Source organism: Engystomops pustulosus, chromosome 4 (assembly GCF_040894005.1).
Source record: "Engystomops pustulosus chromosome 4, aEngPut4.maternal, whole genome shotgun sequence".
Classification (NCBI taxonomy): Eukaryota; Metazoa; Chordata; class Amphibia; order Anura; family Leptodactylidae; genus Engystomops; species Engystomops pustulosus.
This window is the reverse complement of record NC_092414.1, coordinates 22,895,352-22,967,440: the sequence shown is the minus strand read 5'-3', so window position 1 is coordinate 22,967,440 and position 72,089 is coordinate 22,895,352. Positions and strand designations below refer to the sequence as shown.

General features: G+C 43.2%; 2 protein-coding genes and 1 non-coding gene across 3 annotated transcripts; 2 read left to right on the top strand and 1 right to left on the bottom strand.

The window, feature by feature from the left end:
* Positions 1 to 7,758: 7,758 nt before the first annotated feature.
* Positions 7,759 to 7,840, top strand: TRNAS-UGA (transfer RNA serine (anticodon UGA)). The gene has a single exon. It is a non-coding gene; the product is annotated as a tRNA-Ser (tRNA).
* Positions 7,841 to 11,061: 3,221 nt separating this feature from the next.
* MED7 (mediator complex subunit 7) lies at positions 11,062 to 14,488 on the bottom strand. The gene is made up of 2 exons (XM_072145500.1): positions 14,329 to 14,488; positions 11,062 to 12,926 (listed from the first exon to the last, which is right to left on the bottom strand). The coding sequence occupies exon 2, from the start codon at positions 12,909 to 12,911 to the stop codon at positions 12,228 to 12,230; it is 684 nt and encodes a 227-aa protein (XP_072001601.1). The 5' UTR covers positions 12,912 to 12,926; positions 14,329 to 14,488; the 3' UTR covers positions 11,062 to 12,227.
* Positions 14,489 to 18,472: 3,984 nt separating this feature from the next.
* ITK (IL2 inducible T cell kinase) lies at positions 18,473 to 62,020 on the top strand. Its single transcript, XM_072145498.1, has 17 exons — positions 18,473 to 19,242; positions 41,703 to 41,807; positions 42,818 to 42,899; positions 43,343 to 43,471; positions 44,917 to 44,951; positions 45,532 to 45,671; positions 46,120 to 46,185; positions 47,294 to 47,348; positions 49,180 to 49,259; positions 50,223 to 50,356; positions 50,471 to 50,545; positions 50,784 to 50,955; positions 52,980 to 53,196; positions 53,373 to 53,437; positions 60,427 to 60,545; positions 60,639 to 60,796; positions 61,911 to 62,020. Exons 1-17 carry the CDS (start codon positions 19,093 to 19,095, stop codon positions 61,980 to 61,982), a joined length of 1,854 nt encoding a protein of 617 aa, XP_072001599.1. The 5' UTR covers positions 18,473 to 19,092; the 3' UTR covers positions 61,983 to 62,020.
* The last annotated feature ends 10,069 nt before the right edge of the window (positions 62,021 to 72,089 follow it).

Genomic DNA, 72,089 nt, shown 5'->3' with positions numbered 1-72,089 from the left:
CCATCATGTCAATATGGACCAAAATCCCTGAGGAATGCTTCCAGCACCTTGTTGAATCTATGCCACGAAGAATTGAGGCAGTTCTGAAGGCAAAAGGGGGTCCAACCCGTTACTACCATGGTGTACCTAATAAAGTGGCCGGTGAGTGTATATGTGTATATAGAGGTATAACATGTAATAGGTGTCTATATAGCTGTAATATGTGATGTATATACAGATATAACATGTAAAGGGTGTAGATATAGGTATAATGTGTGTATATACAGGTATAACATTGAAAGGGTGTATATATAGGTGTAATGTGTGTATATACAGGTATAACATGTAAAGGGTGCAGATCAGTGGCGTAACTAAGAGAGGCTTCTTATCCCTTAAAAAATATACATATTTATATGCTCACAAATGTGAGTTACAGTTGCATGGTATACACAGTACATATATAGAGCATAATGCAGTATATATACACATCATACATTGTGTAGACATAGCATATATAGACATCACAGATATATAGATTGCTGGGGGGCTGTATACGAGATTGCTGGGGAAGCTGTATATAGTGATTGCTGGAGGGGTGCATACAGTGATTGTTGCGGGGGCTGTATATATTTATTGCTGGGGGGGCTTTATACAGTGATTTCTTATGGGCTGTATACAATGATTCGTTGGGGGCTGTATACATTGATTCGTTGGGGGCTGTATATAGTGATTTCTGGGGGGTGGTATACGGGGAAAGCTGGGGACTGTATACAGTGATTGCTTGGGGGTTGTATACAGTGATTGCTTGGGACTGTATATAGTGATTGCTGGGGGGCAGTATATACTGATTACTGGGGGAGCTGAACACAGTGATTACTGGGGGCCTGTATACAGTGATTGCTGGGGGCTGTATACAGTGATTGCTTGGGGGGCTGTATACAGTGATTGCTGGGGGGCTGTATATAGTTATTAATAGGGGCTGTATATAGCGATTGCTGGGGGCTTTATATAGTGATTGCTGTGAGGCTCTATATATTTATTGCTTGGGGCTATATACAGTGATTGCTTGAGGGGGGGCTGTATACAATTATTGTTGGGGAGGTACATTTAATGTTGGCCTCCACCAGATTTTGAACCCAGGGGTCCACACCAACCATAATCTGGTCCTGTAGACAATAAAAAATAAGTCTTACCTTTAAGTGCACTCTTTGTCAAATTCTGGTCACTGGCGGTCTGGACTCACCATGGAGCTCACCATGATGGTCAAATGCCCATTTTTATTAACTCCCGAACCAGTCAATGACAATGTTAAAGGCTCAAACAGCCCTTCTACAATTGTAAGGTGATTGCCAAATTTATAGATCTTTGTTCCCAGCACAGAATAGACACAGACACTTGGTCATAAGCTGTACTCAAATCACTGTGTTTATTTCAAAAAGGCAGTCGTGTATATCAGAACAGAAAAAATCTTGCAGAGGGTGTGAAAAGGTGATAAAATACTGAAACGCTATAGGTTAGCTTGAATATACCAGAACCTCACCTTTAGGCCATTTTCGCAAATTAACGTAATGTATAGTTTTTACTGGAAAAATACTAGACTAGAGGGAAACAGAATGTTTATACTAAATGTCCTTGTGTTAGCTCTGTATACGTCACAACATGGTCTTCAATCAGAGAAGCTGTAGAAAAAGACAAGGTAAACAATAGTGAGGATAAAGTATTTTCTAAACAGTTTACACAAAATGATGTTTGAATCATGAAATGGCTGGACAGTGGACAACATGGACCCCAGCTAAGACAAGATGGCCTCTGATTGGACAAAATGGTGCCTGGAGAGAAATATGATATCTCTCACAACCAATAATATTGCTGTACCAGAGCCATACGATACTGGAGCCTCTCGTAACAGCAGCTTTTGAAGTGTAATGACTGTTCAGGGCTGTGATTTTTTGCTGCAGAATTTGGTATCTTTGGTTTTTGTAGCACCCCTAAAAATACCACAGTCACTTACAGTTGTCTCTTGGATAATAAATATGTGCCACACTGTGATCCTAAATAACAGCGGAGCGACACTTCCGGTCCGGGCGATCACACAACTAGTGACGTATTTCCGGTAATGTTTCCCGAATGCCATGATATCCATGTGAGTAATCTTTCTTCCTCTAGGTAAATACATACATATGTATCGCGCATTTGAAGCATAATTTGTTGGTATTTGTATCTATTTAGTGTTTGATAGAGGTTTTATTGTATGTTTTAAGGTCGGAAGTCCGCCTCCCCCGCCAGGTGCATATCATCAGCTCACTGACGGGGTAGACGTATGAGACCATATATTCACACCACATTTGTTCAAAAACCAGCCATGAGTAAGGGCGGCTGTTACGCCCGAAACGCGTAGGCGATTTTGTCAGTCTTTTTTCCACTCTACGCCATCAGGTCACCTCGCTATTTTTTACTATTATCCACTGATGTTTTTTAAACTTTATGGAATAAAATCATTCGTTTTATCTACTACTCTGGTGCGGCATGCAAGTCTTTTTCTGCCTCAAAACTCTCCTGGTCCTGGAGCAGCAGCCAGCACATTGAACAAACAACGAACGGTGAGCTGAAAACACTACTTTTTTCTTTTTTTCTTACTAAGTGTTGGACTTTCAGTTTTCTGTGCTCCCGTTGGGCAAATGTTACCCCCCCATATTGCGAGCGTTCACATATAACAATTGTGTTATCCCGATTGGCGTGAGTGTGATTAATCTAGTCCTCCCTACCGTCTTCTAACTATGGCCACGGAAACGTCCAATGTAAATGAGGCCAGACTCACAAGAGCGGCCGCGGTTTTTGGGGACGGCCAAATTTCCAACATAACACCGCTGGATACCAAGAACAAAATAAAGGATTTGGAAGATCTCCTGGCACAAGAATGTAGGATTTGGTGGGATCGAACTACTCTGGACAATTATTTAAATAAAAATATGATCCCAAGAGGACTAAGGCTGAAAAAAATACCGACATATATTTATTCTGACAAATTTATTGAGGAATGGAACCATACGTTATCCAAATGTTCTAGTGAATTGATGAAACTTATAATATCATACGAGGATGAGAAGTTACAAGAAATAAAACTGGACATTGATAAAACCAAAAAAGACATATCGGAAACCACGGATGAATCAAACATGGAAGTCTTAATTAATGGAATGCAAGCCAATATCGACAAAATGGAGCAAGAAATCATGGAGAAAAAACGAAATAAATTTAGACGAGATACATATGATTACACACATGCACAAGTGTACGAATGGGGAAGATGGGAGCAACAACGATCTACCCCCCGGTCAATCCTTAAGAAACGCTTCCATAGAAGGCGGTATCAGGACAATCCAAGAGTCAACTTCAGTTCATCGGAGGTGGAGACCTTGAATGCCGATACGGACGCATCGGATCTAGAGTCCTCACAAACACAGAGAAATACACAACCATCATACTACAAAAAACAACAAAAAATAACAAACAACAAACGTCAAAAAACGAACGAGGAGGGGAGGTAGGAAACACCGGAAGAAACTCCCAAACCCAGGACAGGAATCTGAGGAGTCAACGCCAGAAACAATGAATCCGTTGACAACCTTGGATGTCCTAAACCTCTCCGACTCTCCGTTAACGCCTGATCAAACTCAGGTATTGGCTTTAGGACTCAATTTCTCGATAGCAACGAACTTTGATCTTTTTGGGACGTTGAAGGACATAAATAAATTCATCAGGGGTCTTACGGTCAAAAAACATTTTTCTTCTGATACAGCCCCTGCGGACGACCGTGACATTGGAACTTCGATGAATGAGAACGAGTATTCATCTCATGACAATATTTTTTCTGACTTGAATTTTGCAGACCAACGTACAATCATCACTTTAATGGACATTAATAATCATATCGATGATAAGACTCATATTACTGCTAATTCATGCATATTTGATGTCCCTAATCCTGATTTTTACCCTATACAGGCAAGGGTGGAGGCTATGGATAGATTCCAGGAGGTTCTGGAACGAGAGTTAAAAGAGCTCCATGCAAACAACCCCCGTGCCCCCTCTAACCTAAGTTTTAAACAACGTATGGCACTAAGGTCCCTAAGTGAGGACGAAAATAAGGTCATTAAAATGGCCGATAAGGGGGGCACGGTTGTTGTGATGGACCGCGACCTTTATAAAACACAGGTCGAGAGTTTATTGAAAGATGAGCAAGCTTATCGCATGCTGCCGGCAGATCCCACAAAAATTTTTTCCCGGGAATTATTTAATATTGTAGATGATGGTGTGGCATTAAAGATATTAACCAGTCAACAGGCAGAATATCTTAAAAACAAAAATCCCGTCACTCCGATTATGCACGCCTTACCTAAGATACATAAGGGAACTAATCCCCCACCCATGAGGCCCATAATTTCGGGGATAGGTTCCCTTAATGAGCGCCTATGCCAATGGTTGGATATATTCCTGCAACCTCTAGTTAAGAGGACACCAGGCTATTTACAGGATACAGGCGACGTATTAAGGGGACTTCAAAGGATCTCATGGCAACAGGATTTCTCTTGGGTCGGGTGCGACGTAGTTTCCCTTTATACGTCCATACCTCACCATGTTGCAATGCGGGCGTTGGGTTTCCACATTACGAAATACAGTGGATATGGGGACGACTTACAACTGTTCCTCAAACAAGTGGCATGGTATTTGATGACACACAACTTTTTTACCTTCAATGATGTTTTTTATTTACAGACCCAGGGGGTCTCGATGGGGGCTAAGTTCTCCCCCTCACTTGCTAACCTGGTGATGGCAATGTGGGAACAAGAATTCATCTTTTCAAACAATAACCCGTTCTGTGATGCCTTGCACTGGTACGGCAGATACATCGACGACCTACTAATGGTGTGGGTCGGTGATGTGTCTGCCGTGCCAGTGTTTATGGACTTTATTAATGACAACCAATACAACTTAAAATTCACCTTTTCTGTAAACAAAACATACATAGAATTTCTCGATTTAAAACTTCAAGTGGAAGAATCTGGAATGATATCTTCACGTACGCACCGTAAAAAAACAGCTGGAAACACCATCTTGCACGCACATAGCGCGCACCCTATACATGTCATCAAGGCTATCCCTATTGGGGAGATGAATAGGGCACGCAGGAACTGTAGCCACACAACGGACTACATGCGGGAAGTCTCAGAAATCAAAAGTAGACTCAAAGAGCGCAAATATCCTGAGTGGATGCTAAATAGGGCTGAAACTGCAATTAGTGTAAAAAGTCGAACAGACATGCTTAAATGTAAGAGAAACCGAGGTCCACCAAAAAACAAAATGAATACTCCATGCCTAACGTTACAATATTCCAACCAATTTTCTGATATTAAAAATATTTTTATCAAATATTTACCTATTTTACAAAGTGACGAGAAATTATCACGCCTATTAGCTAATGGTGTTAGGGTTATTCCCAGAAAATCACCCACAATAGGTAACAGAATATCCCCCAGTTACTTTGGCATGAAAAAGAAGTATAAACGAACATGGCTACACCACAAGGGCTTTTTTAAATGTGGCTCCTACCCATGCAAAACCTGTTCTTATGCCACACCCGTTAAAACTTTTTCGGATACTACGAATACACAATTACACGACATACAGGGGTATTTGAATTGCAATTCAAATTACGTGGTATATGTCATCAGATGTACCTTGTGCACCCAGCTATATGTGGGTAGCACAGTCAGAAAATTTAAACAAAGGTTTTTAGAACACGTCAGGGATATATGCAACTGGAACAAACTTAATGCATTACAACAAATAGACAAGAAAAGATCCCTTTCTGGAGCGGCACGGCATTTTATTGAATGCCATCAAGGGAAAGTGTCTTCATTAGAAACTTTCGCTATTGAACAAGTATGCCTGTCCCAACGGGGTGGTGACAGACATAAAATGTTATTAGACAGGGAGGCATACTGGATCTTTGCCCTTAACACCAGATTCCCGCAAGGCATGAACTTCAGAAAAGAGTTCATGTTTCACTACTGATTCAAACATGGATTCTACAACATTGTTACAACATTGTTACGGGGTATCACTCTAATCAGAATGCTGTACATATCTCATGATATTATCTAATATATAGTACATATTAATACCATCTATAACTTGTACAGGGTTTATAATGCTAACACACAACGTACAGACGTTTGACAAAAGTTTACACTAGTAAACATACAACACTAATAATCTTACCATATTATGGTTGCCGTCTTTTGTGTTTTAAATGACCCGTGCGGTTGTGTTGTCCCGTTGTCAAGGAAACAGCGGAGCGACACTTCCGGTCCGGGCGATCACACAACTAGTGACGTATTTCCGGTAATGTTTCCCGACTGCCATGATATCCATGTGAGTAATCTTTCTTCCTCTAGGTAAATACATACATATGTATCGCGCATTTGAAGCATAATTTGTTGGTATTTGTATCTATTTAGTGTTTGATAGAGGTTTTATTGTATGTTTTAAGGTCGGAAGTCCGCCTCCCCCGCCAGGTGCATATCATCAGCTCACTGACGGGGTAGACGTATGAGACCATATATTCACACCACATTTGTTCAAAAACCAGCCATGAGTAAGGGCGGCTGTTACGCCCGAAACGCGTAGGCGATTTTGTCAGTCTTTTTTCCACTCTACGCCATCAGGTCACCTCGCTATTTTTTACTATTATCCACTGATGTTTTTTAAACTTTATGGAATAAAATAATTCGTTTTATCTACTACTCTGGTGCGGCATGCAAGTCTTTTTCTGCCTCAAAACTCTCCTGGTCCTGGAGCAGCAGCCAGCACATTGAACAAACAACGAACGGTGAGCTGAAAACACTACTTTTTTCTTTTTTTCTTACTAAATAATATATACCACACATAACGGTGCGTGCAAAGTCCAACTTAAAACTGGCTTTAGTAAATCTGAGCCACATTACGTTACCCCTAAATAACACATACTAGAACTTCCCCCATCACTAACTTACATACAGCACTTTCATAATGAATTTATATACAGTACCTCCCCCCATGATGACTTTATACAGAGTGCCCCTAATACATTTATATAATATGCCTTCTCCTCATGATGACTTTCTATACAGTGATTTTTACTTTTATCCCAAAATAACTACTGACTTTGCATAGTTAAATTTACAATAGTAAGGCTGTCTTTCCACTTAATTTTTTATGCATTATGCTTTTAGCACATTATTTTTTTACATTTTCATGGTCAGACCAGTTCGATTAGTCATGTCTGTCTGTTCTACGGCGCAGCTGATTGAATTCTACGGTCAACAGCGCCATCTGGTGTTCACACCTGGTTCTGCAGTTAGATTAACTGAGGTTATGACGATTTTGGTTTCAGACTCCGGCCAGATTAATTTTAACAAATATTCAATCTAAAATCATTCTGTTTAGGGGATTTTGAACAATTATATGCAAAGTAAAGTTCCGGCTCCAGAGCTAACACGCCCCAAAGCAGTACACGTGTATGACCAGCAGAGGGCTGTGGTGCTGAATGCTTGAGCGTCGATGAGCTGAGCGAAAGCAGTGACAGGAATTGCTGTTAAAATAATTTTCTGTGTATTAAAGAAAAGATTAAGAGATAACAACACTCCCTGGGACCTCACATTTCCTCCTACTAGAGAGCAGACACAGGAGTACTCTCCTCAGCCGGCTGTATCAGATCTCCGCACCGGTTTACATGGCGCTGTGATGGCCGAGTGGTTAAGGCGTTGGACTTGAAATCCAATGGGGTCTCCCCGCGCAGGTTCGAACCCTGCTCGCAGCGAAATCTTTTCATACATTTTTTTTTTCAGCATAAAATTGCATTTTACTTATATTTTGTCCATTGATGAGGTTTGTTCCTTCCAAAAGAGACACTTGGCTAAATGTTCTATATTCATATATCACAGACTTTTCTTTCAGTTTTATTATATAAATATATATTGACAGAGATTAGAGAAATAACACTGGGTTTGCAGGATGTAAATGATAATTCTGCCCAGTGTAGACTGTGTTCTACAGACTCTACAATATCTACTAAGAAATAATGAAAATTGTCTGTTGCCCTTAGTGGCCAATCAGAGCCCAGCTTTGAATGTATATTCTGCTCCAGGATTATAAAAGCTGTGGTCTGATTGGTTGCTGTGGGCAACAGTTTCTATTCTAGACAGCCCAAAGATATTGTACTTGCAATGTGTAAAAAGTCACCTAAAAATAGTTATGATGTAATATAATAAAATATTAAAACAGTTAATTATTACAAGGTTAGGTCTCTTTTAGATGGTGGTAACATGGGCAGCTTATTACAATGACTGTGACATGACCACATAAAGACCCCCCTGAGGGAGAATTTCTCTGATTTTGCATATAAGGCTGCATTCACATGGCCATTGGGGGGCGTATATACATCCCCCATAGGCCGAAATTGGGCGCACGGCTCCATACGGCACCGTACCGTTCCGTACCCGAGGAGAAGATAGGACATTTCCTTTCTTTCCCTGTAATAAGGTGCCATGGGCCATGTTTCTCTATGGAAAGGAGCAGGGGCGAGCAGCCCTCACCCCTCCTCCTCTCCCGGGTGGCGACGTGTGCCCGCCATGCTACGGTGCAGCGGGAGCGTGGTCGTGTGAATGTAGCCTTAGGCTACATTCACACTGCCGTATGGGGGACGTATATACGGCCGACGTATACACTTGCCCCCTCCATTACTCCCATTCTACCGCATCATTGTCGTGCCCCTGAGTGTTTACAGAGGGAGGCGCACTCTGTGATAACAACTTCTGCCCGCCTGGCAAGCCCACCTGTCCCAGCACCTGGTACACTTTGAAACTAATGTATTAGGCACTGAGACAGGGGACTTGTGAGAGTGCTAGGAGGGAGGAAGTTGTCAGCCCCAAGTGTGCCTGCCTCTGTAAACAAGGGATGGCGATGAGGGAGAACGGGAGCCAGGTTGGAGGTAAGTTTTTTTTTTTTTTTTAGACCGCCCCCCACACAGGCCACCTATAGATTTTTTTTTAACAAACTCAGACATATCCTTTAATGTTTAGAGTAGTACATTTCTTGTCCCTACTTCATAGGCTCCCAAGAGGGTGTGATCGTTCATAAAACATACAGCAATTTTAGAGTATATTGTCATTTTGCTAGTTATCTTTTACATCCTGCCTCAGGCAGCATGTAATGGGGAATCTAACATGACAAGCTTGGGAGCCTTTGGCTGGACCATGGCACTTAGAAGGTTAACACAAGTGTTCAGTGTCATTGCAGGATGTTGCCCACCAATGTATGGGTGAGTGTATGCTGAAGTATACAGAAGTCACCCGCCCCATAAAAGGTGATGATCCACACTTAAATGGCTATGGGTGGATGCAAATAATTAAGGTTTTTTATATTTACAGTCCCATAAAAAACCACACAAGTTACTGTGGATTTTCAAAATCATTATTCTCAAATTCTATTAAAAAAAGGGAGATTTTAGTTTATAAATTTCAAATTGTTTTTACCCCTCGTGAGTTACATGCAGCATTTGGAAAATGAATCTATAATACACTTGGTGTCACACCCTCCAATGAGCTGTATGGTAATTGGGAATATATTGGCTATGACACGCATTTTATGGGATCACTCCTGCAAGCACTGTCAATGACCAAGACGATTTCTGCTACTTTCTGTCTTTATGATGTTAAAGGACATCATATGGTCACTACTGGCAATAATTACACACATACATGATGTTCACTACAATTAGTAATTATGGTTCCATTCATTACTGACCTAAATGAACGGCTTCTCTCTAGGAGAAATGTTAGCCGACAGCTGAACGCTTCCATTTTCAAGGGCTATTCCTCTCTATACACATGGACAGAAGGGTCATCTGAGCATGCATGTGTTATTAGTGAAGACATAAAGTTACTGCCAGACCGCAGCCTCTAGGGCTATATGATTCTGCCGTCAGGTTAGTCCTTTATTTTAGGTTGAGCCACCGAATTTGGTACATAAGGAGCATTCATTTCAAGGCAGTAACTACCTTTCCAGACCACTGACCGCTCCAGATAAATTAATCTCAAACCTTCGCCCTGTGTCATGGCCCCAGCACATATTCACTAGACCGATAGAGCTGTAACTCATAGCCAAGTCTGTGGAGTCGGTGAGCCAAACAGACTTCACAAGCGTTTCCGGATCACGGTAGCAGTTCTGATATGCCTTTTTTCTCTGCAGCAAAGGGCCCAAACCCGCAATGACAGGTCACATGCAGCCCGCACCCTACTGACAGTCAGTGAGTCCTCCCCAATCACCTACCTGTTGCTGGTAGTGTGAATCCAGGTCAGGACCCTGAGCAGAGTGGTCACAGGAGTGGTCAGCTGCACTGTACTGCTCCTTCAGCAGCTCTTCGCTGGGTTGTGATGCTGGTGCATGCAACCAGCAGGGGGCACGGTACAGCACATAGAGCAGATGCAAAATGTGGCCAGAAAAGGAGAGAATTTATTGTTCTTGTCTGCTCTGGGGGTCTCCAGTATTATCTACTCTAATTAATCTCTACAATTTTAGTTCATCTGAATGCAGTATTTGGTTTCTTTGGATGGCATTTTGTTCTGTACTGTGGTTGTGCATCTAGGGTGCTGGTTACTGGTGCGACCCCTGAAGTTGAGCAGTATGATAACGTGTTGGTTATGCCTAGTTTAAAAAACAATCCTTCGATCGGGGACAGTTAAAAGAAAATTTCTAAATTTTCATAATTTATTATAGATTTGTGGAGTCTGTCCATTTTATCTCCACCTGCTCGATAATGGTCACCCACTGCGACTCCACAACCCTGGGTATAAGGAAGGGAACTGGGAAACAGCATGAGGCAGCCATACAATTGCTTTTAAATTAACTTTGTATACTACGAAATCTAAATGTGGTTCTTAAAGTGACAGGGCAGTTCCTGAATTGACTAACCTACACATGTAAACTCAAACACCTATAATAAAAGTTTTGCAATGAAAATGTTAAAACAAATATACAAAAACTACTAAACTGCAAATTTTACTAATGCACATGAAAAAAAAACAAACAACATCAAAAAGGTCACCCACTGGGTGCATAAAGAGTTAAAGGGAGAAAGTCAGCAATAGGGACCCTTCAAATCTGTTGACTGCACTGGACAGAAGAGGGGGTTAAGATACTTCGAGTGATGGTCACAAAGTCTGAATGACTGACATTCATAGTGTTTTGTCCTCTAGGCTATGACTGTAAGGGTCTGGGACGCGGCACCTTCATGTGACTTAAACTATTTAAAGGGGTTTTCCCATGAACAAAAGTTATATAGGCCTAACTTGCTGATCAGTGGGGGTCTCGGTGCTGAGACGCCCCCCACAGATCGTGAAAACGAGGGGTCCATCGGACTAATGGAGCAGACGGCCGTGCATGACCGTTCCGCTCCATTACTCTCTATGGAGCTGACGGAAATTGCCGAGCACTGCACTTGACGGACCCCTTGTTTTCGCCATCTGTGGGAGTCTTAGCAATGAGACTCCCACTGATCAGCAAGTTAGGCCCTTTCCCGTGGATAGGGCCTAACTTTTGGTGGGGGAAAACCCCTTTAACTGACTTTTCTGGACTAAGAATGATCCCCAGGATAGATCCTCAATATCAGAACAATGAGGAAAGAACGACCCCCACCAATGTTGTTTGCAGACACCAGATTATATGCCGCCGCTTCTTCACTCCTTATCAAGCACAGCCCCATACACAGTACAGTGGCCATGCTGTCAACTACAGCTCAGTCCCATTTACCGTAGCTGCAAAAAGTAAAGGTGTCAGATCCTGACTAATATTGCCGACCCATTTTAAGATTAGCTCAGCAATAACATGATAATGGAAAATCCCATAAAAGAGTGGAGCTCCTAGTGCATGACCATCACCCCCGATACCTTAACCCTACCGTCTGCTGCCAGATTCCTTATAAATTCGCTGTAACATGATACAGGAGTATTCAGATAAATGTCCGGCAAATGATTCATGTGAAAATAGATTCCTGAGAAAACGTAACAAGTTCCCAGCACAATGACCCACAGCCAAATGCTTTGGACACATATCAAAATGTCCAGGGTGAATGGATGGGGTCAGTCCTAAGTGTATAGACTGGGTCCTCGTACCCCAGAGGTAGTCCGATCCCATGTTATAAATATACATTATGTCATCTCATCGATGATAACACACATGGCTGCATCTTTATCTACTGTCTCTTTAGCACAGGCTGAAGCCTCTGGAGAAACGTCCTGCTGGTCCATACTGGGTTCCTGCATATCCATAGGTTCAGTCTTAATGGTGACCCCTCCATCAGGCATAGGTAGGTCATCAGGCAATGAGGCCAAGCAGTTCTGGATCATCTCTACCACCCTCTCTAAGTGCTTCTGAAACCGCTCTGCTGTCTCCAGACGTTGTCTCTTCTGCACTTCCATCATCACTCGCAGGGTCTCGCGGGCTTGGTGAGGCCGATACTCATTTATAAGGTGATGCATATGAACAAACAGAAGCTTGAGGTCTTCCAGCTTCTCCTCCCGCTTTATACTTCCAGGGCTTCGGATCAAGACATCCAGGAGGTCCAGGAAGTTGATCAGGATGGACATGTTGAGTTTCCTCAGTTCCTTCTTGTGGTCAAACTGCTGAGGATGGAGACGCTCAATCCCCTGACTCTCTAAGGGTCGGATAATCAGGTCGTCACATTGGAACTGGTTCCCAAACATCATATAGCTGTCCTTAACAGGTGGCGGAGGTTTGGGGACCAAACCCTTCCGGACATTGTCATCTGTGTATTCTCTTATGTACTGCATGGGTGGGAGAGGCAAGGCGCTCACTTGCTGGGGCTCACCCATAGTGACGGAAAGGGTCTGGAAAAAAGGGAAAAATATTTGAGTATATAAGAGCAGAAGGGGATTTTTTTCAAATACACTATTTATAGGTAGCAATGACATCTATATAAAATGAGTGGGAGTCTGACAATCTGTATCTATGCCAACCAAATGTTTAAAAGGAGCCAACACACTTGTGCCAGTGCTCAATGTTTACCTTGATTTGTCTACCTGTACGCTGTCCCCTTTGCAGCAATAATGCAGAGTATTACAGAATCAGCAAACAGCATGATGCTACAATTCCATACATTGTGGCTGCCAAGTAGATGGCTAGACTCACCCAAGGGGATAAGGGATATGTGGCTGATTGGGGGCTGCCAAGTCAAACCTAAAACAGAGAATCATGAGCAGTGGTCACACAAGTGTAGCGTCACTACATTTCCACATGGGACTTATGATCAGCAGCAATACCTCCGGTGATCAGTCACTTATTCTCTATGCTGTGGATAAGGTAAAGGTGTCATCACCCATTAGGTATATTGTATCAGGGCAGGGGTATTTCCATTTACAGCAAGTTATCCACAGCATATGAGGGGGTCCCTCCACTGGGATCAATAGGGGGTCCCTTGTAGGCCAAATAAATTAATAAATTCATCAGGAATAAGAAATACCTTCTTAAAAGTGGTTGTTCAAAGCTGGATTGTTGTCCCTCATCCACAGGGTTTGATTAAGGTTCTGATTGTTGGGAGCCCTAGTGGTCATGGGATATGGGGATCCTGTTCCCAACTAATTGATGTATTGGCAGGTAAAAAATGTGTCCTACAGCCCAACTCAATAGTTATGGGAGTGACTGATATGGCAGAGCACAGCGCTCTGGTGTCCCTGGATTAACATAGTATGATGAGAGCAGCTGTACACTTACTCCACCTGTCGCTCCATCAATTAGTGAGAATGGGACCCATGTTTCCATGATCACTGGGGATCCTAGCAGTCAGATAAAATTAGGATATGCGATAACATTTAACCCTGGTCCAATCCCTTTAAGGATCCCTATTTGCAGAAAGGTATGACCTCCTTCAGGGCTTTTTCATACAATGCAAAAAATCACTACAAAGTCTACACATTTGTGCGATAGCTGCTGCAAAATATTACAATCCGCACAATGTGAACAGACCCGGCAGATAATGTTCCTGTACAGGACTGATAATTTGAAGTCATACATTATATTACTAGGAGAATAGGGGGAAAATCGGAGCTTTTTTTAATAATAATTTTTTAATAATTCATATTTTTTTAATATAATTTTTATAATGAATAGTACACAATACACACTGTGCATAAGTGCGGTACTAAAGACGCAACGAGAGATCAGATACTGCCGGGAAGTGCTATAGTATGTTATAATGTACATTCCCACTAATACACCTCCTATACCCAGTACCTGCCGCTCCACAGATCCGAGCAATCGTCTCTCCGCCCGCACAGACCCTCTACTTCACACAGCACAGTGACACCATTGCCCGGAAATGACACCGGACATCACTCCGCCTACAAAGCCGTAACTTCCGCCTGCTGAAAAGAAGAACGCTGCTGATTGGCTGTGCTAAAGACTTTGAAGGTGTGTATACTGCGCATGTCAGTACTATGGACACTAGAGGGCGCAGAGTCATCAATGTCACTTGTGGTAAAAGTAAAGTATAGCGCCGATGATAGGTCCAAGTAAGACAGGAAGGGGTCCATTACGTGTGTGTGTAAATAACATGGACATCATAGAACCCCTATACTATTGTAGAGGCAAACGTGTGCATCAGGTTCCGCCATTTTGTTGAAGCCTTGCAAATTGGGTCAAATGTTTTTTATTGCATTGGAATCCACAATGATATAAAGTTGTAATTATGTTTTTAGCCTCAACCGTGGTGCCATCTACCACCAGGATGAAGGATTAAAAACTAAGCCCACTGACATCCTGGTGTATGGATCCTCTGGCAGGATCTACTCTTCACTTAGCTTTTTATGCTCTGGTTTTCCCAAAAAAGGCTGTAAAAATTATGTAAATTAGTCTGTGGGCTCCAGGCTCCATAGGTGTCAGGGTGCGTTCACACGTTGCAGTTCAAACTGCATCGCAATCAGCTTTGAGGTGGTTTTAGGTGCAGTTTTGTCAATTGAACAGGTGAAAGACATTAACTGAACGAGTGAAGGGGAAACCTGCTCCACAAATGTCTTTCACTCATTTCATGTCTTTCACCTGTTCAATTGACAAAACTGCACCTAAAACCACCTCAAAGCTGATTGCGATGCAGTTTTAACTGCAACGTGTGAACGCACCCTTAATGGAGACTGGAGCCCCCTGGAGCCCTTTTTTTCTTTAAAACCAGGGCATTAGAAGCCTAAAGAAGAGCAGATCCTGTCATAGGGGGCACACACCAAAAGGTCAGTGCGCTTGGTTCACTAGCCTTCATCCTGGTAGTAGATTTCCTGTAAAACTTCTACCATGTATTGTTCTCCAAGTCCAGTTGAAGATTCTATAAGCATATGAAAGTTTTACACAATTTCAAGAATACTACAACACCCAGCATCCTATACAACAAACATACCAGTGTCATAACCTAAATCTTAGGGAACCAAAATCTTATTTAGGAAAAGTACACCTTATGGACCCTCCTGGTTGTGACCACACTCTCTGCACTGCTTTAAGTTACGCCCTTGCAGTATATAGACTTGCATACCTCCCAACTTTTGTGACCAAAAAGAGGGACCAGCGATGTGGAAGGTTTATATGCCCCACCCCCAAGTATTTCCACATATAATATCCACCCCAGTAATGGTTGTACAATAAAGGAGGACATGGAAACCCCCTAGAATTTAAAATATTTTTTTTTTTCATTTGAAAATTGTTTAATTTAAAGACTTTAGCATCATGTGGAAGACCACAGACAAACTGATTACATTCTGGTATCAGATAAATGTTCTATTCGGAGGAAGAATATGTAGTCAGAATTTACACTTGAGTCATGACCATGTTTCCCTTGTCATATTCAGGTCCTTGAGTTTGTGAATTTCCAAAAAGTATTGTAAACATCTGTATAGACCCAGTAACACTGCTCTGTGTGTCTCTAGTTTTAGAATAGGAGATACCCATCAACCAATTGTGGACCATCACAGAGATCAGAGGGACCAAACACTGACATCTTCTGGACTCCAATACAGTTTAAAAGAAAATCTACTACCAGGATTAAGGATTGTAAACCAAGCACACTGACATACTGGTGTGTGCCCCCTCTGGCAGGATTTGCTCTTCTTTTAGCTTCTTATGCCCTGGTTTTTACACAAAAAAAAGCTTTTTAAAATTATGCAAATGAGCAGCAGGGTCTCAAAGTTCCATGGGTGTTAATGGAGCCCCCCAAACTTTTAAGAATTTTTGTCTTAAAAACAACGGCATAAGAAGCTTAAAGATAAGTGGACCCTGCTAGAGGGGGTGCACACCAGTATGTCAGTGTGCTTGGTTTACAATCCTTCATCCTGGTGGTCGATGTCCTCTAAAGTAATGGCAGAGCAGGAAGCCATAGACCCCCAACTCTGCCATTTAAAGTGTAGCTATGTACATTATTATCTGGGACCTAATCTTTGCTTAGGGCCCCAGAAATACCGATTCTGTCTCTACTTACATATTCTCTAATACTTGAAAGTAGAAACTCACACATATAACTCACCTGCTTCTTATGACACTGCATATTACTTGTGTTACTTCTGTATTGGCCCTGATGCTCTTTAGATACATTCACTGAAGATCATTTAAAGGGAATGTCTAACCAATTTTTTTTTTATTTTTTAACACAAACAAACAAACAGTCATGCATTACAGCTTGGTCAGTATAATATACTACATGTGGGAAGCTGTACAAGTATTACACAGTATAATCCTCAACTTCAATCAGCTAACCTATATTTTTAACAAGTTAAAGCCATATACTGAAACTAATTTGATTTTTTTTTTCATTTATAGATTGAAGTTTTTTTTTACGTTTCACTTGATTATATGAGCATCCATGGGTTTCTACAGGGTTAGTCCTCTTAGATCTGATCGCTCTCTATTAAGAGGTGAGTTACAGATTGATTTAGGCAGTTGATGTTGTGCATTTGGACTTTTCAAAGGAACTTCATAAACAAAAGGTAGGTACATAAAATGAGAATTCTTTTAACAGGGCAGAACAATTAGGTTCATGATAGAAAACATAACCCTTTTAATTACAATTAAATGCCAGGAGCAAGGAGATCCCATTCCCCCTAATAAACAGAGCAGCATGGAGTGTCTTATTACTCAATATATTGGGGCACATTTACTTACCCGGTCCTACGCGATCCCCAATCCGTAATGTCCGCTGGAATGCACATCTGCCGCGATTCAAGAAGATCATGCGCCTGATTTCATGCTTGTGTCGCTTCCCCGATCAGGTACGCCGGAGTTCACCATCTTCCTACCGGTGTATATAAGTGCATTGAATGCGACAAAAATTTAAATGTTAAATCCAGCGCTTAGTCCGAATCCGTCGGATGAATCTGTTGCATGAAAGCCGGCGCCAATGCACCAAAATCTGATCGCTTGCAACACAATTCCCAGTGCCATCCCCAAAAAGTCGGAAAACCTGACGAAAATGCAGCCGTGGGACACTTAGTAAATAAGCCCAATTGTCTCTGTAACTGCAATTAATGGACAGCCACGTATAATGGTTATCTCCAATGGTGCCATAGAGAATGAGGTTGCCAGGCATATGCTCAGGGGTAGTTCAATTGTCACTGGCTATTCAGACAGTACATGGCAGGTGGTAAATGTTCAAATTACAGTTAACAGATAGGGATTGGGTAAATGGATAAACGTAGGATAGACCTTCGCTGAAGCGACTTCAGAATCCTATTGCTCAGGCACTTTCCCATGAGTGATTAATTAGAACTGAGTCCTGGCAAAAGAGGATTTGACGGTAGGGGGTTAAGTGCCTGTATCATTACCAATATAGTACTATCAGTGTCGGACTGGCATATGTTGGGCCTACCAGAGGTGGTGATCTTGAGGGCCTACCCTTCAACCATAAAATACCATAAAAAATCTAATCATGTAGGATGTATCATCAAAATGATTTAATAATCTATAACAGTGGTGGCGAACCTATGGCACTGGTGCCAGAGGCGGCACTCGGAGCCCTCTCTTTGGGCACCCAGGCCACCGCCACAGCATGAAGTTCACCAGACAGGACTCAAAGAATCTTCCTGCAGAACCTTCCTGCGTTGGTGTCTATAGGAGGCTGAACGATTGAAAGTTGTCAAAGAACAAGGAGAAATAAATTACTGCTTAAATTGCTGTGCTGGCACTTTGCAATAAATAAGTGGCTTTTGGTTGAAGTTTGGGCACTGAGGCTCTAAAAGGTTCGCCATCACTGATCTATAATATCGGAATCATCCTATATGAAATAGATCATAATATCCAGTGATTACTCCATTCACTTCTAAATGAAGATCTTTAGGGCCCATTATAAAGTTGTAGGACCTGGGGCCCACCGGACGATTCTCTAATGCTCTGGTGGGCCAGTCCGACACTGAGTACTATGACAACAAGATCAGACAACATTATGTATGGTGCCTTAGCCTGGCCACTTAGATAGGCCTTGGAGCTGAATACCTGGATTGGGATTTTTTTCCTCCTTAAGACATATGAATATTTTGTACTTGGTGTTAGATTCAAGGTTTAGTGAGTAGACAACATTTTCCTGACAGTTTTGGCAGTAGTCAAGATGCTGAACTTTGATTGCTGGTCAATGAGCCTACGTACCTAATACACCTAAAAATAAAATTAGATTTTTTTTTATTAATGTACAAACTTTTAGTTCAGAAGACAACATGAATAACATTTAAGAGTCTGACTGACAGAAGTAGAAACTCAGTTGAAACGAGGATGTGGTTTTAGCTTGAGGTCACAAGTATGACACCTTTGCTGTGCTCTGCGATCTTCAGATAAGACTTTATGATCTCCTCCTCCGCTCATTATGTCTACTTCGTACGCACCTTTTCTTCTCATTGAGCTCATGTTTTCTGATTGTTAATGTTCTGTCCACATGTCTGCACTGGGATATACTTGTTCTTCATCGTGAGTGGAGTCAAGGGACTATATGTATGTAGACATCTCAGGGTCTCCCTATGACCCTGGGAACAGTGGATGATGTTCCAGATGAATAATTCAGTCATATTACAACAGCCTCTTATTAAGAGGTCACAGCAGAAAAGGAGGACATCCCCTGCCAACTTCAAGTCAAGAGTCTTCATCCTTACTCACACCTCACTCAACTATTACGAGCATCGAAATGGGGTAGGTTGTTGGTTTGATGGGAATTTTAGGGGTTTGTGTGGTGACCAAAGTTAAAGTTTACTCAAAGTATCTAAAAATTCTCAAAAATAGCGGGTCATTCTTGATCTGGTCAGTCATTCTTGTTATGGTCAGTCATTTTCCATGGCCAAAAATAATACAGTATTTGAGATGTGCTTGACTTCTGCCACATTTTGTGTTTGACTTTTCCCCAAATTGTGAGTAAGATCTCTGAAATTCTGCTCGGCACAGTGAACTCTGATGTCTAAGAGGCGAAGTTTAAAGGAGATGGTTTTGATTCTATGATTTCAGAAAATGGTGGATGCTGATGAAGCTTCATGTAGCTTATTCAACCAACAGTATGGGCTGATTTAAGGCTTCCATACACATTCCATGTAAATCGTCCAACCATCGAATGTCTATAGGGCCTCCTCAAAGCCGCCGCCAATCATTCTCTTCAGATTATAGATGACAAGTTGGAATTCATCAGGCGTTTCATTAGCGATAACCCTAATGAAATCAGGCCATGGCTTTCTCCATTATAGATGCACAGTATGAGAGAGAGACTTCGGTCCTATCAAGCAGTGTTTCTAAACTTGGTCCAAGACATGACCTAAACTCATAAATAGTTTTTCACCCCTTTCTAATAAGTGGTGCCAGTGTTACCTGACATCCACTTATCAGTCTTCCTTCTTAAGAATTAAGGTGCCCCTTCACCTTCATAAGCTGTCGGCTGATTTCTTAAAGAGGACCCTTAAAGGGAATCTGTCAGTAAGTTTGGGGCCTCTCTATACCTCTGGCCTTCATGCAGTTGGGTTTTAGGGTCCCAAACCTTTATATCTTACATTTGTGGGTTCCAAAATTCCCTAGATTCCAAGTGGTAAAGGTGTTGGGGGTCCATTAATTTGTGTCAGTTTCAGACCCATGGCGCATGCGCACTGTGTAATGAAGCCAGGTAGGGGAATAAAGTTAGCTAATATACACTCCCTTTAACACATGATATCTCATTAATGCAGCCCCTGACACAGGTAAAGTAAAAAGTTTTGATAGGTTCCCTTTATTGCCTATACATGCTTGTTTTAGCCAACAGTAAATATTCCTGACATCCCCTCCACCTCATTCATGTACGTTGGGGCACATTTACTTAGAACAGTGCAAACTGCACTAAATGCAGTTTGCCTGTGTATAGTGCATAGTGCGCCAGATTCAGGATTTGTGGCACGTTCCTCATGGATCTGCCGCCCCTGCTTCATGCGCTGCTTCGACAGAGTTCACCAACTTTTTTTTTTTGGTGCACCTTTAACATGGGGTGTGCAACACAATCCTGTTGGACTTTGCATGTTAAATATGGCTCGCGGTCCAACTGAGCATCGGAACACCCCCTAATTTGTATCGCAAATGTGGAGCAGGCACTTGTTAAATACTTGTGCAAGCAGTTTGCACTAGACAATACGTGCACAGTGCGACAGAAAACTGGGGCACGGCCCTTAGTAAATGTGCCCCATTGGGTTTTAATAAGCGCTCATGTGTTTTTATTGGGGAGTAAAGATGTCCGTAAAAGTGGTTTATCTCCTTGAGGTAGTACAGGGAATTAATTATTTTAACTTGCCAAATCCTTTTTTTCTCTTGACATTATCTATGGAAGAAAAGGTGTACATGTGTCGCTGAAATCAGTGGGTTCAGACACCTTTCTCCTTATGTGTATGGAGGCTTTTACATACCTGATTCTTAAGCTTACGACAATTTTTATTCTATAGCTAGATCCATCATTTGCTTCAAGATATTAGCAGGCATAGTTTTATCATACCTTAGTGGTCTATAGTTCTTGTAATATTTGCAGGTAAAGTTTACTTGGCTCTGTGCTGTCCCGGGGGAGGCCGCATTTCAAAAAGTAATATGTAATTAATTCCTTTATTTATATAATGGACACAGATACCGCAGCGCTGAACAGAGTTTTGCCAAATCAGTCCCTGTCCCCAATGGGGCTCACAATCTAATCAACCTACCAGTATGTTTTGGAGTGTGGGAGGAAACCGGAAGAGCTGGAGTAAATCCACGCAAACACAGAGAGAACAAACAAAGTCGTTGCAGATGTTGACCCTGGGATTTGAACCCAGGTCAGCAGCATTGCAAGGCTGTAATGTTAACCACTAATCCACCGTGCACCCTAATTAGCATATTTCCTGACCTCGTCCCCAGCTCATCAGTATTCAAGACTTCCCCCTCCCACATCCTCCCTCTTCATCATCCCTCACCCTCTTGACGTTGGCTCACCACACAAGCAAACCTCGCGCCTGCGCAGTGAGCCTTCTATCCCTGTCATGCGCAATGAGTGGCACCTTGCTGCTAACTGAGCATGTGCTCCGTTCCTACGCAATGTAACTAGGCAGAGAGGGGGTAGGCAAACAGGATAGTTACACTGCATGTGCAGTGAGCTGCGAGGCACAGCGAGCCACCAAGCCGCAAGCGCACGGTTTGCTTGTTTGGTCAGCCGACGGAGCCCTGAAGGCATGGAATATTAAATACCGTCACTATGAATTGCAATTTGTTATGCAAACCCTAACACAACTCTTTACTTGGAAAATTTTAAAAGTTATGGACCTTTGGAGGTGGGGAGTGAAATAAACAAAAACGCCCTGGTCGTTAAGGGGTTAAAGAGGTTTAACAGGAATTCTGGAAAACCCTGGCAGGGGCTGGGAAAGTGTAACAAGAACAAAAAATATGTAAAGATTCCTGTGTTAAGACAGGACAAGACAAGTCTTACTTTCTTTGGCACTGTCACTTCAGGGACATCACTTTTGATGTAGTGACGTCTGGGGTTTGTTCTTTACAGGATGAGTTGTATTTTTTAATGATGCCACTTTTGGGTACAAATGATTTATTAATTAGCTTTTATTATTGGAGTATAATAAATAATAATAAATTCCTATCACTAGGCCCTGTTATTAAAAAATGCCATCACTGTGCCCCTTTATTTAACAATGCCATCGCCATGCTTGAAAAAAATTACATCACCATGACCCCTTTTAAAATATACCATCAATCACTATGTACTTTTATTTTTTTTTTTAAATGCCATCACTATGCCCCCTAATTAAAAAAAAATCCTACCACTGTTTTATAAAAAAAAAATCACTATGCCCCCTGATTAAATATAAATTCTCAGTGAGATTGCAAAGTGTAACATAGCTTTGGGCAGCCATGTATAAAAAAGGAAATGCTCCTACAAAAATTCACTATAAAGGTGAACAAAGAAATACCATTTATCCCACAAAATCAAATTTGTACATTTACGTCAACAAAAAAATGTAGCAGGAAGTACATATAGCAATGTAATTTTCACCGTCATTGTATACAGGCAGAGCCCGGGTTACATACAAGATAGGGTCTGTAGGTTTGTTCTTAAGTTGAATTTGTATGTAAGTCAGAACTGTATATTTTATCATTGTAATCCCAGCCAGAACTTTGTTGGTCTCTGTGACAATTGGATTTTAAAAATGTTGGGTTGTCATAAGAATCAGGATTAACACTAAAGCTTCATTACAGACACCTGTGATAACTGTTACAGCTGATTATTGTAGCCTGGGGCTAAAGTCCAGTAAATTACCAATATCCAGAGGTCCGTTTGTAACTAGGGGTCGTATGTAAGTTGAGTGTTCTTAAGTAGGGGACCGCCTCTACTGCATAATGAGCACCATTAATTAAAAATGGTTAAAAAAGCTTCTGAATTGCATTTTTTCCTAATTTTTCCACATTTATAGGGTTTTTTTTAATTGACCTTCATTTGTATAATGAAATCCATTTTTGAGGGGGGAACCTTTTCGATCATCGCTTTCCAAGCACCAAAACGTTTACATTTTTTTTATCAGTGTGGCTGTGTGGGGGCTTATTATCTGAGTAAAGACATGCAGTTTGAATTTTTTTAGACTGCGGTGTCTAGGGGGTTAAACATCCAGGATCAGAGTTTTTCAGATCCCAGGTGCCAGGCTGGACACATCTTGTAGCTCTTCATCCTCATTTCAATAATTTTCAAAGTTGCTTTTTGGACAAACTAACCCATAAAGATGGAATATAAAGACAGATTCGAGTACAGGGTACTTGGAGGGATAAAAACAAACAATAAAACTAACTGAATACATTTCTGTATAGTACAGCTATAGTTAAACAGCATTTTATGAATGTCAACCTTGAAAAAAAGAAGTACAGGCGGTCCCCTACTTAAGGACACCCGACTTACAGACAACCCATAGTTACAGACGGACCCCTCTGCCCCATGTGACCTCTGGTAAAGCTCTCTGGATGCTTTACTATAGTCCCAGACTGCAATGATCAGCTGTAAGATGTCTGTAATGAAGCTTTATTGATAATTCTTGGTCCAATTACACCAAAAATTTGGAAACTCCAATTGTCACTGGGGCAAAAGAAAAAAAATTGTCTAGAACTTCCATTATAAAATATACAGTTTCGACTTACATACAAATTCAACTTAAGAACAAACCTCCAGACCCTATCTTGTATGTAACCCGGGGACTGCCTGTACTTGCAAAAATTCTTGTAAGTAGTCTAGAGGGAACTGAGAGGTAAGAAACGAGAATACTGTACTTATCTAAATGGGAAATACATGATCCTGGGTCAGCCAGAAGCTAAAAACTAATGGGGTAGTGTGTCCACTTCATTATTTGGATTTTTTTGAGTTTATGTTGCATAACACCTTAGCCATTTTTTCGGTAGTTTTTATTTCTTTTTGGTTTTTGCGATCCTAAATGTTGGCGGGCTTGTTTTTTTGTGAGACAGACATGTTTTTTTATGGTGTCATTTTGTGATGGCGATAATTTTGTTTTACTTTCATTAGCTCAATTCATTAATTCTCTGTGAATATCTGGCTATTGGCTAATACAGTAATTGAAATACCTTATATACTCGAGTATAAGCCTAGTTTTTCAGCACAAAAAAATGTGCTGAAAAACCCAAACTCGGCTTATACTCGAGTCAAAAAATAAATAAATCAAAACTCGCCTTTCTGGCGGCACCCGTAGATCTTCTGTGCGATCCATCCGGTATTGTTGTGCTGAACGATGGGGAAGGGGGGGGCTATATACACTGGGGCAGGGGCTGGCAGGCTATGTACACTGGGGCAGGGGCTGGCAGGCTATATACACTGGGGCAGGGGCTGGCAGGCTATATACACTGGGGCAGGGTCTGGCTGGCTATATACACTGGGGCAGGGTGTGGCAGGCTATATACACTGGGGCAGGGTCTGGCAGGCTATATACACTGGGGCAGGGTCTGGCAGGCTATATACACTGGGGCAGGGTCTGGCAGGCTATATACACTGGGGCAGGGTCTGGCTGTCTACATACTGGAGAGGCTGTGACCAATGCATTTCCCACCCTCGGCTTATACTCGAGTCAATAGGTTTTCACCGTTATCTGTGGTAAAATTAGGGGCCTCGGCTTATACTCGAGTATATACGGTATATACATTTTTGTGGAACAAAAAAATTCACTAGCAAATTGATCAGCGCTGCAGGAAACGACAGCATGTCACATACATTATAAGCTGATGTCTTGTGAGTTCACACATACATGGAGAGTGTGGGAAGATTTCAGTGTGACAGTGACTGCCACATCCAGGATGACCTTATACAGGAATGCACATGTTCAATCAGTTATTGAGTTTCGAAATTCTAGAGTGTTCCTTAAAGAGGACCTGTCACCAGGATTTAACCTCCCTGACTAACAATGCCTGCTGATAAAGGGTTACAAGTCCTCCCCATATCACCTAAATGAGCTGGTAGTGAGACACTGTGCCTTAATTACAGACGCCCTTTTCACAAGTATCCGAAAAAAGCGGAATCTCCGATATCCGCTCTAATGCAGTAGACACAAGGTGTCACAAGGTGAGCAGATATCACAATCACAATTTAATCCCTATAAGTTACATATTGCGCTAGGGGCACCGCCTGTGTTTTTCTTTCTATTTTCCTCTCCCAGGCTGACAGTGAACAACGCCCCATTATTTTGACTGACAGCTCTGTGTCTCTTCAAATCACCGCCCTGCCTCCTTGTACTTATAGGGAACCTGTCACCAGGGACCTCATTTTCCCTAAAGACAGGTTACGGAAGCCTATTACAGCTGCATCGCAAATCTGCCTTTCTGCCTTCTGTAAGCATTTGCATTACAATATAGTTGTGTGTTATAACTTACCTTGCACCCTGACCAAATCCTTTGTGTAGTCCCAAGGGTTGGCCTTTGGCTTGGAGCAGGGGCGGACTGGGAATTTAAAGTGGCCCTGGAAAAAATTGTAAAAGAGGCCCCATTCTATGGGTGGAAACATAACAAGTAGGTGTGGTCAGACAATGTGGGTGGAGTTAGCACAGACAAATTGTTGGTAGATCGCCTTAATGCAAAACAAGAACATCTTAAGTGAGTCTAATGTGCAAAGAATGTGACCTGTAGATCAACAAATGCTGCAAACACACACGCAGGAAAGCTTTAAATACCTTTCCTCTGCGCCATACATGTATAATGCAAATCTACTATGTACATGAATAATGCTACAATAACACATTTAGAAAATACAAGTTAATCCTGTCTTCTATATACTAAATAAAACTACTACAAAACCTCCTCCCAAATACAAGATATATTCTTGAAAATAGAGGACAGCATTATAGACGTTAACTACTATAATACTGCCCCCTATGTACAGGAATATAACTACTATAATACTTCCCCCTATGTACAGGGATATAACTACTATAATACTGCCCCCTATGTACAGGAATATAACTACTATAATACTTCCCCCTATGTACAGGAATATAACTACTATAATACTGCCCCCTATGTACAGGGATATAACTCCTATAATACTGCCCCCCTATGTACAAGAATATAACTACTATAATACTGCCCCCTATGTACAGGAATATAACTACTACAATACTGCCCCCTATGTACAAGAATATAACTACTATAATACTGCCCCCTATGTACAGGAATATAACTACTATAATACTGCCCCCTATGTACAAGAATATAACTACTATAATACTGCCCCCTATGTACAGGAATATAACTACTATAATACTGCCCCCTATGTACAGGGATATAACTACTATAATGAATACCAAACAAAGATAACCCAATCCTCAATGTAAAGCTCCTATTACTAATTAGAGACATGCAATACCAATGGAAGTATATAGGATACCCAAATGACTAGCAAGTAAGTACGTGATTCCAAACTTAATCCATGAAAAACAATATATAATTTTATTTAATCGGCCATCAAAAACATACGGTTAAAAACAGACTTAAAAATCACAAAAAGTGTGGCGGTGGTCACTCCAGAGTATTACTACTATTACTATAGTATAACTACTATAATACTGTCCCCTATGTACAAGAATAGAACTACTATAATACTCTCCCCTATGTACAAGAATATAACTACTATAATACTGCCCCTATGTACAGGAATATAACTACTATAATACTGTCCCCTATGTACAGGAATATAACTACTATAATACTGTCCCCTATGTACAAGAATATAACTACTATAATACTGTCCCCTATGTACAAGAATAGAACTACTATAATACTGCCTCCTATGTACAGGGATATAACTACTATAATACCACCCCCTATGTACAGGAATATAACTACTATAATACCGCCCCCTATGTACAAGAATATAACTACTATAATACTGCCCCCTTTGTACAAGGATATAACTACTATAATACTGCCCCCTATGTACAAGAATATAACTATTATAATACTGCCCCCTATGTACAGGAATATAACTACTATAATACTGCCCCCTATGTACAAGAATATAACTACTATAATACTGCCCCCTATGTACAAGAATATAACTACTATAATACTGCCCTCTATGTACAAGAATATAACTACTATAATACTGCCCCCTATGTACAAGCATATAACTACTATAATACTGCCCACTATGTACAAGAATATAACTACTATAATACTGCCCCCTATGTACAAGAATATAACTACTATAATACTGCCCCCTATGTACAAGAATATATCTACTAAAATACTACCCCCTTTGTACAAGGATATAACTACTATAATACTGCCCCCTATGTACAAGAATATAACTACTATAATACTGCCCCCTATGTACAGGAATATAACTACTATAATGCTGCCCCCTATGTACAAGAATATAACTACTATAATACTGCCCCCTATGTACAGGAATATAACTACTATAATGCTGCCCCCTTTGTACAAGGATATAACTACTATAATACTGCCCCCTATGTACAAGAATATAACTACTATAATACTGCCCCCTATGTACAAGAATATAACTACTATAATACTGCCCTCTATGTACAAGAATATAACTACTATAATACTGCCCCCTATGTACAAGCATATAACTACTATAATACTGCCCACTATGTACAAGAATATAACTACTATAATACTGCCCCCTATGTACAAGAATATAACTACTATAATACTGCCCCCTATGTACAAGAATATATCTACTAAAATACTACCCCCTTTGTACAAGGATATAACTACTATAATACTGCCCCCTATGTACAAGAATATAACTACTATAATACTGCCCCCTATGTACAGGAATATAACTACTATAATGCTGCCCCCTATGTACAAGAATATAACTACTATAATACTGCCCCCTATGTACAGGAATATAACTACTATAATGCTGCCCCCTTTGTACAAGGATATAACTACTATAGGAATACAATATGTATAACACAAATATCTGCACCACCACTGCAGCAGTGGTGTGCAAATTAAGGCATTACACAAAGGACTGCTGCAATCTGTAGCCCCGTCTGCTGTTGCCTGCCTTTATTTAAAACGGACAGTCCTGTGTACTAGAATATAACTATGTTACACCTGAGCGCTTGACATAGAAGAAGTGGCAGAAGTCATGTGTAAGAAAACAAGGGAGGTCAGGCTGCATCGGCCAATGTAAAATATGGACCTATGGAGTGCAACAGACCTGTGTAATTTATCCACATGGGTGCTGCACCCCATGTCACCATATCATATGCAAGAATGCTGTAGCTACATTTAGCTACTCACAGGTGATGATCTGCTCCATCAGGTATATAAGTGCATAAAGATTCTCCAGGCCATCACTTGTTGATAAAGAATTCACTCACGCTCACGTGTAGTCGCCTCCTTGCAGCTCCTTTGTGAGCCTAAAGACACTACAGTCACTTACACTATTGTGTCACCTGAATAACACTGTGCTCCTAAATTATATAACATATACCCCTCACACCACAACTGACCACAATGTGCCCTAGGAAAAATGTGTGTACTAAATTAATAATGATATTTACATTGCCCCCTTTAATTTACTATAATACAATCAGCTCCCACTACATTAAAATAATTACAATCTTCACCTGCCCCAGCATTGCCCCCTCCCCCACATACAATAAAAGTTTCATATAGACAGATCACTGCTGCACAATAATTTAGATTATGAAATACTTCACCCTGCTGCTCCTGTCTCTGTTTCTGCGGTCTCTGTTGTTCCCGTCTCAGTGGCTCCGGTCTACGCGGCCCCGGTCTCCATGCTGCTCCCGTCTCTGTATCTGCCTACTCTGCAGCTCCCGTCTCCCATCTCAGTGGCTCCAGTCTCCGTGGCCCCGGTCTCCATGCTGCTCCCGTCTCTGTATCTGCCTACTCTGCAGCTCCCGTCTCCCATCTCAGTGGCTCCAGTCTCCGTGGCCCCGGTCTCCATGCTGCTCCCGTCTCTGTATCTGCCTACTCTGCAGCTCCCGTCTCGGTGGCTCTGGTCCCCGCGGCCCCGGTCTCCATGCTGTTACTGTTCCTGTCTCCTGCGGTCCCCACGTAGAGTAGGCGGCCAGCCCGCGCACCACAGCGCAGAACGTACTGCGTGGCGACACTCCTCAACGCCACACAGGTCGCGCAATTACGTCAATTGTGCGACCTTGTAGTGGAGAAAAACCTACAGACGCAGCGGTCCTGCGCTGCGTGTGTCTGTGTTAACTGTGCGTGTGTTAATTAAGTGTGTGTGGGAAGGGGAGACCGGCCCCGACCGGCCCGAGACCAACCGGCCCACCGGGAGAATTCCCGGGGGCTCAATGGCCAGACCGCCCCTGGCTTGGAGGCATTTCAAGAAACATGTGACTTGTCTGTGCTGCAGACTCCTCAGTTCTCACCCCCACCTTTGTGCTCCTGTATAGCTCCTCCCTCTCCCACCAGGCTGTGACCTCTGAAGTAGCAGGATGGAGGAGCAGTATAGGAGCACAAAGGTGGGGACTGAGAGCTGAGGAGTCTGCAGCACAGACAAGTCACATGTTTCTTGAAATGCCTCAAAACCAAAGGCCAACCCCTGGGACTACACAGATGATTTGGTCAGGGTGCAAGGTAAGTTATAACACACAATTATATTGTAATGCAAATGCTTAGAGAAGGCAGAAAGGCAGATGTGCAGTGCAGCTGTAATAGGCTTCTGTAACCTGTCTTTAGTGAAAATTAGGTCCCTGGTGACAGGTTCTCTTTAAGGACTGTCTGCTTATATTCAACTACAGACATATAAATCTCTCATTTAGGAAATATTGTGTCAATTTTTTTACACGGTGCCTTGAGTCGACTTAAGGTCACCTATCTACCTATACTACCTTTCATCAGAGGGGGTCATGTCCTGTTAAGCCAGCCCCTCCCATCTACTTCTCCACATGCCTTATGCCTCCTTATTATTCAGCTATTCATGTCATGTGACCAGAGTGGCATCATCTCAGGTCCTTTAGCCTCCTAACAATAGCAAATTGTACAACATGTATGTATCTAATCAGATGAAATAACAGCATCCCTGCATGGAGGATGGGGAGGAGTAGAAGTCCATGGCGGCTGCTGTGATTTCATGTAATCAGATACATACATTGGGTACAGTTTGCTATTGTTAGGAGGCTAAAGGACCTGAGATGATGTCACCCTTGTCACATGACATGAACAGCTGAATAATAAGGAGGCATAAGGCATGGGGAGAAGTAGATGGGAGGGGCTGGCTTAACAGGACATGACCCCCTCTGATGATAGGTAGTATAGGTAGATAGGTGACCTTAAGTCGGGGACTGCCTGTACCTGCAAAATTGTACAGTCTTTGGTGACCAGGGGTTGAGAATCTATGGCTTTATTAGTTCCAATTTTACTGTACCCATAAATAATTTTTAAATTCAGTCCATTTATGGCGGGTGCTAATCTGCATTACAATTCAAGTTTCTACTGCTGGATTTTTTCTGCCCCAGAGGAAGCAAGCAAAAATTTAGGACAAAAATGTAGTTTGAGGCCAGCACCAGAACCTTGAGTGATACTGTGGATAAAGCCATCAGGAGAAACCATAAATGGCTACCGGGGAGCACTGTGACTTGGCTACTGGGGAGCACTGTGACTTGGCTACTGGGGAGCACTGTGACATGACTATTGGGGAGCACTGTGACATGGCTATCGGGGAGCACTGTGACATGACTACTGGGAAGCACTGTGACATGACTATTGGAGAGCACCGTGACATGACTACTGGGGAGCACCGTGACATGGCTACCGGGGAGCACTGTGACATGACTACTGGGAAGCACTGTGACATGACTACTGGGGAGCACCGTGACATGGCTACCGGGGAGCACTGTGACATGACTAGTGGGAAGCACTGTGACATGACTGCCGGGGAGCACTGTGACATGACTACTGGGAAGCACTGTGACATGACTATTGGAGAGCACTGTGACATGACTACTGGGAAGCACTGTGACATGACTGGTGGGAAGCACTGTGACATGACTAGTGGAGAGCACTGTGACATGGCTACCGGGGAGCACTGTGACATGGCTACCGGGGAGCACTGTGACATGGCTACTGGGGAGCACTGTGACATGCCTAGTGGGAAGCACTGTGACATGGCTATTGGAGAGCACTGTGTCTTGAATAATGGAGAGCACTTTGATTTTACTACTTGGGAGCACCATGACTTGATTACTGGGGAGCATTATGACATGACTACTGGGGAGCACTGTGATATGGCTACCGGGGAGCACCGTGACATGACTACTGGGGAGCACTGTGACATGACTACTGGTGAGCACTGTGACATGGCTATTGGGGAGCACCGTGACAAGACTACTGGGAAGCGCTGTGACATGGCTATTGGGGAGCACTGTGACATGGCTATTGGGGAGCACTGTGACAAGGCTATTAGGGAGCACTGCGACATGACTAGTGGGAAGCACTGTGACATGGCTATTGGAGAGCACTGTGTCTTGATTAATGGAGAGCACTTTGATTTTATTACTTGGGAGCACCATGACTTGTTTACTGGGAAGCACTGTGACATGACTATTGGAGAGCACTGTGACATGACTACTGGGAAGCACTGTGACATGACTGGTGGGAAGCACTGTGACATGACTATTGGAGAGCACTGTGACATGGCTACCGGGGAGCACTGTGACATGGCTACCGGGGAGCACTGTGACATGGCTACTGGGGAGCACTGTGACATGCCTAGTGGGAAGCACTGTGACATGGCTATTGGAGAGCACTGTGTCTTGAATAATGGAGAGCACTTTGATTTTACTACTTGGGAGCACCATGACTTGATTACTGGGGAGCATTATGACATGGGTTGAAGTGTTTTTCTTTGACGCGTTTCGGAAGTTACTCCTTAGTCATAGTGGCGTACACACATGTGAGAACAATCGACATTTAACAGGTAAGGTAACACCTACAGGGGAGGGATTAAGGAAATGACGTAAGTTAGCATTATTCCATATGAAAACACAGCGTGAAAAATGAGAAAAAGCATATAAAAGAGCAGGATACACAATGTTAATAAAAATGCATGAGATCAGATCTGAGGTTTAGACCGTGGGGGTGACTGGTATTTAGGGTTAATATCCAAAAAGCTTCTCTAGTGAGCAAAATCTTGCGCCAGTCTCCACCCCTCTTCGGTGCAAAAACTTTTTCTATGATGGTAGCTGTCATATGTGCAAAAGAACTATTATGGATGGTTTTAAAATGTTTGGCAACATTGGAAACATTACGAAAAGATGTTTTGTTCACATCATTTATATGTTCGTATAGACGTGTTTTAAATTTTCTGGTGGTGCAACCTATGTATTGTAGGTGGCAGTGGTTGCAACCAATGAGATAAACTACATGATGACTGTTACAATTGACATATTTGTTAATGTGGTATATTTTGGAATCCGGATGGCTGAAACTATGAAAAGTAGTGGTTTTGGACATAAAGTTGCAAGTATTGCATTTGTTTTGACCACATTTATAATTTCCCTTCAAGTTCAGCCAAGTGGATGTATTATGAGTGTGTGAACTAGAAAACATGTTAGGGGACACTATGTTGCCAATGGTGGTAGCTCGCTTGGCAACAAAATCTACTCCTCCGGACAGTAATTGTTTGACTATAGGGTCCTGGTACAGTAGTGGCAAATTTTTGGCACTTTATTTTTGTCCTCGCTGGAGTGCCCACTTATTTTTCTCTTGGATTTACTCGGAGCGGCCCGACTCCTTTACTCCGCGCGACTGGCTAGAAACGGCAACGCTTCTAATGTTGGTGAGCTGAAAACTTTTTCTTTTTCTTGAGCATTATGACATGACTACTGGGGAGCACTGTGATATGGCTACCGGGGAGCACCGTGACATGACTACTGGGGAGCACTGTGACATGACTACTGGGAAGCACTGTGACATGACTACTGGTGAGCACTGTGACATGGCTATTGGGGAGCACCGTGACAAGACTACTGGGAAGCGCTGTGACATGGCTATTGGGGAGCACTGTGACATGGCTATTGGGGAGCACTGTGACAAGGCTATTAGGGAGCACTGCGACATGACTAGTGGGAAGCACTGTGACATGGCTATTGGAGAGCACTGTGTCTTGATTAATGGAGAGCACTTTGATTTTATTACTTGGGAGCACCATGACTTGTTTACTGGGGAGCACTGTGACATGACTACTGGGGAGCACTGTGATATGGCTACCGGGGAGCACTATGACATGACTACTGGGGAGCACTATGACATGACTACTGGGGAGCACTATGACATGACTACTGGGGAGCACTGTGACATGACCACTGGGGAGCACTGTGACATGACTACTGGGAAGCACTGTGACATGACTACTGGGGAGCACTATGACATGACTACTGGGAAGCACTGTGACATGACTACTGGTGAGCACTGTGACATGGCTATTGGGGAGCACCGTGACAAGACTACTGGGAAGCGCTGTGACATGGCTATTGGGGAGCACTGTGACATGGCTATTGGGGAGCACTGTGACAAGGCTATTAGGGAGCACTGCGACATGACTAGTGGGAAGCACTGTGACATGGCTATTGGAGAGCACTGTGTCTTGATTAATGGAGAGCACTTTGATTTTATTACTTGGGAGCACCATGACTTGTTTACTGGGGAGCACTGTGACATGACTACTGGGGAGCACTGTGATATGGCTACCGGGGAGCACTATGACATGACTACTGGGGAGCACTATGACATGACTACTGGGGAGCACTATGACATGACCACTGGGGAGCACTGTGACATGGCTGTTTGGGAGCATAGATACTGGGCAATACTGTGACAACTTTGACATGATTACTGGGTTGCATTATGACATGGCAATGGGGAAGCACTTGGACATGACTATTCTGGAGCACTGTGTCTTGACTAATGGAGAGCACTTTGATTTTACTACTGGGGAGCACCATGACTTGATTATTGGGGAACATTATGACATGACTACTGGGGAGCACCGTGACATGGCTACCGGGGAGCACTGTGACATGACTAGTGGGAAGCACTGTGACATGACTACAGGGGAGCACTGTGACATGGCTATTGGGGAGCACTGTGACATGGCTATTGGGGAGCACTGTGACATGGCTATTGGGGAGCACTGTGACATGGCTACTGGGGAGCACTGTGACATGGCTATTAGGGAGCACTGTGACATGGCTACTGGGGAGCACTGTGACATGGCTATTGGGGAGCACTGTGACATGGCTATTAGGGAGCACCGTGACAAGACTACTGGGAAGCGCTGTGACATGGCTATTGGGGAGCACTGTGACATGGCTATTAGGGAGCACTGTGACATGGCTACTGGGGAGCACTGTGACATGGCTATTGGGGAGCACTGTGACATGGCTTCTGGGGAGCACTGTGACATGGCTATTGTGGAGCACTGTGACATGGCTATTGTGGAGCACTGTGACATGGCTATTGGGGAGCACTGTGACATGGCTTCTGGGGAGCACTGTGACATGGCTTCTGGGGAGCACTGTGACATGGCTATTGGAGAGCACTGTGACATGGCTATTGGGGAGCACTGTGACATGGCTATTGGGGGGACTTGGCTACTGGGGAGCACTTTTGCTTGTACCCCCCGGTAAAATGAGTTAGACACCCCTGCTCTAGTTGAAGCCATCAGGATTACATTGAGTGATGCCCTACTAGAAGCCAGTAATCACAGTGATACAGCTGGAAAAGCTATTAGGAGAAGGGATATCCTTGTAGAAGCTCGTAGTAGAAACATGACTGATACCCTGGTAGAAGCCAGCAGGGAATATTCAAGTGATATCCTGGCAGAGCCAGTATGAGAAACTTAAATGATACTGTGGGAGAAATTTTTTGTGATCCACAAGAAACCAGTACTAGAAACGTGCGTAATGCCCTGAGGTAAATCAGTAGCCACAACTTGAGTGATACCATGGTAGAAGCTTGCAGGGGGAGCTTCTTGCATTTTTCTGTTTATGATTTGACCCCAAAACTTTATTTTTTTTGGAAAACATACAGATAAGTTTTCCATGATAGGACAAGGAAAACAATGCCTCTTTTGCTAACTTATAAGGCAGCCCCCTTAACATCAAGAATGACTTTCAGGAAGACTATGACAAATTGGGATTAAAGCGAAACCAGAATATCTATTCCAGAAGAAACAGATCTGTAGACAGCGCTGTTTTGACGTGGTTGCATCTCTTCAGCACAGTGTAGGGAACTGATTTAGCTGAGTAAGAAGCTTTTGACTGGGGTCATTAATTAAGGGTTCTCCTTATGAAGACTCTGCCATTTAAGGCCACCTTGCAGGTGTGTGGAGACTTATAACCATTGATAATCCACTAAGGAAATATGGAAATAAGTTTTCCAGGTTGTTTTTTTTGGACAGATTTTTAATAAATTCTTCTAACAGTCCACACTTTGTACATGTGAATGGGGTTTCTGCAACTATGTTTACATCCCTTAGCAAATTTAGCAGATTATTTACTTATTACCCCATTGAATAGCAATCTGCAGCCAGAACTGCTGTAATCTGCTGTGTAAATATGAGCCGTGGTGTACCAGTCATTTACACATATAACACAAGACTGCTAAGAAGCAATAACAAGCCGTAGATCTGCGGTCGTCTTCTCTGTGTGGGCAGGGGGAGATCATTCATGAAGATAGCAGCAGCTGGTGATATCATTGGATGCGTCTCAGAGCCTAGTGGAAACCAGTATCTGTGCTACAGTCATCCTCATACAGCAGTGGTAGAGAGACTGAGTGCAAAAACTACAACCAAAATCCAATTATTTAACACAAAGCACGAACATAGCAACTTAAGCAGTAATTTATTGCTAACTGTTGTAGCACAACTTTCTTGATATAGCCATATGACCAATGACTGATGGAAAGATGGGCAAATGCAGGCAGGAATTTTGGTGTTGTCCCCTTTAAGAGCACGTGGTTTAATTTTTAGCCCCCGCCTTTGTGCTCTGATACATGACCAAAGGCTCTCTCGCAAGTCTTCAGTAGAGGGCCCTCACCCTTCTGAGAACTTACTTCCCTCCCTTCCTATGTTCTGGATTGTTTTACTATATTGTTTAGTAACAATGAGCAGAGTATGTTAACCCCTTAAGGACGCAGCCATTTCGCAGGTTAAGGCTCAGCCCGATTTTTTGGATTCTGACCTGCGTCGCTTTATATGGTTATAACTTTTGAACACTGTTACTTATCAAAACGATTCTGAGATTGTTTTTTCCCCACATGTTGTACTTCATTTTAGTGGTAAATTTTGGCTGCTAAGTTTTGCGTTTATTTACAAAAAAAAGAAAATATGATAACTTTTTTGAAAAATTTGCCATTTTCGAAATTCAAAATCATTGCGTTTCCAGGCAGATAGATTTACCACCTAAATAAGTTGCTGAATAACATTTCCCATTTGTCTACTTTACATTTTCATAATTTTTGATATGTCTGGATAATTTATTTTGATGTCACGCGGCTTACAAAAAGAATATCGCTTTTCCGGATTTTCAGAATTGACTATTTTGGGGATAAATACAGTTTGGAATGAAATTTTACATATTTAGCATCAAAACCCCCGTATATAACCAACCCATTTTCAAATCTGCACCCCTCAAGCTATCAGAAACCGCTTTTACGAAGATTGTTAACCCCTTGAGTTCTTCATAGTAATTGAATCAAAATGGAGGTGAAATTTAGAATGGTCAAATTGTTCCCTTATACGTTCATTTAGCACTAAAATTTACACATTTCCAAAATATAAAAAGAGAAAACCCACCATACAATTTGTTCTGCAATTTCTCCTGAGTACAAAGACCCCCCACATGTGGCCGTTACTTGTTTTATGGGCGCACAGCGAGACGCAGAAGGGAAGGAGCGCCCTGCAGCTGCCAGGATTTTAGTTTCCTCATTGGCCCCTTTTGAAGGCTATAAAATTTTCGCTTTTGCGTTATTGGGGCCATGTGATGCCATTTTTTTTGCGGGATGAGATGCTTTTTCCATTGTTACCATTTTGGGGTTGGTATCACCTATTGTTGAAAATTTAGGAACTTTTTTTGAGGGCAGGAGTAGAAAAGCATCAATTCTGTACTGGATTTTTTACTCTTTTTTTTTTGGTGTTCACCGTATAGACTAATAATCATGTTATCTTTATTCTATGGGTTGATACGATTACGGGGATACCAGACTTGAATATATTTTCTTACGTTTTACTAAATTTGTCAAACAAAACCCTAATGTGGGGAAAAATCTATCATTTATGTATTGCCGTCTTCCAAGTGGCATAACATTGTTACTTTTTTGGCTACGGAGCTGGTTGATGGCTTGTTTTTTGCGGGACATGTTGTACTTTGCACCAGTATCATGTCGGAGTACACATGGTTTTTTGATCGCATTTTATAGCATTTTTTGTGGGATTGAATAGCTAAAAATCATAATTTTTGGAAGGTTTATAGCAGTTTTTTTTTACGGCGTTTATCGTGGGGGTTCAATAATGATTTACTTTTATTCTACGGGTTGTTACGGACGCGGTGATACTATATATGTGGGGTTTGTGTTATGATTTAGACTTTTTTTTTTAGTTATATGTCTCTTTATATGTTTTGGGGGTTTTGGGCATTTTTAGTGATTTATTACTTTATTTTTTTATTGAATAACATTTTTTTTTTTACTTTTTCACTTTTATACCATGGGACATGAAGAAGCAATCTTCTGATTGCTTCTTCATGATAATATTCTGCAATACTCATGTATTGCAGAGTATTATCAGTGTCAGCCTATACACTTGCATAGGCTGGCACTGTGCCAGTAAGATGACGTCACAGACGCCATCTTACTGGCAATTCTTGCAGGTAACTCTGGGGTCCAGATCGGACCCCAGAGTTACTATAGCAACGATCGGCGCACCCCGAAAACGGTTCGGGGGGGCCGATCGTGGGGGAAAGACCCCCCAGATACATGTTAGATGCCGCGGTCGCGCTGACCGCGGCATTTAACGGGTTAAGCACCCGCGATCGGAGACAACTCCGATCGCGGGTGTTACACTGGGGTGCTGGCTATCAGTCACAGCCGGCACCCCGTCTTTCCCGATGCCGCTTCGGCTCAGATCTTGAGCCAAACCGGCATCAGCTCAGCGTCCGATATATCGGACGGTGAGCGCTAAGTCACTGAGCTCAGCGTCCGATATATCGGACGCTGAGCGGGAAGAGGTTAAATGGGGTCATGGCCTCTAAGCCCGTAAGGCAGCCATACAGGTGCCTGGGTTATATATACTCTTTAAGAAATTAATAATATTTCCTTTATTTATAAAGCGCACACATATTACGCAGAGGTGCACAGAGTTTGCCAAATCAGCCCCTGTCCCCAATGGGGCTCACAATCTAATCATCCTACCAGTATGTTTTTGGAGTGTGGGAGGAAACCAGAGGACCCGGAGGAAGCCCACGCAAACACGGAGAGAACATACAAACTCTTTGTAGATGTTGGACCTAGGTCTTGAACCCAGCTCCCCAGCGCTGCAAGGCTGTAATGCTAACCACTAAGTCACCGTGCTGCCCTAATTTTTTTTTTTTGGTTTATATGTTATGGTTTAGTATCTTTATACAGTTATTTAAATAAAGCTGTGGCCGACCTCCAGTAAACCCACAAGTTAGTTTTGGATTTCATATTCAGACGTATCAGCGTCCCAAGGACACCACTGTTGAACGAAAAAGGGCAAATTCTGATTATCTTGGTAGCTTCTCCACAGGGTTCCCCTGTACAGGAAGAAACGTGTGGCCAGCAGGACCCCCAAAATAATCCAGCCCTTTCCAAACCTTCTCACTCTTGCAGCAAACAATGTGTAGCTTTAAAATAATACTAAGAGCATCATATCTTCAATTGCCGGGGATTGCAGAGAGATCCTTTGAGTCCTGTCCCGTGCACTCTGTGCTGGGTCAATGGTTTGGGTGTCCATTGAGAGGGCTCTGAGTGCCACCTTAGGCACCTGTGTCGCCCCACATTCTGCTCAGCTCCTTCTGCTCTATAACATGCTATCTGCAGACAGGACAGTGAACCAGATCTATTACACTGGCTGCGCCATTTTTCTCTCTTAACACTGAACTGAAAAGAAGTGTTTGCACCAGTTTTGGGTCACGGCTGTACCAAGAAGACAATATATGCATCTATAGGGGTATGAGTTAGCGCTTAGTCGTATATTGAGACACATTTAATACAGCGACTCGACAGAATTGTGTTGTACGCTGTATGTTAAAGGTGCACCAAAAAAAAATGGTGCCCACTTCCCGAGCAGTGCAGAGTGCGCCAGATAATTGAAGACCTGCTCTATAACATGCTGCCTGCAGATAGGACACTATGTACAATCTACTAAGCTCCTCCTGCTCTATAACATGCTGCCTGCAGATAGGTCACTATGTACAATCTGCTCAGCTCCTCCTGCTCTATAACATTCTGCCTGCAGATAGGTCACTATGTACAATCTGCTCAGCTCCTCCTGCTCTATAACATGCAGCCTGCAGATAGGTCACTATGTACAATCTGCTCAGCTCCTCCTGCTCTATAACATGCAGCCTGCTGATAGGACACTATGTACAATCTGGTCAGCTCCTCCTGCTCTATAACATGCAGCCTGCTGATAGGACACTATGTACAATCTGCTCAGCTCCTCCTGCTCTATAACATGCAGCCTGCTGATAGGACACTATGTACAATCTGGTCAGCTCCTCCTGCTCTATAACATGCTGCCTGCTGATAGGACACTATGTACAATCTGCTCAGCTCCTCCTGCTCTATAACATTCTGCCTGCAGATAGGTCACTATGTACAATCTGCTCAGCTCCTCCTGCTCTATAACATGCAGCCTGCAGATAGGTCACTATGTACAATCTGCTCAGCTCCTCCTGCTCTATAACATGCAGCCTGCTGATAGGACACTATGTACAATCTGCTCAGCTCCTCCTGCTCTATAACATGCAGCCTACTGATAGGACACTATGTACAATCTGGTCAGCTCCTCCTGCTCTATAACATGCAGCCTGCTGATAGGACACTATGTACAATCTGCTCAGCTCCTCCTGCTCTATAACATGCAGCCTGCTGATAGGACACTATGTACAATCTGGTCAGCTCCTCCTGCTCTATAACATGCTGCCTGCTGATAGGACACTATGTACAATCTGCTCAGCTCCTCCTGCTCTATAACATTCTGCCTGCAGATAGGTCACTATGTACAATCTGCTCAGCTCCTCCTGCTCTATAACATGCAGCCTGCAGATAGGTCACTATGTACAATCTGCTCAGCTCCTCCTGCTCTATAACATGCAGCCTGCTGATAGGACACTATGTACAATCTGGTCAGCTCCTCCTGCTCTATAACATGCAGCCTGCTGATAGGACACTATGTACAATCTGCTCAGCTCCTCCTGCTCTATAACATGCAGCCTGCTGATAGGACACTATGTACAATCTGCTCAGCTCCTCCTGCTCTATAACATGCAGCCTGCTGATAGGACACTATGTACAATCTGCTCAGCTCCTCCTGCTCTATAACATGCAGCCTGCTGATAGGACACTATGTACAATCTGCTCAGCTCCTCCTGCTCTATAACATTCTGCCTGCAGATAGGTCACTATGTACAATCTGCTCAGCTCCTCCTGCTCTATAACATGCAGCCTGCAGATAGGTCACTATGTACAATCTGGTCAGCTCCTCCTGCTCTATAACATGCAGCCTGCTGATAGGACACTATGTACAATCTGGTCAGCTCCTCCTGCTCTATAACATGCAGCCTGCTGATAGGACACTATGTACAATCTGCTCAGCTCCTCCTGCTCTATAACATGCAGCCTGCTGATAGGACACTATGTACAATCTGCTCAGCTCCTCCTGCTCTATAACATGCAGCCTGCTGATAGGACACTATGTACAATCTGCTCAGCTCCTCCTGCTCTATAACATTCTGCCTGCAGATAGGTCACTATGTACAATCTGCTCAGCTCCTCCTGCTCTATAACATGCAGCCTGCAGATAGGTCACTATGTACAATCTGGTCAGCTCCTCCTGCTCTATAACATGCAGCCTGCTGATAGGACACTATGTACAATCTGGTCAGCTCCTCCTGCTCTATAACATGCAGCCTGCTGATAGGACACTATGTACAATCTGCTCAGCTCCTCCTGCTCTATAACATGCAGCCTGCTGATAGGACACTATGTACAATCTGGTCAGCTCCTCCTGCTCTATAACATGCTGCCTGCTGATAGGACACTATGTACAATCTGCTCAGCTCCTCCTGCTCTATAACATTCTGCCTGCAGATAGGTCACTATGTACAATCTGGTCAGCTCCTCCTGCTCTATAACATGCTGCCTGCTGATAGGACACTATGTACAATCTGCTCAGCTCCTCCTGCTCTATAACATTCTGCCTGCAGATAGGTCACTATGTGCACTCTTGTTATTTGCTTGTGAATAACCTGTTCAGTACCTCTACCCTCTAACTTGCCAGCCTCAGGATGTGATAGTTTACCTTTATTTTTTTAAGTGTGATCACTGCTATTAGTATTCACTACTAAAAATGTATATGTTATTTGTAGAAAGTGCGCAGTCTTCGTGGTTTTGTGGAACTGGCTCGTATTAAATGTGTAGAGATTGTGACAACAGATGTCACGATCCCCTGTAGAAACAAATACGCTTTCCAGGTAAGTTATACCCAAACCTGTTAGTGTGGGGGGTAATTGTGTGTATAGAGTTATGTGTGTAAGAGCAAGCGATGATCCTAATGGTAAAAAACAGCCTTCTAACCACTATAATAACAGCAGATATGTGTGCCAGATTTTTTTTTAGTGCCCTAAGGCGCACTTTTCACTCCACCCCCACACAGTATAATTTCCCCCTCAGTTCACTAAATCTCCCCCTCACATTGTGTCCCCTCTTACATTGTTCCCCCAGTTTACTCTCATATTATAGCAACTTCTTTTTGTGCCCCGCAGCAGCTTCCCCTCATATTTTGCCCCCCAGCAACTCCCCCTTCTATTTTGCCCCCCAGTAGCTCCCCCTCATATTATGCCCCTCAGCTGCACCCTTCATACTGTAACTCCCCAGGAGCTCCACCTCATATTGTACCCCCAAGTAGCTCCCCTTTATATTGTACCTCCCGGCAGCTCCCCCCTCTTATTTTGCCACCCCAGCAACTCCCCCTCTTATTGTACCTCCTCTTACTGTCCCTCCTCATATTATGCCCCCTGAAGCAGCTCCCCATCTTATTTTGCCCACCAACATCTACCCCTCTTATTTTGACCCTATAGCAGCTTCTCTCTTATTTTACTCTTTTAATATATAAATATACTCACCTTTCTTCGTTCCCCTGCAGCGGCTCCTCTCTTCTCTCTTTCTGCTGAAGCTGACAGGCAGATGACATTATCACATTGCACCTGCCGGCTCTGCTACATTCAGCAGAGGCGCAGGGATAATGCAGGGAGCTGCTGGCTTTCTGTAATTAGTTCTGTCTGTGTCCAGAGGATGTAGACAGAGTTGATGACCCTGCACATCCCTCCCGCCAGGCAAGACAGCGGTACAGAGCCCAAAAACTGGGACTGTCCCGCTGGATCTGGGATGGTTGAGTGGTGTGTATTTGTAGTGGATCCTAGGCCATAGCTGATGGATACTAATGTCATTTTAATATTATACTTTGTGCCTTCCCCCTCCTTAGGTCGCTCATGATAATTATTTTCTGTACATCTTCGCCCCTGACAAAGAGAGTCGGGAACAGTGGGTTGTGGCGTTAAAAAAAGGTATGTTGAGAATGTAAATATTACAGGATGTAGAGGCAAAAACCAAAGCAATACTCATACTGAAGGTGATAAAACCATTATACGTCCAAACCGATACTTTAATTCTTCTAAATGTTGAAGAACTTTTCCAACCAAAAAAAGATCAAGACGTGTTAAACAGTCGTCCAACTTTCAACAAACTTGAACACTAGAAACATTGTAGTCTATCTTATCAGAGGAAAGTGCCTCTTTCTCCACCCCACTTTGGGTATTATCACTGTTCCCTGCTAATTTGCCTTATACTCCAATTTGTGCTGAATTCTGTCTTGCTAGCAATATAGAAAGGAGCATGCTGAAGTGTCAGATTATATAGAAGTCTATGGAGAAGGGAGGGGGAGCACCCAATATTTGGGGAATAGTCCGGAATGGTTGCCAGTGTCTAATGATGTTCATTCTATATTCAGTGATAAAGAACAACCATTGTCTGGTGCCCAAGTATCACCCCAACTTTTGGTTGGAAGGACAGTGGAAATGTTGCTGTCAGACGGAGAAGATGGCAGCAGGATGTAGTTTATACGACCCAAGTTTCGTCTGTAAGTAGCAGCACATTTGTACTTTCCTAATTGATAATTGTTGGGCAAAAATGTATAGTTTATACAGACCACAGAAATGTCCTGTTCCTGTAGTGAGAGCTATGGTCCACAATCTTCACGTACAATTGCATAAGACAGACATGGGAAAGTCACTGTATGGGGGTCATTTACTAAGGGCCCGATTTGCGTTTTCCCGACGTGTTACCCGAATATTTCCGATTTGCGCTGCATTTCCCCGGGATTTTGGCGCAAGCGATCGGATTGTGGCACATCGGCGCTGGCATGCACGCAACAGAAATTGGGGGGCGTGGACGGATTCGGAAAAACTGCTGCATTTAAAACAAAAAACGTGTTGCGGAGCTTGCACTTACCTTCACTAGGAATAGGCCGGTGAACTTGAGCGTGTTCCGAACTTCAGCGCAGCAGCGCCACCTGGTGGACGTCGGAGGAACTGCCTTAATGAATCCCGGCCGGACCCAAATCCACCGCAGAGAACGCGCCGCTGGATCGCGAATGGACCGGGGTAAGTAAATCTGCCCCTTTGTGTCACTGGTGATAGCGGTTATGTGTGATCCAGCGGGACACTAACAGATTTCAAGTGTTGGAGTCCTGATCCAAAATCCATCCACAAGTTCCAAAGTGAGATTCCCTCACGCAGGATCCCAGAATGCCATAGACAAGAATAGACTGGATTGCAAAATGGTAACAGGGGTATAGACCCCAAATAAGCGAGAGACCTCTAGGGTCTGAGGCGGCGTAGATAGAGCTAGCAAGGGAGACTGAGAAAAAACACAGGCTGAGCTAGGATTTCAGGTAAAGCTATCCAGTCAGTATCATATATGTGGACACGCTGGGGAAAATATAGGCACATGGGGGTGTTATAGTATAGTAATCAGTGACGTAATTTTTGTGTTGGGGTGACACCTATAGGCATTAGTAATGGGTTTGCCCATGGTTAATTTTTATAATTTAGCCCCATGTGATCTCATAATAAGAAAGAACTAATATTTTCCTTAGTCCATGCTTCCGGTGATCACCCCCAGTGATGAGGTTGACAGCAAACACCTACCTAACCTTAAAGGGGCGTAACTACATCAGTAGCAGCCATAGCAGCTGCTATGAGGTCCGCAGAGACAGGGGGCCCTGGCCTCTGGGGTTTTGGCTGTCTATATTCTGTATACGAAATTGTATGTATGTGTGTGTATATGGTGTGTATATACTGTGTTTGAGTGTAACACATTTGACTTCCTATGTACTGAATTCTCTAAAATTTGAGCCATTTTATACTCCACTTATGCCTTTTTATAGCCATAAAGTACACTACTTGTAGATTCACACATAAAAAAATGTATACCTCATGGCACCTGTATCGAAGCTACTGAGAAAAAACCATATCACGAAAAAATAAATGTGAAGACGTATGATATGTTTTTTTTTCCTCACAGGGAAACCTCTGCCGCCCACTCCAGATGATAACAGGGTAAGATAACAAATATGACAATGTAGATGACAACCTATGTGGCTGTTGGCTTTCGTTCCTCGACTATTCTTTGTATCTGTAATTTTGTGCCATGTTAGCTATCTCTGATATGACCTGGACTACTGACCTTCCTTTTGATTTATTTGTGTGATTTTTTTTTGTTTTTATGTTCACACTTTGCCTTCTTTGTATTTGTCCTGTACCGCCTAGGAAACACTGAGTTAAGCAGGCAGGGTTAGTGGAAGGCTAGAGTTTTAGAGTTTAGTATTTTCTCTTTCATCCCTGACTGGCTGCCACTGTAATTTGGCAAAATATAGGTCATGTTTCATAGTTTGCTCAGTAGCCCCCGGCCTGATCATGGTACAGTGAGAAACAGAGAACAACATAGACCTCAATGAGGCCGTGATCTTGCCACAAATTTTTCGGCCCCCTTAACGGTTGTGTGCATTAAGACTTGCTGTTACTCTTTGAAACCAGAATTAGAGAGTTTGCTATTTTGACCCTAGTGCGTCTGGTCCCAAAAACCCAGTGCCATTTAAAATTAACCCTAAAGTGACGGGATACCATCTTCTTTTTCCAGAATCCAGGAGAAAACTGGGCAGTGGCATTATATGATTATACGACAGAAAATTCCCAAGAGCTGGCACTCCGTAGAGGGGAAGAATATCTACCACTGGACACCTCAGAACTGCACTGGTGGAAAGTACAAGATAAAAATGGGTAAGAACTTATGATATGCTTATAATATCTTCCCAGCTTGAGTTTGTTTTGTAACATTTCAACAGGTTATGTCATAAATAAATGGGTCTCCTCTCAAGAACCAGTGTAAGCTGATGTTCTACTTGGCTACAGAATGGGGAGTGACTGCGCATGCGCGCCAAACACTCATTTCAACCTGGCAACTCACCATTTGTATCTATTGAAGTGCCACATGCACAGCAACTCTCCTTTCGGGTCAATACGTTCTGCTATTTTCGGTGCTCCCTCAAAAATGAGAGTGACTGCACATGCGCTGTAAATTTTTCCATTCGGCCAGAATGCAGGAAGTGGGTCAGTGGACGCCCCGTTCACAGGATTCTGGGACCCGCACTTATCATGTATTTATGACAGCAGAATAAAGTCCACATTTTAATTCATAATAATATATAATATTCTGATTTTTTTTCAGACACGTTGGCTATGCCCCAAGTACTTATCTAGCAACTCAGGGTAAAGATAGCCTGCTAACCTATGAGTAAGTATATATCCAAATGTCTGTGTCATGCCGTATAATGATAGTATATGAAGTTTTTGGTTTGTAGCCCATAAGTGCATTACCAAGCACAACCACTATGCAATGTGCGGCGGTGAACAGTAATGAGACCATTACTCTGGTTTCTACAAACAGCTGATATGGGGGTCGCTGTCAGACTGAGGGTCGCTGAGTAATCTGACATTGATGACATCAGGTCATTTAGTTCTGGAAAACCTATTCAAATATGGTTAGATTTTTTGCCATAAGATAATATGCAAAAGAAGAACATAGGAAGAATATAGAGATTTAGAGTTTTTTTCATGGCATTCAGAAGGTCTTTATCATTAATCTCATTCCAAATATAACAAAATTATAATTTTGACTTTTTAAAGGAAATCTACCACCAGGTGTCAAGTATTGTAAACCAATCACATTTACATGCTGGTGTGAGTCTTCCCTGGTAGATTCAGCTGTTGTTTTAGCTTCTAATGCCCTCTTTTTTAAGAAAAAAAATCATGCAAATTAGCCTTGGGGGCTCTGGGCTCCATTAAAACCTATGGAGCATGGAGCCCCTCAGACTCATTTGAATAATTTTAAAATCCTTTTTATGTAAAAACAGGCCATAAAAAGCTAAACGAAGAGCAGATCCAGCTCGAGGGGACACATACCAGTATGTCAGTGTGCTTGGTTTACAATCCTTCATCCTGGTGGTAGATTTCCTTTAATTAATCTATTTTTCTATTTTATATCTTATTTTACTGCTACGTTTTTCACTTCCTGCAAACTTTTTGTACATTAAAGAAACTTTTTGTTGTAATAAATGAGGAACACAACTGAGGGATAATTTCCGTATTCCTAGAATTGACTTGTTTCTTAATCACAACTACAAAGGTTCCATTTACCTTCACAAAAAAAAAAAAAATTAATTCTTTTCAGGTATCTAAAATAAAACAAAAAAAATATTGGTAAATAGTCTCCTATAAGTTCTATACAAAATAATGTATCTCTGCCATAAGAACAGTGTAGTCTGACCCCTATTGTCGTATAACTTTCCTATCTGTTTGCTACCTCTTACTAGCATATTTTTGTTTACATTGTATATTTAAAGGTGGTACAACAAGAACATTAGCAGGAACCAGGCGGAAAAGCTTCTCATTGATAAGGTACAGTATGTTGGCACATTAGTAGCAGCAGGACTGTGGACAGTGGACCTATGTTCTAGGATTGTAATTGGACTTGAAGCACTGATTTTCTCTTTGATCTCTGCATTCACACTGCTCTCCAGCCCCTACCATCTTCTATTATATGTAACCAGAAGCTGCTGGAGTATCTGGGAGTGGCATTGAAGAGATCTCACACACCAGAGTGCTCCAAGTCTAGCTACAATCCTGGAGTATATATATGCATTTTTAACAATCCTGCTGCTACTAACAATACACATAAAGATATGATTACACATATCACCACTGAACATACCTAACACTAGCTTTATATGGTCTTAACTACTGATGCAATCCCTTTAAAGAGAATTTTTTTTTAGAAAAAAAGGGTCTGCATAATGATGCAGCTGTCACAATTACAGTTTGTAACTGTTTGGATGGTGATATCTATGCCCCCCCCCCCCATCAGGAAGTGCACGGGGGACCAGGTATCAGCCAGAATGGGGAAACAGGGGACTCCTGAAGAATAGAATTTTATTTATTTGCTTTTACAATTGTTATACATTATGGTCGCTGCTTTTCTGGAGCCACAAAAAACACACCTGCAGTCTGTTTTTGCAGCCTTTGTGTCATCAGTTTTTTTTCAGTGGAAAAATCCTTTAAAAATAGGAATAGGGAAAAGTGTCTGATTTTTAGGGATCTGACTACTGGGACCACTATAGATTACGGGAGAAGCCTGCATGTTAATGGTGGTCTTGCTTGGCAGGCACTTTCGCTTCTATGGGGCAGTGGGACAAAAACAGTCTTTTTCTTACTGCCCCAGGGAAGTAAATGGATCAGGCTCAATTTGGAAACTTGCTATTCTCCCGATTTTGTGATTGCTGGGGTTCTGACTGCGGGATTATTCCAATTGAGGAAACCCTTTATTGGTGTGTGTTCATATAGAGACCAGAAGAATTGATATCAAAATACCTTGTGGAATTCAGTTTCAGACTTACGGACTTGGGGCTCACTATGTGTGATGAGGACCACCCTCTAACTACAAAGGACCTGTGGTTGTCCATCCAGGACTCGTTATCATAAGATTTAATAATCTATACTACTGGTGGATCATCATTCTAGGTGTAGTGCCAAGTACAGGCGGTCCCCTACTTAAGGACACCCGACTTACAGACGACCCCTAGTTAAAGACGGAACCCTCTGCCCACTGTGACCTCTGGTGACCTCTCTGGATGCTTTACTATAGTCCCAGACGGTAATGATCAGCTGTAAGGTGTCTGTAATGAAGATTTATTGATAATCCTTGGTCCAAAAAATTTTGAAACTCGAATTGTCACTGGGGCAAAAAAAAATTTTGCCTGGATCTACAATTACAAAGTATACAGTTTCGACTTACATACAAATTTAACTTAAGAACAAACCTATGGAACCTATCTTGTACATAACCCTGGGACCGCCTGTATACCACTATTGGTACAGTCCAAATCCTGCTATTACTTTTGTAAATCCTCTTTAAAAAACCTGATCTATCAATAGATGGAATCCTTTAGCTTCTTCCCTACTCCTTATGTTAGATGTGGATTTTGTCCGGTTTTCAATCAATTCCTTTGTATAAGTATTTGGCGCCCTGTGACCGGATTTCGCTGGCTCTATAGTAGCAGAATTGATGCTAATTTGATGGCACGGATACATTTTCACTGCAGTATTTTTAGCATGAATTTTAATGGATGACGTGTCTGGATTTTAGGCACACGTTGTGCTAGACTCTACACGGGGGCTGTGTTCGTATTCAGAAATTCTTCATATTATGTGCTTTTCTTTCGTTTCTGTACAGGGCAAGGAAGGGGCATTCATGGTCCGGGATTCAAGACAGCCGGGGATGTATACCGTATCCATCTTCACCAAATCATTGGGGTAACCTGTCCATGTTTACGACTCAGTTTGTAACCCTAAGCTCTCTAGGGTAGCAAAACTACATGACAAGCTGCAAAGCATGCTGGGAGTCGAAATTTTGCAACAGCTGGAAAGCAACTGTTTGGATACCACTGGATTAACACATTCCACAATGATACATGTAGACAGTGGCGTAACTAGGAGAGACAGGGCCCCCTAGCAGGCTACTGCATGGGGCCCCCCTTCCCGCTTAAAAAATATACATATTAGTATACTCACACTGGCGAATCACATATAAATACACTCATGTGCATATACACATACATACAGTGCAACATAGTCACATACAGTGTATATAGACACCATATGCACATCACAGATACTGCATATATACATCACAATGTGCAGTACAATATAGATATAATGGTGCACATCCTCCATTCTTTATTGTGTCAGGTCAGATGACACTGTGGGCCCCATAGCGACTGCTATGGCTGCTACCGCTGTAGTTACGCCCCTCTGTATCCAGTTCCATCATCAAAGAGGTTGTCCCTAGTCATCTATCCACTGAATAGAGGGTATTTGGAAATCCCAAAAACAATAAACCCAAATGTGTCATGTATTAATAACATATCCTGTAAAAATATGAGAAGAACCCAAATGTGTCATGTATTGATGACATATCCTGTGAAAACATGAGAAATAACCTTTGAAGTTATCCTTATAGTCTTATTAATGGCATATTTGTCTGGTACATGGCTCCCTGTAGTCAGGCACATATCTTGGTGGTTGCAAAAACATGGGCCCCACCCAGAATTTTTATTTTTTTTCCATTTATATATTGCAGCTATAACACTGCAGATTGGTATCTGTGCCAAGGTAAAAAAAAAAAAAAGGTGAAAACAGCACCACCCTTGTATGTAGTATGTATTTGGTACTGCAGCTCAGTCCCATGTAAGTCTCATATTGAACTTTTCTGCACAGGGACGGCATTCACAAAGTGAAACATTATCATATCCGGCAGACAAGCGATACCCCTCCTAGATATTACTTAGCCGAGAAGATTGTTTTCACCACCATCCCAGAGCTCATTAATTACCACCAACACAATGGTGGGGGTAAGTATCAGAGGGAAATGGAGAATGAGGTTATGGCTAAACTACTGCCCTAGGATGGATAAGTGAGAGCCTGATGTATCTTAGGAACTTTTTTTGGCTTTGTCCTTTGTGCAGGTCTGGTAACAAGGTTGAGGCATCCGGTGTGTAGCTGGAAGGAGACGACCCCCATAACAGCAGGACTTAGCTATGGTGAGACCATTGTGGCACCACAAATTACAACATATTGCTATGGGATAAGTGTCTGATTTCTAGTGTTCCTATCACCGGGACCACCAGGGCTCAAAAGTTCTCCATATGACTAGAGAGCAGGATGGACCTGTGCTCCTTTCACGCCTATTGGATGGCGGGATGTTTGTAGGTACCACTATTGGGGGTTAACCAAAGCTCTGCAGCAAAGGTTAAACCAAACATCTTGTTCTTTCCTTAGGAAAATGGGAAATTGACCCCACGCACTTCACTTTTATTCAGGAGGTTGGCAGCGGCCAGTTTGGTGTGGTCAAATTGGCATCATGGCAAGGCACAAGAAAAGTGGCGGTAAAGATGATCCGGGAAGGAATGATGTCTGAGGATGACTTTGTGGAGGAAGCGCAAGTGTTAATGTAAGGAACACATATGGTAGGAGCAGGGGCATAACAGGGTCTCATAGAAGATTTCTAAATGGGGCCCCCCTTCCCCTTTAAAACATTATACATATTTGTACACACATGAAAGTTTTAATTACACACAGTATATACACAACATATATACATACAGCACCATATACACTAATGCATTATACATACAGACATATAGCATATACACATCACATACACACACATACAGTAAATACATGTATACATACAATACCATATACAAACATCAAGCATGTGCAACATACCCCACCGGGGCCTGGCCTTTTCTTGGGGCCTGGAGGCAGCAGGGCCCAGAATACTGGAGTGGCTGGTGATTGCGGCCTTGGGCACGCTGTGGTCACGGTGCTTGGTATGGGGGACCAAGCACCGTGACCTTACAGTCTGGCAGGTCTCCAGCCGGTGGTGTGTGCTAGAAATATGGACGGAGAGGATGATGTACTGGTTTCTTCCTGGGGCAACCCCTGAGTGTCTGCAGGATGAGTCCCTGGGTAATGGATGGGGAGCCCGTGGTGGTGACACCCGTATCCAGGGATCAGACGGAGGCAACGTTGTGCAAATCAACTTACAGTTCTTTATTGAACAACAGACACCAGCCAAACGATAACATCAGATTTTTTATGCTGGGAAGGTCATGAGAGCCGGTCTGCAGGAAAGGTACACACAGCCTGATAGTAGATGCAGGCTGGGATGGTGCGGATGGAGTCCGAGTGGTGGAATCTGCAGTTCTGGGCATAAGTCTCCGGACTTGCCCTGGGTGCCAGGCAGTAGGGCCTGAGGCACTAGAAGTTCCTAGGATTAATGGCTGTGGCAGCACTGAAGATGTGCTGCTCACTCTGACTGGACCCAGACCCTGTGCTTCCACACAGAAGGAGTATTTATACTCCCTTGGTCAGGTGGTAGCACCTCTCCAATCACCTTCCAGCTTGCATAACAGACACATCATTGGATACTTACATATACTAATTAACTGTTGCCTTGCCAGGCAGTAGCTACAGCTGCAATTACACTGTGGGGCACATTTACTTACCCAGCCACAGGAGTTCCCGAGTTCCCAAGTGTCCGACGATCATGCACTCCACTGCAACTCACAAAGATTGTGCGCCTGATTTCCTGCATGTGTCACTTCCACGATCAGGTCTGCCGCAGTTCACCATCTTCCTGCCGGTGTATGTAAGTGCTAGGATTGCGACACAATTTTAAAGTTAAATCCCGCAGTTTGTCCGAATCCGTCGAATCGTCCGACGACCCGTTCTCCGATTTATTTTGCTTGAAAGCCAGTGCGATTGCAACACAACCGATCGCGTGCGACACAATCCCCTTTTAAATGCCTGTCCCGGTGGCGCAATCCCCGAAAAGGTCGGAAAACTCAACGGAAATGCTGCCACGGGACCCTTAGTAATATCTCAGATTCTAGGTACTTCCTAGAGAGGTGATCAATCTCCCTAACAGCACCTGACCTGGAGAGGGTGCTATTTCACAACTACCAGCCTGCCTATGCATTGGCAGGGGTGTTGCACATGTACACACATATAGTACATACACAGCACACACATGCAGAAAATACATGTATACATACAATACAATATACAGAAATCAAGCATATACAGATATACAGTATATGCACAGCACACAAATACGTTACCCCAGATACCGGGGTCCCCTGACACTGCAGGACCCATAGCAGCTGCTCTGGCTGTTACCCCTGTAGTTACGCCCCGGGGTAGGAGGTATACTGCATGGCCTGTTATGATATATATCACTTACATTCAACATAACTCGCATTTGATGTTTATGTTGAATATATTTATAAGTTTTTAAGAAACAAAATTTGTACAAGAAAATCTACTTTTAATCTGTCATCCAATGTTGTGTAAAATATGTTTTCCATGTAGTGATATCTCGTGTATTTGTGTTTATGTATAGCAGCTAATGTGAACAGGCAGCGCTGCAGTATAAAGCAGGAAGGTGATTTATTGTATCTTCTTCTGTAGGAAAATTTCCCATCCCAAACTAGTGCAGCTTCTGGGCGTTTGCACCCAACAAGTTCCCATCTTTCTTGTATTTGAGTTTATGGAACATGGCAGCCTGAATGAATTCCTGCGCAGGAATCGGGGCACTTTGACGCGGGGTACAGCACTGGGCATGTGCCAGGACGTCTGTGAAGGGATGGAGTATCTGGAGTGCTCTAACTTCATACACCGCGACCTGGTATGTGCCATTAGTGTGAATACACAGAGGGATGGATGGGATTTATATGTTGGCAGGTTTGGAATTCTAAACTTTGAAGGTTCCAATGTGATTCTTGAAGGATATTATGAAAGGTGATCCGTCTTCCAGTGAATCCATGTATTAAATCAGAAATATCTCTTATCTTGTGTCTGCAGGCTGCACGTAACTGTCTGGTCGGAGAATCATTGGTTGTTAAAGTGTCAGATTTTGGCATGACCAGGTAATGGAGAAGTGTTTTAATGGGTGGTGTACAAATGTTAGATACTAATGACCATGGGTGTAACTAAACCAATGCTACTGATGCTGGGGCCCCCTGACCCTGTGGGCCCCATAGCAACTGCTATGGCTGCTACTCCTGTAGTTACGCCCCTGTTAATGACCCATCCTTAGATCCATTATCAGTGGCTCAATGGATGGTACCTATATCTGTGTAATCCAGACACATGTAGGTTTCACTGCAAGGTGGTGGTGGGGCTACCTTAAAGGGGACCTAAGGTTGCAGTCACCTTAGGCTACCTAAAGGAGGTAGTTCGGCAGGAGAGCGATCAAAAGGGGGGTATATGGTGTGTGGGACGTAAGGGGGGGGGGTTAAATCTCGCGCTCAGTCCGAATCAGTCGGAACGTCCGACGGTACGCCCCCCAATATGTGTTGAATGGAAGCCAGCGCAGCTGTGCCAAAAAAGGATCGCGTGCACCAAAATCCCAGCGCAGACATTAGTTAAATACCTGTGCAAGCCGTGCAATCCCCGAAAAGGCGAACATTCCAACGAAAATGAGCAGTGCCACCCTAAATAAATGAGCCCCTATACTTAGGTGCTTTCTGTTCATACTGGAAAAACTGCAATATTTTCAGTTGTATTCAATATTTTCTTTGTATCGCTTTGTATTATAAAACTTAAAAGGAAATCTAGCATCAAAATCTATCATGATAAACCAGGGACACTTACTTAAGGATCCAGGTACTGTGAGATGTACTAGAGATGGGTGAATCGATTCTAACAAATTGCAATTCGTTTACAATTTCAGGAAAACTTCTGTTCTGCACGAATCCAAAGTTTACGGTGATTCGTTGGAACTAATTTTTTTTCCCACTTTATTAGCAAAATCGGCTTGAGCAAAACATGTTACATGGGGGAGAGAACTCTGGGAAGAAGAAAGGAACACCCATGATCACATGTGCAGACATGTAAGCCAATCAGCGACCGGCAGGCTTATGTGATGTCAGAGGCAGCCATTTGCAATCTCGTCATTTCACACTGCATGTGCTATCTCTAGCGTCCAGTGTCAGTAGCCGATGGCATGATTTTTGCTCATGGTGTCCGTTTTGGGGGATCTGTATACCTCAAATTTCAACTCTTTTTTTTGTAGCTAAAGTTGATATCAGTAGAAATCTGTGTCAAATCCACATAGTTGATGGAGTGATTTTTGCTCAAAGTCCATTCTGTCATCGTGCCACACTATGGCCTACCATTTTGGTGCCACCACCAGAATTTGTCATTGTGCCACTCTCTGGCCTCATGCTGCTGCTACTGCTGCCGCCCACCTACACAAACTGTGATTGTGTCTCTCTCAGACCTCCTGCTGCCGCCACCTCCACACTCTGTCATTGTGCCACTATGTGGCTTACCACGTTGCTGTCACCTACACACCTTGTCTTTCTGCCACTCTGTGGCCTACAATGTTGCTGCCACCTTCATATCTTGTCATTGTGCCACTCTGGCCTACTCATGCTGCTGCCAACTGACCGATGTCTCCCTGGAACACCCTGTGATTTCCATAATGCTTTTTTCACCCTCCACCACTCTATGACGTTGCCACTATGTTTGGTTTTCCCCTTCATTTCATCTGTCAGAAGGAATGAAAAGCTTTGGGATTGATAGCCAAAAACAGGAGTGGATACAGAACACAGAGGACATGCAAGTATCCCAGTTACTAGTCATCTCTGTTTTGGATCAACTCCTGTATTAATCTTCTTATATTTGTTTTACATAGCCTCCTTTCTTCTAAAATCAACTTTTAAACATTATGCCCATGAGCCAGACATGCTTTGAGGGGTGATAAAAGAGCTTCTCTATGCTGCAGCTTCACAGGCTGTTACACTGCTCCTTCAGCACTTCCCTCTCCCTCTGCCTGATGTAATCTCACTGCAGCAGAGAAAGTGTCAGCACACAGTGGGGAGAGGTGTAAGAGCATGTGGACCTACAGCACTGAGAGGCTCTGGTAAAGCCTGCATGGCTCATTTGCATAATTTTAAAACTTGATTTTAGAAGGAAGGAGGCCATGGATAACAAATATAAGTACCTGGATCTATGAGTAAGTGTTCCAGAAACATCATGCATGCACATACCTCCCAACTTTTGTGGAGGAGAAAGAGGGACAAAATGGCGGCGCGCGAAGCGCGCCGCGGCGATTTTTTTACCCACAGAAGCCACACCCTAGCCACGCCCCCTAACCACACCCCCTGGCCACGCCACTGCTCATACCTTCAACGCATCCACTGGCACCAATGTATATTTATGTATATAATTGGGGGGCATATTCCACTCCCCCTAGACAACGAGCATGCCCTCCTAGACAACGAGCATGTCCTCCCCTAGACAACGAGCATGCCCCCCCCAGACAACGAGCATGTCCTCCCCTAGACAACGAGCATGTCCCCCCCTAGACAACGAGCATGTCCCCCCCAGACAACGGGCATGTCCGCCCCCAGACAACGAGCATGCCCCCCCCTAGACAACGAGCATGTCCCCCCCAGACAACGAGCATGTCCCCCCCAGACAACGGGCATGTCCGCCCCCAGACAACGAGCATGCCCCCCCCTAGACAACGAGCATGTCCCCCCCAGACAACGAGCATGCCCCCCCTAGACAACAAGCATGCCCCCCCTAGACAACGAGCATGTCCCCTAGACAACGAGCATGCCCCCCCCTAGACAACGAGCATGTACCCCCCCCTAGACAACGAGCATGTACCCCCACCTAGACAACGAGAATGTACCCCCACCTAGACAACGACCATGTCCCCCCCTAGACAACGAGCATGTCCCCCCCCCCTAGACAACGAGCATGTCCCCCACCTAGACAACGAGCCTGTCCCCCCCTGTGGCTGCGTGCCCTTTTTTGTGTGTTTGTGTTATTTTTGTCTTCCAGGACCGTGCCTGCTGTGGACTGCTTCCGATTCGAAGGATTACATCGATGACCGACAGTTCTAACAAATAAAATGGTCAACGAGGGTGTGTCTGCGTTTTTTGTTCAATAAAATTTTCTGAAAACGGTGTGATTATTTATTTTTTTGCGACACTCTTCATAGTTTGCCGTAGTAGTGGTGCCGGCTAGGTGACGGTGCTCATTACTAAGGGCTGGCCTTAGTGTTTGCCTTAATTTTTTTGGCAAATTCACACTAACGCCCATACCATTACCCCGGTACCCACCGCCACCAGGGGTGCCGGGAAGAGCCGGGTACAAACCAGTACCTGACCGTCTATAGATGGTCAGGTAGTGGGGCGGCTGCAGGCTGTTATTGTTGCGCTGGAATAGCCCCCTAACAGTGGCCTATCCCAGCTCAGTAATGGCGGCTGCTGCTGCTTTTTTGTATCAGGCTGATTTGAAAAATAGGGGGCACCCCATGCCGTTTTTTCTTCAAATTTTTGACAAAAATATGCGTGGGGTCCCCCCTTTAAAGGGGGCTCCCAGGCTGTTTCCCCCATTTTTACAAAAAAATGGGGGGGAAAAACGGCATGGGGTGCCCCCTATTGTTCAAATCAGCCAGATGCAAAAAAGCAGCAGCAGCCTGCTATTACTGAGCTGGGATAGGCCACTGTTAGGGGGCTATCCCAGCGCAACAATAACAGCCTGCAGCCGCCCCAACACCTGACCATCTATAGACGGTCAGGTACTGGTTTGTACCCGGCTCTTCCCGGCACCCCTGGTGGCGGTGGGTACCGGGGTAATGGTATGGGCGTTAGTGTAAATTTGCCAAAAAAATTAAGGCAAACACTAAGGCCAGCCCTTAGTAATGAGCACCGTCACCTAGCCGGCACCACTACTACGGCAAACTATGAAGAGTGTCGCAAAAAAATAAATAATCACACCGTTTTCAGAAAATTTTATTGAACAAAAGACGCAGACACACCCTCGTTGACCATTTTATTTGTTAGAAATGTCGGTCATAGACGTAATCCTTCGAATCCGAAGCAGTCCACAGCAGGCACGGTCCTGGAAGACAAAAATAACACAAACACACAAAAAAGGGCACGCAGCCACAGGGGAGGACATGCTCGTTGTCTAGGGGTCAGGGGTAGACATGCTCGTTGTCTAGGGGGGGGGGGAAATGCTAGTTGTCTAGGGGGGGGACATGCTCGTTGTCTAGGAGTCGGGGGGAGACATGCTCGTTGTCTAGGGGGGGGAATGCTCGTTGTCTGGGGGGGGGGACATGCTCGTTGTCTAGGGGGGGGGGGCATGCTCGTTGTCTTGGGGGGGGACATGCTCGTTGTCTAGGGGTCAGGGGGAGACATGCTCGTTGTCTAGCAGGGGGAAATGCTCGTTGTCTAGGGGGGGGAAATCCTCGTTGTCTAGGGGGGGGACATGCTCGTTGTCGCAGTAAAGGGGAGGGGTCCTATGGAGCGCAGTAAAGGGGAGGGGTCCTATGGAGCGCAGTAAAGGGGAGGGGTCCTATGGAGCGCAGTAAAGGGGAGGGGTCCTATGGAGCGCAGTAAAGGGGAGGGGTCCTATGGAGCGCAGTAAAGGGGAGGGGTCCTATGGAGCGCAGTAAAGGGGAGGGGTCCTATGGAGCGCAGTAAAGGGGAGGAGTCCTATTGAGCGCGCAGTGAAAGCCATAAAAAACACATTTGATATTTTCCTTCCCGCTTCCCAGTACAGGGCCTGGAATATTTAATACTGTCACTAGGAAGTATAATTTGTTACGCAGAAACAGGCCGCACACAGCTCTGTACGTGGAAAAATAAAAAAGTTATTGATTTTTGAAAGTGGGGAGTGAAATATGGAAACGCAAAAATTGTTCCGTCAGAGTAATGGAGCAGGCGGCCGTGTATGACCATTCTGCTCCATTACCGTCATAGAGCGATGACATGGACCTTATGTGGACCCCAACAGACCCCTTGTTTTCATGATCTATGGGGGTCACATCACTGAAACCCCCACACATCAGCAGGTTAAGCCCTGTCCTATGGATAGGGCCTAACTTGTATTTGTGGGAAAACCCCTTTAACCCCTTAACGCTCTGCGCCGTAGCTCTACGACGCAGAGAGTATAAGGAGTGTATGAAGAGCGCTCACGGGCTGAGTCCTCTTCATACAAGGTGGGGGGTTTTGCATGTTGCAGAAAACCCCCACCGCTAATAACCGCAGTCGGTCATTGTCGCCGGCAAAGTCTTTTTTACGATCGCTGTGCCCCCGAACGTCATCGGGGGCGGCGATCGTTTGCCGTGGTAGCCTTGGGTCTTCTTTTGACACGAGGCTACATGGCTTCTGCAGGTTCGTTACAATGAGCCAGAAGTATTGCAGTATATGGTAGGAGCGATCTGACCATCTAGGGTTAATGTACCGTAGATGGTCTAAGAAATAGTGGAAAAAAAAGAAAAAACAGGTTTTAAAAATAAAAAAAATTTATAAAATATTAAAAATTCTAATCACCTCCCTTTCCCTAGAACGGATATAAAACATAATAAACAGTAAAGATCACAGACATATTAGGTATCGCCGCGTCCCAAAATGCCCGATCTATCAAAATATAAAAACGGTTACGGGCGGCGGTGACCTCCGAGGCGGGAAATGGCGCCCAAATGTCCGAAATGCGACTTTTACACCTTTTTACATCACATAAAAAATGAAATTAAAAATGATCAAAATGTCACACAGACCTCAAAATGGTAGCAATGAAAACGTCGGCTCATTTCGCCAAAAATGACCCCACCCCCAGCTCCATGCACCGAAATATGAAAAAGTTATTAGCGTCAGAAGATGGCAAAAATTTTTTTTTTTTTTTTTTGCACACATGCGTTTAATTTTTGAAAATGTATTAAAACACAATAAAACCTATAAATCCGGTATCACCGCGATCGCACCAAACCAAAGAATAAAGCTGAGGTGTTATTTTGAGTGCACAGTCAAAGTCGAAAAAACTGAGCCCACAAGAACGTGACATGTGCGGTTTTTTAAAAAAATTTTTCCACATTTGGAATTTTTTGCAGCTTCGCAGTACACGGCATGTTAAAATAAATAACATTACGGGAAAGTAAAATTTGTTACGCACAAAATAAGCCCTCACACAGCTCTGTACACGTAAAAATGAAAAAGTTATGGATTTTTGAAGTTGGAGAGCGAGAAATGAGAGAAAAACCCTGCGTCTTTAAGGGGTTAAGGGATTAAGTATATGGTACAATAAAAGCAGAATAGAAGGGCACTGGGGGGGTTAGGGATGGGGGCAGGGGGTCTATGGAGGAAAGTGTTTAACCCTTTAGCTGCTGCCTGCAGTCACTGTAGAGTACCTGTTATCACACTGCAGCAGCTGCACACACTCGGCTCTGCTTCATCAGACGAACTTCAGTGAGGAGCAGGAGGAGGTGGGGGCAGGGAGCCATTGATGTAGCAGTGCTGGAGAGTTCCTGCCTGCACGGAGGATGATCCCCTGGGGCTGCTGTGCAGGGGCAGTGCAGAGAACATGACACTCTGCACTGCTCCATCCATCCATCCATCCATGTGCCTGCAAGTGGCAGCCTGAGGACAGGGAGGGCTCTGCCTCCCAGGGGAGGGGATGGGGGAGGTGCCGGCTCTGCAGCAGACAGCCCGGGAGCTGGAGAGGAGGAGGACGCTGTACCCCGCCCCCTGGCTTCTCTGTATCCTGAGCAGGACGGGGGCGGGACTCGGGGGCGGGACTCGGGGGGGGGGCGGGACTCGGGGGCGGGACAAAACGGAAAAATCCGTGAAACCGCAAAAAAACCGGGACTTTCACTTAACGGTCCGTGCAGGCGGGACAAGGGTTAAAAAACGGGACTGTCCCGCCCAAAACGGGACGGTTGGGAGGTATGCATGCATGAGGGAAGAGGTAAGAGACAGAGGTAAGTCCCTGCTCCAACCAGTTTATTTGGTATTGGGGGACAGACACCAAGGATGTCCAGTGCAGAACCAGTACCTTCTCCCATGTTCAGTGCTCATACAGATAGGGAGGGAAGTAATGTTATTATTTTTTTTAGGTTTGTCATTGATGACCAGTACACCAGTTCATCCGGCACTAAATTTCCAGTGAAATGGTCAGCCCCGGAGGTTTTCCGATATGGACGCTACAGTAGCAGGTCTGACGTGTGGTCTTATGGTATGTTTTTATCAGATCTGTACCTCATATATACACAATGGGGACAAATATGACAATTTTATGACTGTATGATGTATATTCTGTGCTGGGCAGGCGTCCTGGTTTGGGAGGTGTTCAGCGAGGGCAAGACACCATTTGAACACCTAAGCAACTCCGATGCAGTCGAAGAAATATCAAATGGCTTGAGACTCTTCAAACCCAAACTGGCATCGGAGAAAGTGTACCAGTTCATGAACAGCTGCTGGCAGGAGGTAAGTACATGAAAGTATTTTATCACCTGGAGCCTGTAGTACCTAGTGTAGTGGGTGCCAGAAGTTCCTGATATTTGGCATTCTCCCTTCCCCTTACATTATACCCCAAAATTTCCGCCATAACTTTTAATGTATTGTCGTACAGTGAAACAAATGTGAAGTACTCCTCAGATGCCAAGGTCAGTACTGAATTAGGTATCTAAGAGGTTAATAAGCAGTAGGGTTTTAGTTGTATCTTACCCACAGTGCTTAGCTGTTGAGCGGGTGCTATCACTACTCTCTACATGGGCTCTATGGGAATTTAAGACCTGATAGCTGCGCCCCACTCTGCTTCCCAGTTTCCGCATTGCTCCATTACTTCTGGTTTTGACTTTTAAAACTGGCGCATGGTCCGATTGAGCACCGGAGCGCCCTCTTCAGTGCAGAATTTAGAGCGGGCTTCTAAAATACCTGTGCAAGCAGTTTGCTCTAGAAAGAACAAGCAAGAAACCAAAGTCCGACAGAAAACGGGCGCACGGCCCTAAGTAAATGGGTATAATATTGGAAAGGGTAAATGGGCCACTTTCCGAAGTCTGCTATGGGGTCCTGCCTCTCCTAGTTATGCCCCTGCTGGGTGTTTTTCATATTCATGGAAAATTCCTTTAAGTATTTCTTTCAATTTGTTCATGGCTTGGAGAGCTGCCTTATGGAGTCTTCTAGGTACGTCTAATGGGACAATTGTATGCACATTAGCCAAAGCTGACATAATACTAGCAGAAACTTATAAACTAATTCCCTAATCTGTCCTAATAAGAGGTGGAAGAATAATCAGTGATATCTTCAGACCAGCAGGGATACATAATAAAGTGTGATTGTTGCCACCCACACATTAGGAATTAAAGGAAATCTACCATCAAAATTCAGCATGATAAACCATGGACTTACTTATAGATCCAGCCACTGACTGCTGTAATCTTCTTATAAACCAGGGCCTCCTTCCTTCTAAAATCAACTTTTCAAATTATGCTAATGAGTCAGAAGGGCTGTTAACAGAGCCCCACTGTGTTGCAGATTCACAGGCTGTTACACTGTTCAGCAGCACTCGGACTAACTCCTTTTCTACATTTCTCCACAGAGCCCGGAGCATCGGCCATCATTCTGCCGCCTGATGAAAGAGATCTCAGATATCGCAGAAATAGAAATGTGACCTCAATGTTTCATTCTTCAATGTTTCCTTTACTGTCAGTGTTAATCTTCTACATCGTGTAGCATATGGTTGTAATTTTACACCCTAAGGCAGCTACTCTATTGTGTGCCAACAGAGGGGGGCACTTATCATGCCAACCTAAAAACATAACGCACTTTCATTGCCCGCATCTAACTGTCAGTGCCACCTGCTGGCCAGAAGTGGTACTGCAAGAGATGTTATTAAACTGAGGACAGCAGTGCATCCCCTTCATTCATTGTATATGTAGTACAGTATTTATCATCCAGTATTTTATTCATTGTAAATTGCAACTATTCATTTATTATGTATTATACTTAAACTATAGGGTGATGTCTAAGCCCCTATAGGACAGTGTAGTTTGACTAAGAGATGTGGTAGACTCTTTTTAAAGGGGTTTTCCGTGCCAAAAAGTTATAATAATGTATTCTTATAAAATAGGTCCTTAATATAATATATGAGGAAGTCCAAAACCCAGCACCTCCAGAAAATGGCTCAGGAAGCACACAGCGCCTTTTCTTGTGTAGTGGTCAAACCAGGTTACTGCAGATCTGCTCCCATTCATTTAACAAACTAAATAGTATTTGATTTGTATCTCTAGACGTATATAAGCATCTTTAACGAGTATCTGGCTTAATTGTCAATTTTGCCTTTTTATTGCTATTTTTGTAAACAAAATTATTATTAATAAAGTTATAAAGTTTTTGTTCTGTTTTTTATCTGTTTTGTTTTCTCTTTGTCCACTCATAATTCAGGAAACTTCACCCACAAGGCAATATGTTTAGTTAGGATCCCTTTAACCTTTTCACAACTTTCATACGTCCCATGCAAATAATAATAATAATCTTTATATATAAAGTGCCAGCATGTGTATAGACGACATACCCAGGGCACACAATAAATGGCTGTATTTTCTAAACTGTGGAAACACAAACCCTGTGCCCTTTAAAAGAGAAGAATATCCCCTTTAATATTACTCAAGCATTTTGTTTCTAGGTACCACAGAACTGGAGATATTAAAGTTACAGTCAGGAGTTTGCTTCTTGTATACATCCCATTCCTGACTGTAAATTTATCTGCAGATATCTCTAGCTTTGTGGCACCTAGAAACTCAATCCTGGTGCGATATTAAAGGAGAGATTCTCCTATTTAAAATGACACCAGAATAGTTTTCTAGGTACCAAGGTGCAGGAGATTTAGGCATTTTCAGTCTACCCCCCACCAGCTGAAGGCAGAATATAGAAGGAGCTGCAGGGAGATAGAGCTGACAGTTTGCAGGAGTACATGCACCCTCTGCATCTGTAGCTGAGCCTAGGAAAACGTCAAGGATTGATGTTGTTATTTTTACCATATTTTGTCTTCCAACAACTACATTACAAAACTTTAATGGGAAAATAGCATCATTTTTCACATTATGCAACTGCAAAAATTGACCTCGACATTCAGGACTTACCAGGGACCTTTGGCCTCGAAAAGGGTTAAGGACTACTAGTGCAGCACTTTCCTGACATGTTCTTATTCATGTTCTAATAGAAGATGTGCAGGTCATATATTACATCTCATTGTTCCTAATCCCCGCCGGCTCTTTCCTCACAAGGATTATTATAAGGTTTCAGATATCAGAACTGCTCCCAGACAAAAACTAATAATATAGAAGATATTCTGCTTCGTCCTGTTTGGCGAGATCACATTTCTGTGAAGTTACAGCTGCTGGATAATAAAGTGTTAATACAGAACGGGACATCTCAGCGCTGGATTGTGTGACCGCTGCACAGTACGTGGGACTGAAACACTGGAGCAAAACTCCACCTGTGACGCAGCAGCCGTAGTCCGATGCTGACACATCATCAGGAAACTGCGAGCCATTGCAAAAACCTCAACATAACAGCATTACCACCAATGTTACACCAAATAATTGCCTCTTAGGCACGGGGCAAGAGAACATCACTATACTGACAATAGTTAAAGGGGGTCAAGCAGGTCCCAAATCACCCAACAAGTAAATACAGCATTGTCTACGACAGCTTATACGCTTTCCAGATAGTTCCTAACTGTTTCCACGTAATTTGCTATTTTGAGAAAATGTATTTTTTTTTTTTATGCAAATAAGCTATTTGGAGCACCAGGGGCGGGACCATAACTGCTGCTGCACCTGTTTTTTCTTTATATGTTGCCCGGTAAAATCTAGCTCCACCCCTCCGCAAAATGATTGACATCCCTTAAAAAAAATATTAAGAGTTGTTTAAGATAATGGGGCACATTTACTTACCTGATCCATTCGCGTTCCAGTGGCAGCTTCTCCGACGAGCGTTCGGGTCTTCCGGCAATTCATGAAGGTCCTGCGCCCGATGTCCACCAGGTGTCGCTGCTGTGCCGAGGTCCGCCGAGTTGCATCAGAGTTCACTGATCTCTTCCTGGTGCATGTAAGTATGGCTCGTGCGACCAATTTTTTTTTTTAAATGCGGCGGTTTTTCCGAATCCGTTGGGTTTTCATTCGACCACGCCCCCGATTTCCGTCGCGTGCACCAAAATTCAGGCAATTCAGGGAAAATCGGCGCAAATGCGGGAAAACACGAAGCGGGGCCCTTAGTAAATGACCCCCAATGGGTTCACTCCAACCTCTGGTGCGCTTAGAAGTTAATGTGCATGAAGATAAAAACTGAATTTTCTCTAAAATGACTGGTCACTGGGATAAAGGGCTGTCAGGAGCGCTTATGAATATGTTGGATGAATTAGGATCAGGTAGATCTTTGTGCCAAAAAAAATGTTATTGTCAATTTGGGATTTGTGTATAGTATCAAGTGATCACAAGTTCACGTCTGCTAAAGAAAGTCAAAATAAATATAAGGGTAAAGTTAATAAAATTAAAAAGTATTAATAAAATGCTGAAATGTTAAGCAACTTTCTACATTTACATATAAAAATCAAATACAGGCGGTCCCCTACTTAAGAAAACCTGACTTACATACGACCCCTAGTTACAAACGGACCTCTGGATCATGGTAATTTACTGTACTTTAGCCCTGGGCTGCAAGAATCAGCTATAACAGTTATAAACGGTGTCTGTAATTAAGATTTATTGTTAATCCTGGTTCTTATGACAACCCAACATTTTTAAAATCCAATTGTCACAGAGGCCAAAAAATTTTTGACTGGGGTTACAATAATAAAGTATACAGGTCCGACTTACATACAAACTCAACTTAAGAACAAACCTACAGAACCTATCTTGTATGTAACCCGGTGACTGCCTGTATCTGCAAAAAAGAAAAATAAACCTAACTGGGATGACTGCATCTGAAATACTCTGTGATGAATGCTCACAATGAGATAATCTCCCAATTCTCAAAGACCATTTACTGTAGGCTACATTGACACTGCCGCATGGGGGAACGTATATACAGCCGATATACATACCCCATAGACCGCAATGGGCGCACGGTGCCCTACGGGAGCGGTAAGGTGCCGCACACGTCCCGCACCGTACTGCTCAGTGCCCCATAGAAAGATAAGACATGTCCTATCTTTCTCCAGAATACGGCGCCATGCGCCATATATTCCTATGGTGAGGGGTGGGGCTCACCCCCTCCTCCTCTCCCCGGCACTTCCGTGTGCCCGCTGATAGGGATTTTTATGCAGGGCCCCAACAGCCCTCTTGACTTTTGTAAGGTGAGTCCTAATTAACCATTTCATAGTTGTCCTGTTACCAGGAACTTCAACACAAAACTAAGACACGTCAGTCTCTTAGTGTATGTCAAGATCTTCTCCCGTTTAATATCTCAAAATGCATAATATCACAGACAGAAGAGTCATCAAAGGGGCGTGAATAGTATACTCCAAAACTATTGGTCATCAGCACATTCTGGGAAAAAAAGTTAATTAATTGTGCTCAGTTCTCAGAGACCTTGTACACAGATATTGTTTATACTAATGCTGAGAAGAAGAAGATAAGTGGCTCCAGAATCCTAATATCATGCAGCATCGAGGACAGACTGGCTTCTCATTACATGTCAAAGGGTATTAGCTGACAGGCAAGCAAACAGGTTACATAAAATGAAGTTTGAATCATGACATTAACTTGACAATGGTCAGGGAACATGGCCGCTGTATCTAAGATGGCGGACAGTAGTCAAGATGGCGTCCGAAACCAGTGCAATCTCCTTAACAATTCCCCCCTTTGAGCTTTGCTGGCCTGTAACTCCATCCTGAGCGACCTCCTCAAGCTCCAGGTACCCACAGGTAGGCTAAGCCCGTACCTGCTGAACTTGTTAACTCTTCACCAGATCCCCCAGAGGCCAGTCACTCAGGGGTTACAGGCCTGCACACTGAAATCACATCACTGAGTTCCCATAGGTCAGTGGTGGTGAACCTATGGCACTGGTGCCAGAGGCGGCACTCGGAGCCCTCTCTGTGGGCACCCAGGCCATCACCCCAGCATGAAGTTCACCAGACAGGACTCAAAGAATCTTCCTACAGAATCTCCCTAACATGATAGGGGAATTTGCCCTCCTCCTTTCAACTGCATTGGTGTCTTTACAAGGCTGAACGATTGAAAGTTGTCAAAGAACATGGAGAAATAAATTACTGGTTAAATTGCTGCGCTGGCACTTTGCAATAAATAAGTGGATTTTGGTTGAAGTTTGGGCACTCAGGCTCTAAAAGGTTCACCATCACTGCCATAGTTCATAGGTTTATTATCAGGCTGGTTCTCCAACAGGCAGCATCATCCTCCGCTCCGAGCACTTCTCCTGTCGTGGTTCTTACCGCCTGGACGCCCATCTAGGACAAGGTGGACTGATAAGGGGGACCACACAACACGCAATAAGTGACAAGAGCTAAATCACAATCCCCAATATCACCCCCACTTAAAGGAAACCCTTCCAATTCGCCAACTACAAAGTGAAGGACAAAGTATCCACCCCAGAGTTTCTCTTGAGTTCCCTGGACAGTCCTTCAATCTCTTCAAGTGCATGGGTAATGGATCCATAGGGGGCAATGTCATCCGGGATGTAACAAGCCACTCCCACCATCTTACAGACTCCTCCCTTCTCAGCAAGGGTCATGTCCAAAGCCATGCGGTTCTGTGAAGCATCTCGGATATAATTCACCAATCTCTGTTGATTACAATAAAAACAGTTAACCCAACCAACATCTTTGCTCATAGCTCTCTGGGGAATAATGGACTCTAGACCTGCCCATATCTGATTGTGGGCCTTGTACTCATCTGGGACCCCCCTTGGTGCTCCTACTGTATCTACATAAACGTTGTCATCTAGGTGCTTCTCTCCTTGTCCTCCAGAATCCCTTGGGATTCTCTACCTTTTCTTTATGTGCCTGATAAAACGTATCCCTGGGGATCACGAGGAAGGAATGCACAAGTGTTATCACAGCACACTCACCTTCCCTGCCTCTAGGCCTGACCTGACTCTCCTATCCCCACAAATCCAGTACACATCAGACACTGCTAATACAGGGGTACCTCTGCTGTCAATGTTAAAGAAGATTATTGTCTTGTTGCACCAACCATAGGTAAAGTCTCCTACCCTGGGGGCATCCTGGTCAGCCCTATAGATACAGTCATGGTTGGGGTGTCCCTGAGCATACAGTCAGTCAGAAGAATAAGTAAGTTTGCAAATAGTAAGTGTGGGAAGCGTGCTGACTTCCCTCTAGCTTCACAGACGTGGGACTGGTCGGCAGGACTTGGAAAGGACCGTCGTAGGGAGGCTCCAGACTCTCTCTCTCTCTGGTCTCTTTACCACCATGTGGTCTCCGGGCTTCAGGTTATGCGTCCTGAGGTCTGTCTGGATCTGAAAAAGGAATCAGAAACACTTTTGCCAAATGCAAATCCTTTGCCAAATGCATCCTGGCAAACAAAAACAGTAGGTCCTCCGCATTCTGAAAAGGAGAACATCCAGTAAGGAGCTAGTCTGCCAGTCTACTCCCTGTAGGGCCGTGTAGTATGGAGTACTGGCTTGGGGAGTTTTACCGCCCTTGTGGGAATCTGCACCAGGTATACTGGAATACTGAACTGGTAAAGGCAAATAGATACTGGTATTCTTCATGTAGGGGCACAGAGAGGAAAACATTTGCCAAATCAATAACAGTGAATAATATGTCACTTCCGGGGCCTGCTGCCAGTTTGGGCTAGGGACCACTGGGCTTCAGTACACTCATTGGCAGCTTGGAGGTCATTGACCATCCTACATGTATCCGGTTGTTCTTTCTGGGTCTTTTTCTTGACTGGGAATGGATTAAAATCATCAACGGGCTAGCAGGGGAGGAGTCACACATCAGTTCTCGTGTGTGCTGACATCCTTGTTCATTACCCCTTCCTTGTCCTGCCCTGTTGGGGGCGTCTCCGCCACTCACTACAGTAATGTCTCCTCCCCGCAGTCGAGGGAAAGAAAAAAGGAGAGAAAAAAAGAGCGCAGGGGCGCTCGATGTGTAGGATCTTCCAGATGATGGGTGGGTGAATAAAATGATTATGCCCTCACCTTATTGTGTTGCGCTGATGGCGCAACTCATGTAGATCGCATATCAGGTAGTATGTGGAACTTGATGCCGCCTTAGTGGGAGTCGTCTCGGTTCGGACGCCGGTACAACAATGGTAAAGGTAGATCTCTATTCCTAGAGTTCTTCAAGACTCCTGTGTTGGTTTTAAAAACAAAAACCTGGGCGCACTTCGTTCCAATGGAAAGATAATTTTATTTGTTCCGATTAAAATAACATATTAAAATAAATGGAAAAGCAAGACGCGTTTCGGATCCGGACCGGATCCTTCCTCAGTTGCATAATAGGTGTTCGTCTATAGAGTTCTATATATACATATTGTTTTGGCGCGTACACGGCAACGGGACAGGTTGCGTTACTGCAGGCATATAAATCAATATATGATCGATAGCACTCATGGATGAAATATATAAAAGAAGAATAGTTTGAATGGTTCCAATAAATACAATAAATACAATTAAAATGAAATTAAAAATGAATAAACATATTAAAATATGAATATAGGTATTCGTGGCTATACCTATTATTGGTCGATGTGCTGGATAAGACTTGGGCATCGATCTATATCTATCTTGATGCTGGGAACTACTAAAATGGCCGAGGTGTAGATGCAGGACTACAACTACGGAAGCCTAGATGGGCCATAATTCCCCGTGGTAGACAGGTGGAAGTTCGTGCCCAGGGATGTATACATAGAAGTGTAGCGTAATATGAGGGTAAGAATACGAAACTGGAGATTGGCTGAATGAATCTGAAGTACAGGGGTTGAATGAAGGTATATTATTATATAATTATAGATATTTAAAAACAAGTGATTGTTCTAGAGGTATGATTATATTAGGATCGTTTCAGTTATTTCATTTAAGCCCAGTGGTTTCAATGTTTTAAGTTTAAACATCCAGTAAATTTCTTTACGTTTGAGGACTTCGAATCTATTGGAGGTTTCTTTGTGTACATGATCAATTGGAGTGATATTGTATCTGACATCATTCTTATGTTTTATTTCCATGTGTCTGGATACACTGTGTTTATTATTGTGATGTTGGATGTTAAATCTGTGCTGGTTGAGGCGGCAGTGAAGGGGTTGTGTGGTCCTGCCTACGTATTGCAATCCACATTGGCATTCAATTAGGTAGATGACATATCTGGATTGACAGGTCATGTTGGTTTTAATGTGGAATTTCTCTTCGGAGTTGTTGGAACCGAAAATGGTGGTTCCATGGTTAATGACTTTGCAGCATTGGCAGTTTTTACTAAGGCACTTGCTGACTTTCTGAATAGAGTTATCTGGACGTGTTACTTTTTTCAGTTGTTTGGGTATACTTGGGGCCAATCTTTGTTTTAATGTGGTGGCCCTTCTATATGTAAATATTGGTTTAGCCGAGATATTTTGTTGTAGATAGGGGTCATTACACAAGATGTGCCAGTGTTTTCTAAAAATTGCCTCTATCTCCTTATGGTTTTTGGTGTAGGTGGTGATGAAGCGGGTTTCTGAGGCTTTTTTTCTTTTTTCTATTATCGTCTCTGTCTTGTTGTTCTCCTCCTTATTGATTGGTCTAAGGCACTCCGCTTGTGAGTATTTGCTGGCTCTGTTGAAGGCGTCTTTTATAAGTTCTTTTGGGTAACCTTTTTCCATGAATCTATTCTCTATGATCTGAGCTTGTTTCTTAAAGGTGTTGTTATTAGTACAGTTTTTCCTTATTCTGAGAAACTGACTATAGGGAATATTATTCAGCCATTTTTTGTGATGGTTGCTCTTGAAGTTTAAATAGCTGTTGGTATCAACTGTTTTGAAGTACGTTTCCGTAATTAAGTTGCTTTCATTGTGTTTAATAATTAGATCTAGGAATTCGATTTCTTCCTTTTGGATATTCAATGTGAGTTTGATGCCCCATTCATTCTTGTTGATTTCCTCGGCGTAAAGTAAAAGGACTCTCCTTCTGCCCAGATAACAAATCAAAAGATTTCGATTTATTCCTAGATCTCCACCAATTCACTAGAAAAATCACTATCAAAAGACATTTCAATCTAAAAACAAAAAACAATCCCAATGATTACAAATCAGTACACGATACCATTTTAGATGAATATGCACATCAAGATGTTCGTCCACCCTCCACCTTTTACCCATTAGAGCACCAAGGTCATCATATCAAAACCTTTCATGACCTGGTAGCTCATGACCTTAATAACATAAACAAAAACAAAAATACCAATTCATCCAATTCAAACAAACATAAGAAAAATAATAAAAAAACACAACACAGCTATACTCATACCAATCTAACTACATTGGAAAAATCAGCTTTGAAAAACTTGGAAAAAAATCCCAACATCATCATAAGAGCAGCAGACAAAGGGGGAGGGCTGGTCATACAGGATTGGGCAGACTACCATAAAGAAGCTCAAAATATTCTATCAGACCCGGAGTACTACGAAATCATTACAAAAGATCCCTTCCCGACAATCACCAAGAATTTTACCAACTTCATAAAAATTGCACATCAAAAAGGATATCTGAACAAGAAAGAGAAAAAATTCATATCCATCACTCAACCAAATAAACCATACTTTTATCACCTTCCAAAGATACACAAAAACCCCACCGCACCCCCTGGACGTCCTATAGTATCTAATGTTCAAAGTCTTACAAGCAATTTATCTCACTACATAGATCTGTTCTTCCAGCCTCTTGTCACCAAGCTACCCAGTTACATAAAAGATTCAGGGGATCTCATTCAAAAATTACAAAAAGTATCATGGCAGAGTAACTATTGGCTAGTTACCATGGATGTAACAGCCCTATACAGCAACATTGACCACTTCATTGGACTCACGTGCGTAGAATTAAGCCTGGAAAAAAACACATGTATAAAAGAAGATCAGAAAACCTTTTTAGTAGAATGTCTTCAATTCATACTCACAAACAACTATTTCGAATATGGAGACATGGTCTACCACCAAATTAAAGGTACGGCCATGGGCACCAGAGTAGCCCCGTCATACGCCAATATCTTCATGGGGATTTTCGAAGAATTATATATCACACCAGAGGATATTCATAAAGGACACCTGATCACATATTTCAGATTTATTGATGACTTGTTCATGATCTGGGAGGGTGAGAAATCCACATTGATTGATTACGCCGAGGAAATCAACAAGAATGAATGGGGCATCAAACTCACATTGAATATCCAAAAGGAAGAAATCGAATTCCTAGATCTAATTATTAAACACAATGAAAGCAACTTAATTACGGAAACGTACTTCAAAACAGTTGATACCAACAGCTATTTAAACTTCAAGAGCAACCATCACAAAAAATGGCTGAATAATATTCCCTATAGTCAGTTTCTCAGAATAAGGAAAAACTGTACTAATAACAACACCTTTAAGAAACAAGCTCAGATCATAGAGAATAGATTCATGGAAAAAGGTTACCCAAAAGAACTTATAAAAGACGCCTTCAACAGAGCCAGCAAATACTCACAAGCGGAGTGCCTTAGACCAATCAATAAGGAGGAGAACAACAAGACAGAGACGATAATAGAAAAAAGAAAAAAAGCCTCAGAAACC

What these genes read in the sequence shown, in the direction of transcription:
- MED7 (XM_072145500.1), bottom strand. Translation starts at nt 12,911, where the DNA reads ATGGGTGAGCCCCAGCAAGTGAGCGCCTTGCCTCTCCCACCCATGCAG.
- ITK (XM_072145498.1), top strand. Translation starts at nt 19,093, where the DNA reads ATGATGTTCCAGATGAATAATTCAGTCATATTACAACAGCCTCTTATT. An exon ending in CCACTCCAGATGATAACAGG is followed by an intron (nt 44,952 to 45,531) that starts GTAAGATAACAA and finishes TTCTTTTTCCAG; the next exon opens with AATCCAGGAGAAAACTGGGC. An exon ending in TCAGATTTTGGCATGACCAG is followed by an intron (nt 53,438 to 60,426) that starts GTAATGGAGAAG and finishes TATTTTTTTTAG; the next exon opens with GTTTGTCATTGATGACCAGT.